Source organism: Arachis hypogaea, chromosome 12 (assembly GCF_003086295.3).
Source record: "Arachis hypogaea cultivar Tifrunner chromosome 12, arahy.Tifrunner.gnm2.J5K5, whole genome shotgun sequence".
NCBI classification, from domain to species: Eukaryota; Viridiplantae; Streptophyta; class Magnoliopsida; order Fabales; family Fabaceae; genus Arachis; species Arachis hypogaea.
Window position 1 is genome coordinate 106,343,314 of NC_092047.1, and position 72,089 is coordinate 106,415,402.

The 72,089-nt window shown below is 31.6% G+C and overlaps 5 protein-coding genes and 1 long non-coding RNA gene across 8 annotated transcripts; 3 read left to right on the forward strand and 3 right to left on the reverse strand.

Moving 5' to 3' along the window:
- The first annotated feature begins 10,074 nt into the window (after window positions 1–10,074).
- On the forward strand, window positions 10,075–19,790 carry LOC112728075 (uncharacterized). Its single transcript, XR_003166099.3, has 3 exons — window positions 10,075–10,515; window positions 10,588–10,746; window positions 19,416–19,790. It is a non-coding gene; the product is annotated as an uncharacterized lncRNA (long non-coding RNA).
- A 5,923-nt stretch (window positions 19,791–25,713) lies between these two features.
- Window positions 25,714–30,756, reverse strand: LOC112728076 (uncharacterized). The gene is made up of 2 exons (XM_025778060.3): window positions 30,532–30,756; window positions 25,714–26,245 (listed from the first exon to the last, which is right to left on the reverse strand). The coding sequence occupies exons 1-2, from the start codon at window positions 30,640–30,642 to the stop codon at window positions 26,018–26,020; spliced, it is 339 nt and encodes a 112-aa protein (XP_025633845.1). The 5' UTR covers window positions 30,643–30,756; the 3' UTR covers window positions 25,714–26,017.
- Window positions 30,757–44,283: 13,527 nt separating this feature from the next.
- On the reverse strand, window positions 44,284–47,876 carry LOC112728077 (uncharacterized). Its single transcript, XM_025778061.2, has 10 exons — window positions 47,723–47,876; window positions 47,132–47,313; window positions 46,379–46,993; window positions 46,218–46,295; window positions 45,781–46,105; window positions 45,491–45,690; window positions 45,171–45,247; window positions 44,970–45,071; window positions 44,640–44,826; window positions 44,284–44,544 (listed from the first exon to the last, which is right to left on the reverse strand). The coding sequence occupies exons 1-10, from the start codon at window positions 47,874–47,876 to the stop codon at window positions 44,455–44,457; spliced, it is 2,010 nt and encodes a 669-aa protein (XP_025633846.2). The 3' UTR covers window positions 44,284–44,454.
- A 1,548-nt stretch (window positions 47,877–49,424) lies between these two features.
- On the reverse strand, window positions 49,425–52,458 carry LOC112728078 (GTP-binding protein At2g22870). 3 transcript variants are annotated; one of them, XM_072209619.1, is made up of 5 exons: window positions 52,198–52,458; window positions 51,032–51,554; window positions 50,875–50,944; window positions 50,178–50,340; window positions 49,425–50,070 (listed from the first exon to the last, which is right to left on the reverse strand). In XM_072209619.1, the coding sequence occupies exons 2-5, from the start codon at window positions 51,492–51,494 to the stop codon at window positions 49,861–49,863; spliced, it is 906 nt and encodes a 301-aa protein (XP_072065720.1). In that variant the 5' UTR covers window positions 51,495–51,554; window positions 52,198–52,458; the 3' UTR covers window positions 49,425–49,860. The 3 variants fall into 3 exon arrangements, with proteins under 3 accessions (XP_072065720.1, XP_025633850.1, XP_072065719.1); XM_025778065.2 differs by having other exon boundaries at window positions 51,032–51,599; XM_072209618.1 differs by having other exon boundaries at window positions 51,032–51,605.
- A 1,427-nt stretch (window positions 52,459–53,885) lies between these two features.
- On the forward strand, window positions 53,886–54,599 carry LOC112729374 (dirigent protein 22). Its single transcript, XM_025779602.3, has one exon. It carries the CDS (start codon window positions 53,907–53,909, stop codon window positions 54,471–54,473), a length of 567 nt encoding a protein of 188 aa, XP_025635387.1. The 5' UTR covers window positions 53,886–53,906; the 3' UTR covers window positions 54,474–54,599.
- A 9,604-nt stretch (window positions 54,600–64,203) lies between these two features.
- Window positions 64,204–65,131, forward strand: LOC112729375 (dirigent protein 22). Its single transcript, XM_025779603.3, has one exon. It carries the CDS (start codon window positions 64,321–64,323, stop codon window positions 64,906–64,908), a length of 588 nt encoding a protein of 195 aa, XP_025635388.1. The 5' UTR covers window positions 64,204–64,320; the 3' UTR covers window positions 64,909–65,131.
- The last annotated feature ends 6,958 nt before the right edge of the window (window positions 65,132–72,089 follow it).

Genomic DNA, 72,089 nt, shown 5'->3' on the forward strand with positions numbered 1-72,089 from the left:
TCAACAGTTTAGAGTTGTTAAAGAATCTGATATTACTTTCCATGGGATGCAAGAGACAAAGAAGGTGAAGAAAATCTACTACAGATATCCAACCGAAATAAATGGTAGTTTAATTTATAAAAGGTATGTCACAGCTGTGTTGTATTTGTTGATGGTATATTTACTTGAACACGCTTGTGAGAAAAACTTTATGGTCTTTTGAATCAGGTATCGTCTGTGTGACGACGAGGACGTACGCCTTATACGGTCTTGGCACAACCGCTAGATAAATGTTCATCTGTTGGAGTTATCTGTGTTCCTCGTCGATTTGGGTGGCCGAGGATCGTCTACGGATACTGTCGACAATAGTCCGTTGAGGGGCCTGTTAGACAAAATATCAGACGGACGATGGTGGATCTAAATATGGCTCCTGAAGGTAATCAAGAAGGGTCTAATGTTGAAGTCAGCAATGCTGAGTTGGATGACGGCCTTGAAAGTCACGAGGGTTTCGCTGTTAAGGATCCGATTATGGATCAATATGAAGTTAACCCCGACGATGGAGATGATGCCGAAGAAGAACCAGCCGAAATTCATGATGATGGTGAAGAGGAAGAAGAGATGAACTATTATGGTGACACACAAATTGCTCTGACACAGCCCGCTATTTTGCAACTGTATGACCGCCCGAACCACTTCTCTAGGTTAAACTTCGATGCAATAACGTCCGATTGCTCCTTTACACAGGAAGGCCCTGAAGAGGATCTAAGGAATGAGTTCGAGGTTAGACAACATTTTCGGAACAAGAAAGAAGTCATGTTGCCTAGAGTTCGTCCGGATGTGCGGCAAACTCTATATATATATTGTAGAGTTCGTCGAGAAATGTGGCAAATTCTGTATAATTCATACAGTTCGCCAGGAGATACGGTGAATTTGCCCTAATTACAAAAAAAATGTGTATTTTGACAAATAAAGTTCAAAACCGAATTTGGTGAAAATAAATATTTTTATAATTTATTATGAAAAAAATTCTTTATTTATATTATCGCATAGGTTTAACAATTTTTTTAAACCTAACCTACCACGGCGATCTATTATCTATAAGCATGTGCAAGCTATTTCTAGTTTGTGGGGTTTTATTGTTTGTTTCTGGGTTATTGAAGGAGTTAGTAGATTAAGTGATTGAGAGAGGTACGGTTGTACTGATATGGATAATATATTGATATTTAGAGTTTGTTTGGGTAAACTTCTAAAAAAAAATCTTTTTTTGAGTTATTTTTTTCAATGTTCTGAAAATCGGTTCGAATCGACCGATCGAACCGTGAACCAGATCCAAAAACGATTCTGTCAATCAGTAAAACCGCAAAATCTGAAAATCGGAATTGAACCGATGAACCGGCCGGTAACCGGTCGGTCAAACCGAACCGTGACCCGGCCGGTTTTTTGGCTGTCAACAAAACGCTGCCGTTTTCCAAGGTTCTGAAACCCCAAAGGGCTAAATCAATTACCAAATCCCTAATTCCCTTCTCAGTTCTCATTCATCGAGCTTCACTAAAAAGCCCTTGAGCTCTTGTCGGAAGAGCAAATGACTAGCACAACTGACCCGACCCCTTAGCCTCTTAGGGTGAATAGAATACCTTCATTCTTGAATGGCATTCTGCTTCAATGTCGGCGAAGACGCTCTTTGCATTGAATAGGTTGTTCTGAGCCTTTTTTTCAGTGAAGCTGCTTCAGAGGTGAGAACGCCTCAGTGCCTCACTCTCACACGGGTCGAGCCATCGCCGTCGAGCCACCGCCGTCGAGAACTGAGAACGCCTCACTCTCACACGGGTCTAGCCACCGCCGTCGAGTCACCGCCGTCGAGCCACCGCAGCAGCCGTCAAGAACTGAGAACGCCTCACTCTCACCGTCGTCCCTTTGCTGTCTCCCACTCTCCCTATTGCATGTTCAATTGAAGCCTTGAAGGTGCCTTCGAGCTTCCAGAGTTCCAGGTAATATTTTTTTTTAGTTATGGTTGTTTGATTCCTGATGAGTTTGATTGAGTATTTCTTTGAATCTTTGATTTTGTGAAGCTCTGTGACAGTCACATGATGAACACCGAAACTCTAAACTTTGAAACTCTGTCTCCCTATTTTATTTTTCTTTGAACTGTGTAGTGTGAAACTCTGTGAACTTTGGTTAATAATTGTTGTTTACTGATTACTGAAACTGAACTGATTGATTGTTGAAGGCTTGAAGCTGATTGCTTGAAGGGTGAAGCATGATTAATTGTTGATAGATTTTTTTTTCTTGTCTCTGTTTCCAGGAAATCATTCAACCTGATGGCCCAATGATTGGAAATGGCTCCTTTAAACTGTCATTCTTATTTCCAGGGTATGAATGAGTTTCTATTCCTTCATAACTACCTACATTTGTATGTTTTCTTTTGTTGTCATGTTGATTTTTGTTTATTGATAGTATAAAAGAAGGATTTTATCTGGGTCCACCACCGAAAGATAAGCTTCCCAAGGTATATTCTCTTTCGTTAAACTTTTGGATATTGCCGCTGATAATATATAATCATGTGTGTAATATTTGTGCAGAATTCTACACAAGGTTCTGTATTGTTAGGGGCAATTTCGTATGGAAAACTGTCATTTTCAGAGGGGGAGAATAAAAATCCAGAAAAGCATCATGCATCATATCAACTAATAATACACAAGGTTCTGTATTGTTAGTGATTAAATGTTTGTTCTAAACCCTGCTGCTGCTATTTTTTAATTTATGAGTATGCTATTTTTGAATTTTTGTTGTTAGATTTATTGATTTCAGAGTTCAGGGTGATTCATGAAATTGAGAATTGGATTGTTGGTACTTCTCTATATGTATACTTGTTCTATGTCTTGGTGTTGAGTCTCACAAATATTCTCAATTACTTACAGCTATGATTTCCTTCTTGAATGAGATTTTATTTTTCCAAAAGAAATCATAGAAGATTAGAGTTGTGGATTTTTTAATTGAGTGATGAGTGTAAAGTTGAATTTGATGATGACAAAAGTGCTTGGAAACATATATTTTAAGAGTGTTTTAAAAATTTTTTTGAGTTTATAAATTGATAAGATCATATAGTTTTGGTGTAGTCACCAAAAAAAAATATAGTTTTGGTGTGTTTATTTATATTTTATTTATTATTTTATTATAAAACGGTTTTTCGATTCAACCACGGTCGAACCGGTTGAACCTATAAATCAGTGAACCAGTAGTTAGAGCGGTTCGATGACCGGTTCGGTTTTCAGAACCTTGATTTTTTTTAAAAGATCTTATGAAAAAGTAAAAATAATTTTATGTTTGGATATTTCATGCAAAAAGATTTTTTTATCTATCAATTATGTTTGGGTATAACAATATAAAAGTACTCTTTTGTTTATTTATTACATGAAAAATATCTTTTTTTAAGAGAAAAAGATCTTTTAAAAAAAGATGTAAATTATAGCTTCTCAAAATAATATTTTTTTTATTTTTCTAGTGTTTTTATTTTTACTACTAGAAATTTGCTAAACACGTTAAAAAATAAAAAAAGATATTTTTTTATTAAAAAAATTTTTTTTTTATCAAAATAATAGTGTCCAAACAAGCACTTAGTTGTTACATACTCACATTATATGTTAAAATTAGATTTTTATCCATAATTTCATGCTTACTTAATTTTTGGTAATTTTTTTTAATTAATATAAACTTAACTAATTAGGAATAATTAATTCCATCCATCTAACAATCAATTGGATAATAACTATTTAATTTACAAGATATTCTACTAATAATAATATAAATTATTTCTAATTATATTATACCCAACAATTGAATATAATTATTAGAGTGAATGCACGGAAGTAATTGATTATCACAATTTTCTGTTTTCCATAATAGTTATAGTTATGGGTAATTCTATATGTTTATTAAAAATCAACTATTAAATCAGTTATTTATATAAAATATATATTAAAAATAAGTTAAATAATATATATATATATATATATTTATATTTTTTATGGCCACAAGAGTAATGTTATTGGTAATTAATATTTGACTTGCCAATAAAAAAATAACATGTGACAGTCTCTGTTAAATGTTAACATTGAAAGGAATCAATAGAGCGTTAATAAAGTTTAGCAATAAAATAAGTGCAATAACTTGTACTTGTTTATTGTGGTGGTAACTTCGTTATTTTGTGATCCAATAACTTGGATGTCTTGGCAACGCGAAATAAATTTGAGAAAAATGAAAAATTAAAAAAAAAAGGAGAGCAAAAATTTTTTATTATCCGTAAGTCCTTTGTAAATTAGATATTGATTCATTAGAGAAAAAATAACTAAATTTCAAAAAATAAAGGTTAGATTAAGGAGTTGTTTTTAATTTTTTTTATTAAATAAAACGTGTTGCACTCTTTATCAATTAAGTAAAGTTTAATTTTTTATTTATTATAATTTATATCAATTACTCATATTTAGAATTTAGGATTTTATAATTTATAATTTAGAAGACAATAAAAATCAACTTAGATAATATTTATTAACTATCGCTAGAATAATTATATAATTTTAAATATAATAGATATATAATTATAAATATTACATGTATAAAATTATAATTACTATATTATATAAAATAATTTTAGATATCTTAGATATCTATTATATATTACTAATTTTACAACCAATTATACCACATATCACTCTTTTATTGCAATTAAAATCAAATATTTTTCACTAAAATTAAATAGTTATCTCCTCCTCTTTCTACCTTTTTCTATTTCTCACATTCTTTCATCCACTCTATTTCTTTTATATATCATTATCAATAACTAATTATGAATTTAACAATCAAAATATGCAACATAACATTCTCTAATTATAATTAAATTAAAATTAAAATTAAAATATTAAAATTAAAATTGTAATATAACAATATTATATTACTAATTTAACAACCAAAATGTGTCACATAACATTCTATCATTAAAATTGAGATGAAATATTTTTTTTAAAATTAATAAACTCCATTCCTCCATCATCTTATCTACCTCTCTCCTCTTTTCTGTTTCTCTCTATCCTTCCCATTTTATGTATAACTTATAGTTTATATTTATATTACTAATTTGACAAAATAAAATATGTCACGAGATATTTTTTATTATAATTAAAATAATTTTTTTTCAAAAGTTAAGAAATTCTATCTCTCTTTTTTCTTTGTTTTTCTCTTTCTTTTCTCTCTCATTTTCTATCTTTCTCTATTTTTTTGTTCTATACAAAATAAAATAACTGTGTTTCAAATAAAATAAAAAAATTATAAAAAATACATTAAAGTTATAACTAAATATAATTGAAAAATAAATCCGTACTATTATTCACAGAAACAATATATTATTATTATATGCATACTTTTTAGCTTTGTTATTTAGTTTTAAATTTTTATCGATTATCTTTTTAATCTATATTTTTACTTTTTTTTCTTCAAATTTTTATTACATATAATTTGAAGAGAATACTAAAATTTAATTATTTTAAAAAAATAATTTTAACATAATTTTATTATTATCAATATAAATTTTTTTATATTAAAAAAAATTGTGAATTAAACTAAGTTTTATTTTTTTCTTTAATAAATATATCATAAAATTTAAAAATTTAAACTCAGTCCCAGTTGTGTCGTCCAATTCATTGTCTGACCCGGTGCTCCATCTCCCTATCCACTGACCCGAATAGTCAGACAAACCTTCTGAACAAAACCATATCACCAAGAACCAATTAGCTTGGATTCTTCAGTTCATGCGTGGATTGATGGTTTCACTCATTTTATTATTTATTTTTGAAATAATTTATTAAAGGGTAAAGTATATTTTTAGTCCTTAAAGTTTGACAAAAATTTTAAAAATATTCTCTAAATTTTATTTTTGTTTTAATTTTGTCCCAAAAATTTTCAATTTGCATCAAATATATACCTGACGACTAATTTTTAAAAAAATTTAAGATCAATTCAACAACAATTTCATAAGAACAACCCTTAACTCAAGCAAATCAAGCATAATTTTTATGTATTATTGTTAGATTGATCTTAAATTTTCTAAAAATTTAGCCGTCGATGGTATATTTGATGCAAATCGAAAACTTTTGAAACAAAATTGAACTTAGAAATATTTTTAAAACTTTTGTCAAACTTCAGGAACAAAAAATATACTTTACCCTCTATTAAAAATAAGAAGTATGATCACTAACGGTTAGCTCTCTGTCATCTTCTTGCAATCTCCACGATAGTTTTTTATTGATTCCCCACTTTTTTTCTTTTTGCGGTGGATCACAAACAAAGCAATGTGAATACCCAATGCCTGCTGTAATGAGCCATAGATGATGCACTAACATCTATTTTCTCTTTATTTTTCTAACAGAAAAGATTTATTTTTCCCAAATCACCTTTTAAAATGTTTACCCTTACTATTAGCTTTTTTACCATATTTAATACAAAATAACTCAAAGTTAAAGTTCCTTTAAAAAGTGTCTATAATTAATTGACAAACTCTTTGTAGGCACATATATATATGTGGCTACGTTTCTGGTGACCGTATTTTTGGTGACTACTCGTGATTATGCATTGATCGGACAATAAAAATATTGACAAGTGAAAAGTGTATATAGAGTGCTAAATTGGGTTTAGAAATTAAACATGATAAATTCTTTTTTATTTATCCCATAAATATTATTGGAAATAGATGGTGTGAGGAGTATGAATGTCTTTAGTATCTTCTCTGATAATAGCGGCTGGAACAACAGCCTACAAACAATAAGGGAAGAGAATCGATGGAGGAGTGGGGAGGAGGGCATCACGGAGGAAGTAGATCTATGGAGCAGCAGTAATGACGTTTGGCCAAAGAGAAGGGGGTTCCAGCAGGAGATGGCGGTGGAGCTCTAAGAACAACCTCATCTAGGCTACACTAGGCAACGAGCAGACTTGAAATCTATGGCAGCAGAGAAACATGGCGGTCAAGGATCATGCTCCAAGTAGTGGCGGATGAAATCGACAGAGAAGTGTAAAGGCGATCGCCGCAGAGGTGACCAGGAGATTTCCGTCGCAACAGTGGCTCCCTTCAAAAGGCTTGACAAAGGTTATAGATACGCCGGAGCTCCATGCGCAACCTCAGGGTATCCTCACCAAGTATGGTGTAGCGCCTAGGAATCGTTCAAGGAAGAAGAAGAACCGGGTCGGCATTTTGGGCTACTGGAGATGTTGTTTCGGGTTGCTGAGTTGGGTTCTATCAAAAACTTATTTACGTGTGTTATCTAATTGACCGTGATTAACAATTTCAAAACAAAAGTCAATAGAGCTCCATATGTCCACGTGTCAGTCACGGATTGGTTCAATAAAATTAGTCATTGTAGCCACCAAACATTTATTACAACACACCTCTATATATATATATATAGGAAAGTTCTAGGAAAGTTCTATGGTGGCTTAGAAAGTAGTGGCTAAGAATGGCCAAGAGTTGACTAGCCTATCAAAAGAGGACAAGTGATGATACAATGAATTGAAGGTGAATCTACAACAGTCTAGCAAGTCTACCATGCTCCATATGCTTCTAAATTTTCCAAAATGCTTCCTAAGTGGTTCAAACCCTTACCCTAAGGGTTACAAGAAAGATAATTTACCACTAAACTAAGATGCTTCTTATTACTGTATATACAAATTATAATATATATAACAATATTTTATTTTACTTATATTCAACTTATTTTAATTTTAAAGTCACCCATTTTAAAATTAATTATATTTTATTTAACTATAAATTTTATTAAATATATACAAATTAAAAAGATAAACAAAAAATTTTATTAATCACAATTCATTTTTTTTCTTTTATAATTATATGATATCTATATTTTATATTTTAATATATATTTTATATTAATAAATGATTTTAGTATATACTTAATATAATTGTTTAAAATAATATAATTTTAATTTTTCTTTTTATAAATTAGAATTCGAATTTTTTATTTCAATAAAATTTTTATGCTTTTGAAAGTGCATCTTCTAAAACATATTTCTCCACTATATAATCTCCTGATTGGTTGTGTATTTTAACACACACAAAAAAGAGAATGACTAACTTTGTATTGAAAAGGATGATCATCCAAGAGCCCTTCCAATATTATATTGTGTTTCGTGGAAGAGTCCTAATTTAAAAATGATTTTTTATTTATTAGAATTAAATTATAAATTTTTTTAAATAGATTATTTTTTTTCACAAAAGATAGCTAATTTTAGTAAATGAAGAAGAAGTTTTGTTTCACAAATTTATAATCATTTATATTGGACCAGTATTAGGAAAAGAAAAAATAGAAACTATAATAATTTATTAAAGTTTGTCCACTTACTTGCAAGGTCCAAACATAAAAAATATTTTTTGGGCAACGTAATTACAAGTCCACCTTGCATTACAAGAACACAAAGAACAAAATTTAAAGACTCAAAGAACTCAAGAACATGAAAAGTACCAAACTTAAAATTTTTAGAAAACCAAATTTTTTTTTTCGAAAATCAAAAGAAATCCACATCAGCTTAATGGACATCAGAACTGAACCGATGTAAGGTTATTGGGTCATTGGTTCAATCAGTGAGTCACTGGTCGAACCGAAACAATTATATAAAATTTAATTATTTTTTATTATAAGTACTTTTATTTTATTTTTATAAAAATAATTATCATTTTCAAATTTTAATACTTTATTAATTAGTTTATATTTATTGTATTATTATATTATTATAGGTGAAAACTCATGTACAGTTGTTTTCATGTGAAGTTGATATTTAAGAACCGTTAGATAATTTGACAAATTTGACTACATATCATCTAAAATTTTTCAACTATTAATTTCATATGAAAACAATTGCATATGAGTCTTTACCTATTATTATATACTACAAGTATTTATTAAAAAAATAATATTAATAGATATCATATAATTATAAAAGAAAAAAATAAATTATGATTAATAAAATTTTTTGTTTATCTTTTTAATTTGTATATATTTAATAAAATTTATAGTTAAATAAAATATAATTAATTTTAAAATGGGTGACTTTAAAATTAAAATAAATTGAATATAATAAAATAAAATATTATTATTATATATATATATATATATATATATATATATATATATATATTATAATTTGTATATATACTAATAAGAAGCATCTTAGTCTAGTGGTAAATTTGAAAGCATATAGAGCATGGTAGACTTGTAGAAAGTTAGATTGTTGTAGATTCACCTTCAATCCATTGTATCATCACTTGTCCTCTTTTGATAGGCTAGTCAACTCTTAGCCATTCTTAGCCACTACTTTCTATGCCACCATAGAACTTCCCATATATATATATATATATATATATATATATATATATATATATATATATATATATATATATATATGATCGTTTTAATTTGTGAGATCGATTTTTTAAATATTTTTTTCTTTAGTGATTGGAGGTTTTTAAAAAATTTATTTGGAGAGGAAGGTGCAATAAAGAATAAAAATCATTGATTTGGGTCACGGGAGGAATGAAAGAAAAAGTTTGAGAGAAATGAACTCTTTCAATTTTTTTTAATTGTTTGGTAAAGTATGTTCTCTCATTTTAGCTTTTTTAAGTAAAATTAAAAAAAATAAATAGTTATATTTTATAAAATAATTAAAAAATTGAGAGAATTCAATCCCAAATTTGAGTTGGTAATTTTTTTTTTACAGTATAAATAGGTAGCTTTCATTTGAATTGGTAAGAGTCATTTTAGCCAATTCATGAGCTATTCTATTAGTATTTTTTTTTATATGAGAGAACTCTACTGATCTTAAATTAGTTGATAAATTAAAACAATCAACAATGAAGGACCAAAATAATTATTTTGGCTCTTGTTAGATCTGAGACTTTGGATGATTTCTATATTATCATTCTCCACAATAACATAAAAAAAGTAACATTGTTGGGCTTTTTCTAAACCCATTAAACAAGCCAATGCCTCAACTTCTTGGAAATTAAAGGATAAGTCCCCTTTCCACGTGCTAGCCATTAAGATGGCACCAAAATCATCTCTTGCCACTACTCCTATGCCAACTAATCCATTATCTAAAGTAGATGCATCCACATTTATTTTGATAGAATTGGTAGGTGGACAAACCCATCTTTCAGAGCTGTTGGAGCCAGGAGGTGGAGATTGGAGCTCGGAGCTTGGCATCGGTGATTCTCAAAGCAAAAAGGAACTCCTCATGCTTTTTTCTTGCTCGGTCAACTGCTTCCAAAAAAAATTCTTCTTTATTCTTGAAAACGAGATGGTTATGACTTGTCCAAAGATATAGAAGACAGTTGCACAGCAAACCTTGATCTTAGGGATTAAGAGATTTTAGCAAAAATTCAATCTACTCTGGTGCTTTCATAGATGAATTTGCAGTAATTCGAATTGCCAAAGAGGAGTGAAACAAAAATCTTCGAGCAAATTCGCAATTCTTGAAGATGTGAGTTTCAGTTTCTTCATTCTTCCAACAACGAGGGCAGAGAGCAATACAATTGACATCTCTATTTTGCAGGTTCAATTTTGTTGGCAGCGATTTATTAAGGATTTTCCAAGCACAGTGAATTGCGCGGGGGTGGGCTTTTGCTTTCCAAAGTTGTTTCCACCGAGGCTCTTCTGGGTTTGGTGATAGCCCACTTTTGTTCCGGAGTTGTTTTTGTTTTATGATCTTGTGGTACGCATTCTTGACTCTGTACTCTTCATTCCTTGAAAATTTCTAATAATATTGGTCTTGTTGGGCTGTTATTGGTGGTGGAATTCTTATGATTTGTTGGGTTTCGAACTCCATGTACATGTTCCTGATTTTCATAATATTCCATCTATTTCCTTCATCATTGATTAACTCTCTAACAGTTGCATTCTCATCTAAGCTGTTAATTGGGCTTCATATTTTGTGATTGTTTTGTTCTGATAATCATGGTACCCCTCAAATCTTTACTCCATTTCCTATCTTCCAAAGTCCCTCAATTCAAGAACTTCCTTTGCATTCAAAATACTTCTCCATGTGTAGTTTGGTGCATAGTCTGTTGATGCTTCTAGAAAACTGGTTCTAGGAAAATGCCTTACTTTTAGGACTCTTGCTGCTAGGGATTCAGGTATTGTCATTATGATTAATCTCCACCCTTGTTTTGCCAAAATCACTGAATTAAAGGCCTCAAATTTTCAGAATCCTAGTCCACCTTCTGGTTTACGTGAACAAAGTTTATCCCAATTGATCCAATGTATCTTCCTTTCGCCATTCCTACTCCCTTAGTAAAATTTTCTTATCATGACATCTAGATGTTGGCAAAGTCCTTTAGGTATTTGAAAGCATCCCATGATATAAGTAGGAATTGATTGTACAATCACTTTTATCAGTGTCTCCTTCCCTACTCTTGAGAGATATTTCTCCTTCCATCTCTTGAGCTTCTTCCAAACTCTCTCTTGGAGAAAATTAAAAAAAAATTTGGATCTTCCCACGAAAGTGGGCAAGCCCAAGTACTTTAAGTGTTGTTCCACCGCCTTTATCCCTAACCAGTCTTGGATAAGATTTTGTCTGATAGTAGGCACATTTCGGCTGAAGAAAATTTTTGACTTATCCAAATTGATTCTTTGGCCTGAAGTTGTCTGGTATTGGATGAGAACTTCCTTAATATCTTGTATGTCTTAGTCTGATGCTCTGGAGAACAAGATATTATCATCTGCAAAAAATAGGTGATTTATGTAACACCATAATATTCAAATCTTTATACTCAAGTCATAAGTCAATGATAATAAGGTGGTACGACTCTCGAGGGAGATTTTTAATATGTAATTATAAGTAAAATTGAAAGGGTATTAATCGAGAAGCCTGAAAAGAGTAAAAATAAAATCGCAAAGTCGTATCACTCACGTATCAACAACTAAAAGATAAAGCGTGAAGTCAAAAGCGATACACAAAAAAGGCATTGAGGAGAATAAGAGAAGGACAATATATAGATATATAACATAAGTAAATAGTCACTAGTCGCGACCCGCGAAGTTTAGGCCGGCTAAGGTACAGTATAAAAGCAGTTTGACAACCATATCTCCTAATCTCTCCCAAATGATACACAAGGGCCTCTATAGGCAAGTTTTCAAAAGGAGTAAATACATAGCATGAGTTCTTTAAAAACAAAAGCGGAGAGAATCTAAACAAAAGTAAATAAGAGAATCTTAGATGTCTTCGCCGTCTTTCTGACAAACCACAGCTCACTGCTGAGCACCTGGACCTGCATCTGAAAGACAAGAGATACATACGGAATGAGAACCCCCGACCCATGGGTTCCCAGTACGGTAAAAGTACTAAATAAATACAATGCATTGTAATAAAAACTCACTAAGCATCCTAAACTTCTTTTTTTCTGAATATTCAACCTATGTTCTCGCTAATCCATGAATAGGCAACTGTCATAAGGGAATGCTAAATCTGATTCATATTCCTCATGCTTTCCCACTTTCCAACTCTTCGATGATTCACAATCAGAATTATAAATAAAACCATCCACAACTATTCTGTCTCAGCAATTCTATATCATTACCTCATATCCTCACCTGGAGTAAGTGAAATCACTTAAATGCGTCTACCCAAAGAGCTCAAATTATCTCATTTTCTACCTGGAGTAAGTAAAATCACTTTACTACGTCTACCCAAGGAGCTCAATTACCTCATTCAATACTCATCATCATTATTCAATTATATCATCAACTCATCTCGTCAAGAATAGCCCTCAATGTCAACCAACATCAGCATGAGGGACCCTTCAGTTGTACAAACACAAGCAATACAAGCAAGTAATACACAATAAGGTACAAGTAGAATAAGTAGCACATAATCAGGTAACATAGCATATATGATATAGCAATCCAAAATAAATAGTCAAACCCAAACAATTCAAATATATGCAAATGATGTATGCCTACCCTATGGCTGATGATATCATCTGTCGATTACATAGCCAACCCGACATGTCCTGGTAGCTAACCACTGGACAGTCTCTGCGAGCGCGCATTTCCAAGCTCAAAATCATAATCAATCAAAATAAAATATCATGGGGGAGAGCTCATCCGGAAAGGTCTAAGTGTCCGGCCACATCTTACGACGCAGGGTCAACAGAATCTCATATCTCAACCTGGAGCAAGTGGAGCCGACCCACTGCATCTACCCAAGGAAATCCGGGACTCAGATAGTTTCAATCTCAAACCATACTCGTCTGGGAGCAAGTGGGGGCTAACAACTGCATCTACCCCAGGAGTCTCAAAACCAAACCCGGAGCAAGTGAAATCAATGCCACTGCATCTACCTAGGCAGGTATATCTCACCACGTCCTGGAGCAAGTAGAATCACTCCACTGCATCTACCCAGGCGGGTGTATCTCACCTCATCCCGGAACAAGCGGAATCACTCCATTGCATCTACCCAAGAAGATATATCTCACCACGTTCCGGAACAAGTGGAATCATTTCACTGCATCTACCCAGTTGGGTGTATCTCACCTCATCCCGGAGCAAGCGAAATCACTCCACTGCATCTACCCAGGCAGGTATATCTCACCACGTTCCGGAGCAAGTTGAATGACTCCATTGCATCTACCCAGGCAGGTATATCTCAATCAGGATCATATTTAATATCAATCTCTTAATCGTTATCATTCACAATGACAATCTCATAATCATCATCATCCTCTTTATTAGTCTCATAATCATCATCATTCTCATTACCAATCTCATCATCATCATCACTCTCGCTAACAATCTCATAATCATCATCATTTTCACGATTCATCGTTAATTCTCCCCTTACTTCATCCTCAAGTTATCACCTTTCCTAGTTTCTTATCATTACTAGGCATACTATTCTGATTCAGGACTAAAAGAATGAAACTAGGGGATTAGAGGTTTAAAATTTGGTTTTAAAAACATAAAACTCATATTTGCTGAAAATATCGCGTGGAAAGCGGAAAAAGGGAGTGACGCGTGAAAATCAGAGAGAGGAAGTGACGCGTGCGCGTCAGTCACGCGTACGTGTGGAGGCGTTTTGTGCTCCACGCACAAATCCGGCACAATACCATCGTAACTCTCTGGTTTTTCTACCACGCAGCAGCATCAACACAGTGACGCGTACGCGTCGGCCATGCATATGCGTGGGCGTACGTTTTCTTAAACATTTTACTAAGTCTGAAAAAGCTGCAGAATTTTATTTTTAAACCTCAAACTTCCGCCACACATAACTTCTTCTACAAAATTCCTTTTTCAACCATTTCTGAACCGTTAGAAAGATCATTGAATGAACTTCCATAAAAATTTAATTTTGAAGAATTCCTAACTCTGAGGACTGAATTACGGACCGCTGAAAGTTGGTCAAAAATAAGTTTTTTATCCAAAAACAGAAATCACCAATTTTTCCAATGTTCACAAGCCAAATTCATTTCCACTCATCCAAAAGACCACAACCCAACCATATTCACGTATTTACACTCAACTAAAACCAAACTTACCTCATCTACACAATTCAATTTAATTTCATCACCTTCCACTCTTAAATTCCTAATTTCTTATTATTCCACATTCATCCCATTTATCCACACACTCAATATTCAATATGCATTCAATCTTATATGACATCACACAATACATACATCACTTACCTTCCTTACCTCTTTCCAGCCTCCGGCCCAAGATTCACGGCCTCCGGCCCAAATTCACAATTTAAATGCATATTCCACAAACCAATATTCATTATCCAATTCATCAAATTCTCAACACACCAAACATACAAATTCACACAATTCTCAATCCAATCATTAATTTACATTACATATCAACTATACATATTAGTACCAGTCATTTACACAATCCAAACTTAATCCTAGGGACATCTAGCCTAAGAATTCTCATCACACCACACGGTACTTAAATGAAACTTAAACTGTACCTCTTGGAGCCAAACCAATTGAGCTTCTTCTTTGGAAGTCTCCACCAACCTTAGCTCCAAGCCTTACTAAAGCTCCATAAGCAAAACCAACCTCCTAATTGTGCACCAAAATCAACCAATACTCTAACATAACCAATTTCACACTTACAATCAACCTAGGGTTCATGAAAATAATAAATCACAAGGGTTGGAGGATTTCTTACCTTGACCTACTGAAGTTTGTGATGAATATCACCCATGGCTCATACTAGAGCACTCCTAAATAACCAAAATCATAAAATTACTCAACACCCATAACCAAACTCGAATTTAAGAGAGAAAATAAAAACTGGGTAGAGGACAGTAGAATACTCACCATAAAACTTAGATATAATTGTATAGAATGAGAAGAGCGACGCGTGGTCGTAAATGGCTCGTCAATTGGAGTTCCGGATCAAAAGTTATGGTGATTTAAAATTTGATGGAGTTAGGAGTTTCCCTCTTCTTCCTCTCTTCTCCAGAGTTGCGCCTCTCTCTCATTTCCTAGGGTAAATGAGCTGAAATACTCATAACTAAAGTTTATATATGTTGGATTGTTGGGTCTTGGGCCCAGTTGGACCCGATTCATTCGGTTTGACCCGTTGGTCCAACTTTGGGCCAAAACCTTTAAGATTAGAGTTTTAAATCGTATTTTAAATATTTCTAACTTCCCAAATTATAATTTCTCATTTCCTAACCTTATTCACTTATAATTAATTTATTCAGTTGCAGTACTGGATAGATCTCAGCCGGTATTGCCCGTCAAATTTCCAGTGCGCATTTTTACGCAGAAAACTATGTTTTTTGACTCAGAAAAATTCACTGAGTCCAAATATCATATTTAAATTATCAAATTCCAATTTCTAAATTTTTCAACTATATTTTCTCCTATTTAATTTATTATTTAATTAATTACGATTTGATCGGGTTTTACAATTTATCTGAAAAACTTGTCGGGTAACTCTAATACCTCTGATAATCTCGCTGTTTTGGGCCTTGATTAGGAGTCCTGAGAGTACTTCCGCACACAAAACAAATAGGTAGGGAGATAGTGGATCTCTCTGCCTCAAACCCCGTATTGGTAGAATCGGTTTACTTGGGATTCCATTAACCAAAATTGAGAAAGTCACCGTCGAGAGACATCTTTGGATTAAATTCACCCATCTTTGTGAGAAACCCATTGATATCATGACCTCTTTCAAGAAGCACCACTCTATTCTATCATATGCCTTGGTCATGTCTAATTTGAGTCCAATGTACCCTTTTGGCCTGTCACCTTCTTCTTCATATAATGAAAAATTTTGAATGCCACAAATCCATTGTCAGTGATTAACCTATCCTGCACAAAGGTACTTTGGAACTCTCCAACAATACCTGAAAAGATTTGTTTAAGTCTATTTGTAATAGTTTTGGTAACTAATTTAAAAACAACATTAAATAAAGAGATGGGCCTAAAGTCTTTAGCATATCTAGGATTCTTGATTTTTGGAATCATATAAATATGGGTCGAATTAATAGGGGAGGGATCAGCTTCATGATTTAGAATATTAAGCACATAATTAGTAATATCATAACCCACAATTCTCCACATTTTTTGGTAAAAGAGTGCCGGTACACCATCGAGTCCTTGTGCTTTGGTTGGATGCATCTGTTTGAGGGCTTGGGTTACTTCTTCAACAGTGAAAGGCTGATTTAGGAATTCTCTTTTCTCTGTGTCAACCCTATTCTTCACTACATCAGCCGCTTGTCTTGCTTCTTCCATACCCTCTGACCTGAAAATGTTATCAAAATACTCTACCATCACCACTTCAATTTTCTCTTCTTCCTCATGTGTTACTCTGGCGTCATTCTTGATGGCTTTCACCCAATTCCTACTCTTTCTTTTTGAAGCTTTTTGGTGAAAGAATCTAGAGTTTTGGTCTCCATGCCTAAGCCAATTGGTTTGGGATCTTTGAGCCCACCAAATTTCTTCCTCCTTAAGAGCTTCGTCCAAATCTGCTTCCGCCTCTTTGATTTGCAAGATGACTCCTTCTTCCTGTTTTATGGTGTTTAGGTGTTGGAGTTTGCTTTGTAGCTTTCTTATCTTCTTTTGTATGTCTCCAAAGAGCCTATTCCCCCATTTATCTAGCTCCTTCCCGCAACAAGCTATTCTTCCTTGTATGAGTCCTTGTTTTCCTTTCCACGCTTCTTCTACGGTTTTTTCACACTCTTCGTTGCTTAACCAACATTCTTCAAATATGAACTTGTGAGGAATCTTCCTTCTTCGATTTTTTTCACCCATCATATCAATTAAAATAGGGCTATGGTCTGATTTGTATTTGCTGAGGTGTTGGACAATTATTTTTGGAAATGTTTGTTTCCATTCTATAGTTGCCAAAATCCTAACCAACCCGTCTTAGATATTATCTTCCCCTGATTGGCCATTTGTCCATGTAAATGAGAGGCCCACAAAGCCAAGGTCAAGAAGTTCATTTATTTAGACGGCATCCCTGAAGCCCTGAACCTGCGAATAAGTAACCGGGTTCCCCCTTGCTTTTCCTCTTGTCTCATGATTTGATTGAAATCCCCGAACACTATCCATGCCAAATTAGAGTCTCTCCCTAGCGAATTTAAGAGATCCCAACTAATGTGTTTATTTTCATTCTCCGGCTTCCCGTAAAACCCCGTTACTCTCCACCTTTGCTTATTTTTTCAACACTTCCACCTCCATATCTATATGATTGGTAGATAAAGATCTGACTTCTACCTTAATGGTGCTGCCCCACAAAATTGCTAGGCCCCCAACTCTTTGTCTACCATCACCCTCACATCCCTCTTTTATACATCATTCTCATCATTTCTATTTCTTTTCTCCTTGTCTATATGAGGAAGACAAGGTTGGGTCCTTGTTGTTTAATGAGCTTTGTCAAAGCTCGAACTGACCATGAGTTTCCAAGTCTATAACAGTTCCAGCTAATCATCTTCATGGCCTTTGGCAGGGCTGCTGAGTAGCCTCTGCCATTAGAATTATGGGTTCTCCGTTAATCTTTATTATCTTCACCTCAGTACTGTCAATCTCCATCTCCTCAAACTCTAGTGCCTTCCTCTTTTGTCCTCCAAAATCTGTATTCTCTTTCCCTTTTTTTAATTGCTGCTATTTGTCTTTGTTTGCCTCTTCCAAGTTTTGTTTCCTTGCTTTATTGTCTCCTTTGCTGTTTTTGTGCTGGTGACCTCTTCCAAAACTGTTGGAATCGATTCCCTCTCTTTTTCCCTCATCTCTTTCTTCTTTGTTTCTTTCCTTCTTGCTTCTTATTCTATGTTTTCTATGCTCTCTTTTTGTTCTGGTTTTTCTGGTAGGAATTCAGTGGCCATCATCAGCGGTATGTTGCTGTTTTACTTCACTAGTGTTAAAGGGATTTCTTCTGTTCCTTCTTGTTCTATCCTTGCTCTCTGTTCTGGATTGTATTGTAATTATTCTGCCTCCTTCTCCTTGCTGGTAGATGACTCTGGTATATCTGTTATTGTTATTTTTTCCAATTTTTCTAGCATTCTTACAGTAAGTCTTTGCTGGGATATTGTGTTTTTTTTCTTCCTTTCCTCTGAATCTCCATTTTGTTAATTTTTCACTACTTTCACTATGCTTCCTATCAAATCAGCTTTCAACCATGGTCCCAGCTCTTTAGATTTGTTCTCCCCCTTTTCCTTATCCTCTATTGCTTGTTGGCAGTTGCTTTTCTCATGCCCTATCAGCCCGTATTAGTAACAGAAGTTGGGTAGTTTTTCGTATTTGAAATCTGTCCAGATCAACCCATCGTCCTTGCTACCAATATTTGCCCTTTTTAGGATGGGTTTGTTGGTGTTAAGAGTTACTGTGGCTTTTATGAAACACACTTGTTCTCTTGTGTTTTGAAAAACATCACATTCTTTAACAACACCCAAAACAGAGACTATCTTCTACCCTAAGCTTGCAGTCTTGCAGTGTTCAAGTAAGTTCCATATTTGCACCTTGATGTCAGCTTTGTCTAGTGTTTTCTCTACTGGATCCTCGCTTCTATCCCATTTTAACAAAAGAAACCACGAGTTTCTAAAATACCATGGACTCCCCTTCAGCACTCTATCTAAGTCTGTCTCTTTCTGGAAGAAGATTTGGTAGATCTTGGGCTTCAATTCTACTATTCTCAATCCTTCTGGTTTCTTCCAAATATTCTGCATTGCAGATTGTATCCATGCGCTGTTGATACTTTTTTCGGTTAGTAATCTTCCTATTAAGCTATTTTCGCACCCTTGTATGCCTTTCCTCACGTCTTCATTGCTGAACACTACCACGAGTTCTTCATTCTCTTGGTCTTAGGTTGTGTTTTGTGTATCTAGTATGGTGTTTGTGTTTGACATGTTAATTGTGTTTGATGGAACAGAATCTCACCAATTTTTGCTGCACAGTAACAGAAAAGCACGATGTGTACGGAAGTTTTGTGCTACACTCCTTCAAACCCTAGGAAAAGAGGAGAGAGAATATCGTTATTTGCATGTTATTTTTTCCTTCAAATTTGAGTTGGTAGAATTGGTAGTTAGAAAGAGGTCAATAGCGTTGCTGACCGCTTAGCAAAAGTGATTGTCTGTGATGTTACTAAATTCATCTAGCATGTATCTTTGCCTAAAGTAGTATTAGAAACTTAGAATTGCTACATTGTGACTTAGCTTAGTGTGTTGTTTCTTTTTCTATTCCTGGCTCTTTTTTTTTTCTTCCTTAAACATCTAAACTAATACATGATGATTGATTTTGTAAATAATTTTTTATGTGTACCTAACATTTTTATTTTATTTTTTACTCTAATATCATTAGTGAACAGTAATCTACAAAGATAATTATGACCATAATTTAAATATGTATTCAATAGAAAAAAAATCTTTTAAAGTAAAAAAAATTGTAAAGTTATAAATTAATGAATTAATCATGAATTTGCAATTTCTTTCTTATATGAACCTTACTACTTTGATTTAAGGGTGATTAAACTTTCACTTTCTTATTTTACTAACCTCTTTTTTTTAGAGGAGCTTGATCCATTCAAATATTTTACTATGTTTCAATAATATGTATTCAAGTAAGTTTATTATGACAAATTTTGTATGTCTATTTTCGTATTTGACCTCCTTAATCCTTACTATAACTATAACTTGATCCTTTTTATGTTATGTAAATGAAGTTGCGTTTGGACTTAATATTAAATAGCATGACAGCTTTATGATTTATTATGTGTGACAAGAGACAATGTTGAGATCTTAATTGGCTCATATTTTCATATATATTATTACTAAATTTATAAGAATCGATTCCACCAACTGCACCGGATAACCGTTAATAAGAAAGTGAACAAAATGATTGTTATTCCTTTGAGGACCAATTCAATCACTAGTTTAATTGAGTCTAAAGTTTACAACATACTTAATACTCAAAGCGATGCGTGTATCAGCCGCACTATACAGAATGTCATTGTGGGAACTAACAGAGCTTAAGATTTAACTGGAGAAATTAATGAATAAGAAGTTTATTCATTCAAGTGCTTCGTCATAGGGCAGTTATTTTGTTAATAAAAAAGGAAGATGATAACATGTGATTGTGCGCAAATTATAGGAAATTGTGGCAATTAGTATTGTGACCATTTTTTCTCTTTTTAAATTGTGGTATTGCGATGACAAAAGTTTTTAAGTAGTCATTAAGATTCACAGCTTTTATTATTTTAATCCATTAAATCCAAAATTTACTATATGGGTTCTCGAGATCTAGTTCTAGGCACTATATTGATTTTTGGACCCTTTCCAACGCTGAGTCGGCGAACAGAATGTTGAGCATGTTCTGACTTACCACACTGGACACAGGGCTAAACAATGTCGTTTCATTTTGGCGCTTAAACAAGACAAAAATGAGAAGACGGAAAAGAGTTTATATAATATACAAACGAATTTATGTTCTTTCATTTTCTAAAATGACCTTGTTTTTACTTTATTTAACCACCAAAATAAAATGACATCGCTTAGCCATGTGTTCAACATGGCAAGTCAGAGCCAACCCAGCACTCTATTCTCTGACTTAGCATTTGAAAGGGTTGAGGGACCAATTGGTGCCTAGAGTTGGGTCTTGCGGACCAATATAGTAAATTTTGAATTTGAGGAATTAAAATGGTGAAAATCGTGAATCTCAAATACCACTATAGAAATTTAGTTGTATTGAAACTTACTGTAAAATCGAACTAAAAATTACCGTAAAACCAAACCAAAATTTATAACAACCAATCTAAAAATCGAAAAAACCGTTTTTCGATAAAATCGATCGGTTCGGTTTTCGATGAGCTTAATGAAAACCGAATTGAACCAAGGAATAACATGCAGTGTCAATGATTTTACAATTGGTTTATGCTAGATAACCAATGACTTTCTTGAACAATATGAACAACGGATCCTAAAATTGGCCCAATTCAAATAAAACACACTACACTTCAAATTACTCACTTAAATCTTAATATTAGAATAACCATCCGCACACCTAGTGAATTAAACATCCAATATATCCATTGTTCACATTGTTTAATATTTTTATTGTTTACCCATACTTTTTTTTTACAATTTTACCCTTTAACTTAACATCAAAATCCCCAATCTTAAGTGAGTGACTCATTCATGCAAGATGCAACACCTCCCTCCCTCTCTGAAATTCAGAATCTCCCTACCACCCTCCCTCCATTCTTTTCCATAGAGCCTTCTTCCCTCCATCCGTAGCACCTCCCTCCTTCCTCCTCCATACACAGCTTTCTTTCCTCTATCCTTCTCACGCATTCTGCAACGGTGGCGTGTTCCTCGTCGCGCCATCTCGCAAGTCCCAACCATGACAATCTTCTCTGTCATCAAGCACCTCCCCGTCTCCAAGAAACCTTCGCCGTCACTAAGCAGTCCTCTCCGTTGTCAAGAACCCCACACCATTATCAAGCCCTCTCTTGCAACTCAACAATGTCTTTTTCGGAGGCTAGTATATTCACCAATTTTTAGAATGAAATTTGTTATTGTTGTTGGTTCTGAAATTTACTTGTCTTAGTTTATTGTTGTTGCTAGTCTAATTTATTGAGTTAAATTTGTTGCTGATTATGTACTTCACTAGCCCTAATTTATTGTTGTTGCTGGTCTAATTTGTTGAGTTAAATTTGTTGCTGTTGTTGATGATTTTATACTTCACTTGTCCTAATTTGTTGTTGTTGGTCTAATTTATTGTTGTTACTTATTCTATACTTCACTTGCTCTAATTTGTTGATTTAAATTTATTGCTGGTCTAATTGGCTTCGTACTTCTCCAATAATAACTGATTTTGAGGAGCTTATTGGGGAGTTTGAAAATTTTGAATTAGGTATGAAAAAAAAAATTGAAGTTCCTTTCATAAATTATGTGTATTGCTTTATATTTTATAATTTATATTGATTTCTTTATTTTATTTTATAAAAATTGCATCAATAGGAGAAGATGATGATGAATCTGGTGTGGATTCAGATTAATCATGATAACTGATTTTGTTGTTATTTAATTTTAAAGTGTGTTTGTTAGTTTGTAGTTTGATTTTAAGATAGTGTTTCATGTTTGTTAGACATTTCATGTGTTTGTTTTATGTTTAGTTATGTGTGTTTGTTTTATATTTAGTTATTGAGATGGATTAAAATTGTATTAAATTTAAATCTAATGTATTTTTGTTATTTTAAGTTTATTAATTTTTTTAAATCTTATTTTATTATAATTAATGACATGACTAATTAGGATTTAAAAAAAAAAACTGATTGAACCAAATTGCTTTTAGTTCAATTTGATTGGTGTAAAAATGACAAATCGATTGGTTGACATTGAAAGAGAATCGATTAGATCAGTTCGGTTGGTTTTTGCTCTAAAACCGAACCATACCAAACTAATAACACCCCTAATTTCGACATATTAAAAATCTTAAGAAGGCCATGAACTCAAAGCGGGCCAAGCTACGTGAGATTTCCATATGGACATTGTCAAAAAAAAAAAGTTTTAGTGACAAAAAGAAAACATAAGATAATAAAGAAGGTATTGCTCAATAAACAAGTTACCGTCCAAAAAAAGAAACATGAAAGCATTAAACAACCTATCACAGGAAAAAAAAAAAATCTCATTTCAAGGGTGAATGATTTCTTGGTGTCTCATAGTTTGGTACTAATATTAGTAGACAAATAAATTAATGGTTAAATGAAGAAACTATAAATCCAACTGTTTTTAGTTAACACGAATTATGTTTTTATAATTTGACCTTTTAAATTTTGTTAGTTAATTTTTTATAACACATTGAGTCTAATTATGATGTCAAATTAATTTTTATCCATATTTTTCTTTAACAAGCTTACGTAAATTCTATTATGTTGACATTAAATATTTCTTTTGACTTTTCGCTTCATAATAAATATATATTCTTCCAGCACCAAATAACATGTAAAATTATACATATTTTACTTTCAAAGGGGGCATATATCTATTCAGTACACGAATAAGAACAATTTTAGTTAAACTACCAACCTCCAAGACACAAAAATATAAACCGGAACCATAATCGATAAAGCTACTTCTACTTCACAAGAAATTGATATAACTATTAATATATTTTTTTTAATGGAAGAACCATAATCAGGTTTGCCTGAGAAAAAAAAAAGCCCATTACATTCCAAAAAGGAAAGAAAGAAAATGTAGATTGAAGTTAATTTTATATCATAATTATGGTGAATATGTTATAAATAAAATAAATAACAAACACTATTGGGTCAAATTATAAAAAATAACTGTTACTAACTAAGAACCTTAGATTCATATTTCTTTCATGCATCAAGCCATTAATTTATTTGTGTATCAACGTTAGTGCCAAAAGCTGTGTTAGTGTTGCAACTTGCAAGTGTGAGGAATGTTGAAGTTAGTCCCACATCAAAGAAAGTATAGAAGAGTGAGGAATTTATAAGATGAGAGACCCATTAACTTGACACTTTAATGTTTTGAGTTGGATGTGGTGTCTTCTCATCTTATGTTCTCTCGCTTGATTCCTCTCTGAATTCTCCCTTGTTGTTGAGAGATTCCCACGGTTGGCCCAACAAGTGGTATCAGAGCCGATGGTTTTCTCCCCGAATTCAAGCTGAAGCACCAACAAATCGCAAGGATTAAGAAAGGCGAGTTAATATTTAATTTAGTCTTAAATTTGTCATAAATTTTAATTTAGTCTTTTAAGTTTTAATTATTTTTATTTAATTTTTAAATTTTATAAACGTTATTTATATTAGTTTCTGTGATAATTTTTCACACACAAACGTTAATGAAGTAATAAAATAGAGTTAGATACTTCATTAAAATTCATAAAATGATGTTATTTTTATTTTAGTATTTAATTAGCTTAAAAATGACATCATATCACTTGTTTAAAAAGAAAAAGTTTCAATAAATATTATTTATGCGTTATTTTTTGACTATTTGAATGTCAAAATCAGAACGGTGTTGTTTTACAGAATCTAACATGATATTTGACTGTCTACATCAGCATTCTATTAACGATGATGTGTCAAAAATTATTTCAAGGATTAACATGAGTCACATTTGCAAAATTTGAGAACTAAATAAAGATAATTAAAACTCTAAAGACTAAATTAAAACTTACGCGTAAGTTTAGTGACCAAATTAACTATTATATTAATAAAGACTTTATTATTATGCATTGTGTTCAAAGTTCAAACCATGATTTAAATGTTTCTCAAACGGAAGATCCAGAAACATATATATTATAAGTGGTCTTCTACTTATAAAAGAAAAATAAAAAATTATAGTTGATCTTTCTCTCCTAGATTAGCTTGGTTGGAAGAAGTGATATTTTTCTAATTCTTTCATCATCGTCAAGGGAGACCATCACCATCTATATTACAAACATTGAAGAAGACATTTCCAATATTCTGTTTTATATGTTTATTTTAAGAGAGTGACTGCTCGGATTATTATTTGATCCCTTGGCCCCGGAAAATGGACAATAAGCATCATGTTGTTAAATAAGGAAAAGTTTAGGGCAACCATTTTTGTATTTTCTGGCCAGCACTTAACCATTAAAATAAAAGTAAGTGATTTTCCACCATTAGATGTAATCTCATATCATTAAAAACATTATTGATGGCCAATTAATGGTTACAAAACACTAAAATTGCTGGCCCGTAGCATTCCTCGTTAAATAATGATATCACTCACAATTATTTTTATTTATATTTTTTTAAACCAGATGCTCTTGTTAAATAATGAGAGCTAAATTTTAAATATATCAAATATTTTAATGAAAGTCATAATAGTAGTTGGATATTATGAACTAGTTTAACACTTTATTATATTATATTCATCTTTCCTATCTTTTTAGGCATTTTAGCAACACATACATCTAGTAATATTTCCAATTAATAACTAGCATCTTTTTTAGCTAAAATAGCGAAAATTTCTTGAATGATCTGAGAGCAAATAAATATTCTTATCCTGTATTATTTATTTTGTTAGTTTGAAATTAGTTATCATTTTATATTTTTATTAATATTTTTAATTTACTTTTAATGTTGATATAAAAGACAATTAATGAATTAAAGTATTAGTACCGATTTATTTTCAGAGAACCTAATAATAACTCTAAAATAGTTACCTTGAATAAATAACTGAATGAAACTCTGATCAACTTTATTTCTCTAAGCAAAAATCATGTAGTAGTACACCCATTAAAACTTAAAATTGATTAATAATAATAATGAAAGATCAGGGATAAACAATCTTGAGGCTTACTAGCTTGTTATGTTGCTAATCTCAAATTTAATATATATTATCACTTATATTATATTATGTGATTTTTCCAAATTAGTCTCTATTTTTGTTATTGACGATAAAAAAATTTAATGAGAATAATTTGGAAATAACATATAATAAAAGAGTGTCATTATTAATAATATTAATTAAGACAACATAATCACATTTTGGAGTTACTCCTAAATGCTGTTGTGTCAAAGACTTTGAGGAAAAACCTTGTTCTTGGTATGGATAACTTTGATTGCAAAATGGTGCCAATGGTAGCAATAAGCTTCTTCTTCACTTCTTTGTTTATGCCTCCCATTGAAACAATTTCAGCATATGCAGCTGGTTCTTTGTTTCCCTCAAATGTTATTGCCACTGACCCCTTCAATATTACCATCACAAACTACACAATAATAAGTTACAAATTAATCACAATATACACCATATAAATTTTTAGTCATCATGAGTAAATTCTTTTGTAGGAAATTATTTTAGCTCAGAAGTAGTAGTTATAACATTTGTTAATTTAGGCCCATAGCATTGCTAGAAATTTTTTTTAAGTGACCATTTATTTTTTTTAGTAGCAATAAAAAAGGTCAAGATAATTAATCGTTTTATATTTTATCACTAAAAAATTTTAGTGACAATTATATAATTGTCAATAGAGTCTTTTTAATAGCTGCAATAAGTATATAATTACTATTATAACCTATAATAATAATGACAAATATATAACTGTCACACAAATATAAATTAAATAAAATATATAGTAATCGTTGTGTTATTATCACTAAAATTTTGTTATTAAAAATTATTTTGTAATGCAGCTATTACAAGAAAGGAATCTCACCCCTCATTTAGTCAAAATCGATTTTAACAAAAAAAAATGCTATTTTATTTTATTTTATTAACAATTTAATTTACATACTTTCTAAAACTCAGGAATAATTTTTTATACCCTTTTTAAAAATAGTGACTCAATTACTCTCTATTTTATTTTATGAATAAGTATAGGGAGCTAATGACTTAAGCGTACAATGTGTACAATGGAGGTTTAGGAAGTATTAGAAATATGACCATTAGTGTTACATTGTCCTATCATATTACGTTTTTGGAATGAGTGGTTTCATGATATGGTATTAGAGTTCTAGATGTTTATTATCCCTATGTTTATTATCCCTAGTATCTGATTTTATGACATGAGATGTTTATTATCCCTACTATCTGAATGGTTATTCTGGATAGTATGGATGATGTTCATTTTATTTGTGGACAAAAGATTTAGCCCATTGTACACATTGTACGCTTAGGCCATTGGCTCCCTAGCAGTACTCTTATTTTATTTATTTATTTCATATAAAACCGTTACAAACGGTACAATTTTAATTTCTACTCAACTATGCAAAAGCGATAATATGGGCAGACAATAAGAATCACAAAATTGAAGACTAATTTCCTCTTCTAGTCTGAAATCAATTGCAAATTGACTTTGATACTGTCTAATTTCAGTGTATGTGTATGTTCACATCACTGTATTAATTTCAAACAAATAATGGTAGGGTGTGTTAGGTGCCAAGCAAACATTGGTTAATGGCTATTATTAATTTTCAATATAAAGATAAGGTGCTACTGTCCTGTTATGTTCTTCAAGCAAGTGCATCCACTTCTTCCACTCATTCCCATCTTCACGTGTGAATTATGTACAGTTCATGATTTGATGCTACGTCAATTCACATTTTATTTATGATAAAAATTCGAAAGTAAATATAATTTATTTTTTAGTTAATATTTTTAATTATTAATCTAATTTTTTAAATTAATAATTTAATAATATATTTTTAACTTATATTTTTTAGTCATGTTACACTTTATTTATTTATGTTAGTTATATATTTTATTCAATAATAATAGATAAAATGTAAGATAAAGTATTAAATTGGACTCAGACGTAATTTTATTTTGGTCTTTAAAATTTAAAGTGTCCTATTTGAATCCAAAAAAATTTCATTTAGCTTCAATGTAGTCCCACCATGAGGTCAAAGTTAAGTAATTAATAAAATGTCCTACATAATAGTAGTACAAGAACAAAGTTAAGTAATTATCAACTTTAATATTATATTGCTGTCATGTAGGATATTCCGTTAATTATTTAACTTTGACCTCATAGTGGACTATATTAAAGCTAAATGAAACTTTTTTGAATTTAAATAGAATACTTTAAATTTTAAAGACTAAAAAAAGATTACGTCTAAACGTAGGGACTAATTTAGTATTTTTACCCTAAAATATAAGACTATATTGTTTTAAGAATTTAAGTAGTGTTAACTTTTTCAATCAATATTAATTACTTTTTTAAATTTTAAAACTTATCCTTAAATTCTAATATTAAATTTTAATATTAAATTTTGAGTCTCCAAAAAATATAAATAAAATTAATTTTATAATTAAAAATTGACTAATATTAATTAATTAAAATTTAATTTCCTATACTTATTCTTTTAATAACTTATACTCAATTTAAAATTTGATATCAAATATAAGCAAGGTTTACGTCTTATTCGATAATTAATATATAATATCTCATGTTCTACCTATAGTATATATTATTCATGATACTTATTATCTTGTATTGAATTATTCTTTCCCCAATCCATAACCTTTTTGGCTTTTCCCCCTGTTTTATTCTAACGTGCCATTGCTTTGTTATATCTTATTAGCTTTTTTATTAATATAAATAGAAAAAATATTTTAAATTTTGTTATTATTTTAGATGCAGTGTCTATAAAATGAAAATCAGACGTGTTAGAGTCATTTTTGATGCATCATCACAAAATAAAAAAAATACCATTTCTACTTCATCGCCTGCAAAAAATAGAGGAGTTCCATTTCTCCTTCATTGCCCCCGAAATGGAAACCTATATCTCCAATCTAGACACATTGGTGAACTCTCATTCGTTGAAGTGTGTGACAAACACATCAGTGAACAAACACATGTAGGCTTCATGCAATGTTTAAAAGTGTGGATTAAAAATATATTGTTAAATTATTAAATTAAAAAAATTAAGTTAATAATTAAAAATACTAGATTAAAAAAATTGCTAAACTAAAAATATGTTGTAAATTATTTTTAATTTGTATTTTATATTTTAATATATATATATATATATATATATATATATATATATATATAACTAATTTTTTGTATAACTAAATATGGTTATTTTTTATTAATATTAATTAATATTTTAGATTAATATTTTATTTTTATATTATTAAAATTTATGATTTAAAATTTATAATTTAATATTTAAAATTTAGAATTAGTCAAATATGAATTAAAAATAATAAATTTTATTGATATATAAAATTGTTATTTTGAGAAAACTAAATAACAATGTTAAGAACAACTTTTTATTCATTTCCTGTGAAAATAACAAGTTAATGTACATATGTTTTTTATTTAAATGATAAACAAAAACATAATCAACTTTTTTTTTTTTTTAGCAAAGATAGGAGACTCAAACCCGCAACCTCTTAATTGAGTATGGGGAGACTATGCCATTTGAGCTATAACTCATTGGCAAAAACATAATCAATTTAGTCCTTTAAAAAATAAAATTGATATGAAATAGAATTTCATTTTTGCAGGTGATGAAGGAGAAATAGAACTCTATTTCAGGACAATGGAGCAGAAATAACGTCCTCCGATTTTACAGATAACATATTAAAAATGGCTTTGACATGCCTGACTCCATTTTATGGGTACTGCATCTGAAATGATGACAAAATTTGTTTGGCAAAGATTTTATCTAAATTGGCCCGGCTTATTTTAGCAATATTTTTGTATGGTGCGTATTTAAAAAATTAAAATATTTTTTATATTATTTTAATATTTATTTTATAAGAATGAGTAATTTAATATCTAAGTTTTTACATACTCCAACTATATATATAAAATTGTTCCTGTGATCTGATTTCCTTTGCTTTTAATTAACATTTAACAATCTCATAAAGGCACTAAAATATGTCCCACTTTCCTACAAGAAAAGCTTCTAACCTGTCTTCTTTTGTCAAAAGTCTTCTTTTCATTAGTTAAAGCTAAGGTTTATCTGTCACAGGGTTGGTTTAGTACACTTTCATTCAGATCACTGATCCCTCCAAATTCCAAAATAAAACTTTTATTTTATTTAGTGAATCATAAACTAATACAAATATATAAAAAGATATATTTTTTGTTGCACCAAATCTAATGAGAATCTGTAACTACCAAGAGTTACTTACTGTGAACTATACCCTAAACTACAAAACTGAATCAGAAAATGGGAAGAGAGAGATAATTGCAAATTTTCAGAGCAATCAAAAGCTTCTACTTCTGAAAATCATAATAAGGAGAGAAAAAAAAATTGTGGTCCAATTTTATTTACTAAGAATGATAATGAAACATAGCAGAGGATAAAGCTAAAGAGTAGTTGATAGCAATTACATAAAAAAGCTCTCACCAAAAAGAGCAATCAGAAACTGAGTCTATAACCATCAATCAGCAAACAGATGAACAACAAAATTATATTATAAAAAATAATCATTATTTGTGTCAACCCCAGAATTTTATTCCCAAAAATTCAGAAACTTTGGTTGTAAAAGAACAAAAAAACACTGATCAGAGACAAAGAAAGACAGTATATATCATACCTTTTCAGGTTTTCCTATGATTGTGGAAATAGCAGATGTTGCTTCAGAAAAGATTGGATCCAAGTTAATTCCATCTAAGTTAACATTGGTGGAGATGTAAAGGCAAGGCATCTTCTTCCTTTTTCCTTCTTTTCTTTGTGAACCCTTTTTTGAAAGTTATAAACCAAGAACCAGGATATTGCAAGTTCTAATTTAATGCTATTGCTACCCTATCTTGTATTCTTATTCTTATATATATATATATATATTAGTTTAGTTTGAAAACAATAAAAGTGGTCCAATATTATTTAGTAGTTTCTTGCATTTCATGTATATATATATATATAAATTTAAGTTCTTGGTAATTCATCATGCCATATATAAAAATATTCTGTTATTAGCAATGAATATACTTTTTCAAGTACTTTATGGGCACTAAATATATTTTTATTTATTTAAATGATCATATAGGAAGTTTATTTTATTGACTTTGTCTAGTCTACCATTCATTAATTTAGTCAATTGTGATAGGAAGCTTTTATTTATCATTTTCCAATTGAATCACATGAGATTTAAGACAGTGGTGATTTGGAGCCATTCAATGCTGCCGTTGTTATAAGAGGAGGATCCAGAAGAGATTTTATTTTTGTTTAAGTTTCAATTTTTATTTTTACTATATATAATACAAAATAATTTTGTCAACTATATTATGTATACGTAGAAAATCAGTTATGATCCATATATATAGAATATATATTAAAAGAAAAATGTTCAAAAGATTATCAGAATTTATTATTTTTTGTTATCACTTTTAGTTATTAACTCAATTTTTTTAGTATAGTAATTTAGCAACATATTTTTATCTCATATTTTTAAATATTGATGGTTAATTGCTAACAAAAACAATAAATTTTGCTAGTATTTTTTGTATTAAAATAAAAAATACATATTAAAAATGAGTTAAACAATATATTTATTTATATACAAATATAAAAATATTTGATAACAAAAAAATATTAACTAAAAATAGACCAAACTTATCTTATTTAATATTTATTAATTGTTAACAATTAATAAATGTTGAGTTAAAAAATTAACTAAATTAATTAATGATGATAAACATTAATTTATTGAAAAAATTAACTAATTAGTTTTGATTATTTTGGTTGAAGTGATGCAAGCCAAAAATTTAATACTCAGCTGCAGCCCAAACTGAATGAAAACAAAAACAAAGCTGGTGGGCTGATAATACAAACGAAGCCCAAAAGGAAACAAAGCTACGAAATCAAAACGGGCCAAATGAAATGATCCGATCCAAGCCCGATAGCAAACAATTCCCTCTCACTTGCTTTCACCAAATCAACATTCACTTTTCCTCTTGGTCAGAAATCACAGAAGAAAGAGAGAGAGCTTCTTCCCTAAGTTATTCACCAAAGAAGCAAGAAAGAGAAGATTAAGCAAATGGTAGAAGTCTAATCACCCACATCAATCTGTATCAAGAAGAAGTCAGAAGCTAAAGGTGATTTTATTTCCTTCTACATGCATCTCATTTTCTTCTCTTCATCTTCAATTCTCTGCCAAGTCCATATTGGGATACATGTAAAAGATGTTGTCTGTTCTTCACTGCTGTGCATCTATGGTCACAAGTGAGTCTTGGGGACCAAGTAGCTTCTCAATGGCCAAGATCTGGGATTACCATTGAGGATATCTATTTTATGCTTTCCTATGATTTTCGGTCAACAAGAGAAGGTCATAATAAAAGTTTCTATTCTGAGGATTAATGGAAAAAAAGTGAGATGGTAGGTTGGTGACGCACAAGGCTCAAGAAGTTGACCTAAGGAGAACAATCCAGCAACATGCAAGGAGATAAAAGAAGATTTTTCTTCATTCAGAAGACAAGGAGAGATAACCAATGTTCTTGAGGTGTATGTTCTGAGAAGAGCTCTCTGAAGAAGTTCATTTACTTGGACAATGCTTTCTTTCAAAGGAGCATTCCGCCAAAAATGAAGAACTGAATCAGAGACATGCAAATCTGGTTTATCACATAGCAAAGAGGCTGTTGAAGAGTCAATCTCCTTCATGTTTTATAGATTGTAATTTACTTTTCAATGTTTATCCTTCTGTAATTTTTTGAGTGAAAAGGCATATAGAGAGGTCTCAAGTAAAAGCCAATGAGTGGAAAGAGGTTGAGTGAAACACTTGAGAGAAAAGTCTAGAGTTATTTCAGATTTCTTTAGGTAAGTCTGTGTCTTGTTTCTTGTACTTGTGAGGTATCCCTTTCTTAGTTGGGTTAGCACTAAGAGTGAAGAGTTAGATATTAGTATATCCAATGTCAAGTTAGGTTAGAACTTGAGTGTGAAAGGATTGTGTCAATCCTGTGGAATTGGTGTGTGTAATACTTTAACTATAGTGGAAATTTCACCACTGTTGTGGTGGAGACTGGATGTAGGTTACATAGTACAAGGCAACCGAACCAGGATACATGATGGTGTTAACTTTTCTCTTCTCTGCTCTGTCCTATTTTCTGATATTCATGAGACAAAATGAAATTGTCTCATAAATTTTTCGCTGCTGAGTTCAAACAGATTTAAAGAGCAAATCAGTTTTAAAGGGTTAAGTTTATTAACACAAAAGAAGGTCATAGATTCAACCCCCCTTCTCTAAGCCTTCTACAACCTTCAATTGGTATCAGAGCTAAGGTCTCAAGAATCAAGCTTCACCGCTTGGAGTAAAGATCCAATGGCGAACAACTTGGGTACAACCACAGTCGCCTACACCTCACTGAAGGCCAGTCAAACAACCGGCCTCCTTTCTTCAACAGAAAGAACTATACCTACTAGAAAGAGAGGATGAGGATCTTCATCCAATCCATTGACTACAACATTTGGAAGATTGTTGTAAGCGGTCCCAAGATCCCAACAAAAATAAGTGCTGATGGAGTGGTGACTCCAAAAGAAGAAGCTGAGTGGAATGAAGATGATAAGAAGAAGATGGAGCAGAATGCTAAAGCCATCAACCTTCTTCACTGTGCTATCAGCTTTGAAGAGTACCGAAAGGTGTCTAGATGTAAGACAGCCAAAGAAATCTGGGAGAAACTCTAGGTTATACACGAAGGCACTAAACAGGTCAAATAAACGAGGATTGATATGCTGCGAAAAGAGTACGAGATGTTTAATATGAAGGATGGAGAAAGCATTGATGAAGTGTTTGAGAGATTCTCAATCATAATCAACAACCTTGATGCTATGGGTACAAACTACTCAGAATAAACCCTAGTGAGAAAACTCTTTAGAAGCCTTACAAAAGAATGGGAAACCACTACCACTGTCCTAACCGAGAGCAATAACCTAAGCCCTATAACCTATGATGAGTTGAGAGGAAAACTCCTTGCCTATGAAACCACACACACAAACCCGGACTCAAAGATAAAGGGAATAGCCCTCAAGTCAAAAATAGAATCAAAAGAGAGTGAGTCTAGTGATGGTATTTCGGATGATGAGCTTATGCTTTTTGCTAGGAGATTTAGAAGGGTGATGAAGAACAAGGGCAAGTACAAGGGCTCAAACTCAAAGGAACAAAAGATGGACTTGAGAAAAGTGACGTGTCATCATTGCAAGGAGGCTGGACACTTCAAGCTAAACTGTCCAAAGCTCAAGAAGGAGGACAAATGAAAGAAAGAAAAGAAGAGAGTGCTCATGGCAGTTTGGAAGGATCTTGAGAACGACTCCAATGAGGAAGAAGATTCTGAAGGTGAAGATAAAGACTGTTTTATGGCTGGAAACAATAATCTTGATGAGATAAATTTCTATGATTTGTCCATAGATGATCTACATGCTATTATTGATGATCTTACTCTAAACACCTCATAACTACTAGATAAGTATAATAAATGCAGATCTAAAAAAGATGTGTTAAAAGTTGAAAATAATTTTTTTAAAAAAAAAGTGAAGGAAACTGAATGTGCTTTGGACATTATTGAAGAAAATAGATTTCTAAAATCTGAACTTGAAAAATTAAAAGGAAAGCACATTGTGGATCCTTCTCAAGAGTTAATTGTTGAAAATAAAAGATTAAATGATATGATTAAAAGGCTGAATGGTGACTTAGCAAAATTTACTCAAAGTTCTAGTAACTTGGACAAATTACTTGCAAGCCAAAGACCATTGTTTGAAAAATCTGGTTTAGGATACATAACCAAGGAAAGTGCAGTTTTTAATGATTCCTCTATGAAATTTGTGGCCTCTTCATCAAATACTAAATCCACATCCAACAAATCTGGTATTGGATATGTTCCTACACTTGAGGAAAAATTTGATGAAGTTTACACAAGTGAAACTGAACCTTCACCAAGAATTGAACCTACTTCAAATAGGTCAGGTCTGGGGTACATTTCGAAAAATGAGGCTGCCTTCAAGAAACCACCATTTTACAATAAAACCTCATATTCGAAAAGTCCAAAAGTTTTCAAAAATTCTGGTAAAAATGCATTTGCAAAGAGGAACAATTATAACAAAAACCAGTTTGTCAAAAGAAATGCACCTCTTCCAAAAACCGAAAATTTCAACTCTTTAATCATTTCCAGCAAAATAACTCACCTCAATTTTAGCGATATGCATCAGAAAATCATTGTTTTAATTGCAAAAAATTTGGTCACTCATATGCACAATGTTTCATTGAAAAGAGAGTTGTGGGAAACCAAATTTACAATGTTGTTTGTGATTTCAATGCACTTGGACAACCAAGATGGATTAACTTCAAAGGATCCAAATTAATTTGGATACCTAAGGTTACTTAAAGTTCTTCATACAGATTTGCCTAGCATCCAAGAACAAAAAGGATATGTGGTACTTGGATAGTGGATGCTCTAGGCACATGACTGGAAGGTCAACTTACTTCATCAAACTAAACAAGTATGATGGAGGTTTTGTGACCTTTGGAGATGATGGTAAAGGTAAAATAATTGCTGTTGGAAAAGTAGGTAATGAACAATCTACTTTCATTGATGATGTATTCTTGGTATGTGGTTTGAAGCACAATCTTTTGAGTATAAGTCAGCTGTGTAACTTAGGATATTTAGTGACTTTCAAAAGACTTGAATGCTGTGTTGTAAATGAAAAGACTAATGAAGTGCTTTTTGTTGCCAAGCGTTGTAATAATGTGTATGGACTTACCCTTGATGAACTAAAAGATCAAAATGTAGCCTGTTTTCATTCTAAAGAATCTGAAAAGTGGCTACGGCACAAGAGATTGGACCATGCAAGTATGTTTCAAATAATCAAACCTGTAAAAAAAGGGTTAGTAAGAGGTCTTCCTTTGATAAGGTTTGACAAAGACATCACTTGTGATGCTTGCCAAATGGAAAAACAAACAAAAAATTCTTTTAAACCAAAGGAAGACATCTCTACTAAAAGGCCACTTGAGTTACTACATATTGATTTATTTGGTCCAACAAGAACTCAAAGCCTAGGTGGTAAACATTATGGTTTAGTGATTGTGGATGACTATACTAGGTTTGGATGGGTTTTATTTCTTGCACACAAAAATGAAGCCTTTTCGCCCTTTGAACCTTTTTGCAAGAAAATTCAAAATGAAAAGGATTTAAAGATCTCTTCTATAAGAAGTGATCATGGAACTGAATTTGAAAACAATTTATTTGAATCCTTTTGTGAGGAATTTAGAATATCTCACAACTTCTCTTGTCCAAGGACACCACAACAAAATGGTGTTGTGGAAATAAGAAATAGAAGCATACAAGAAATGACAAGAGCTATGCTTTGTGAGAGCAATGTTCCAAAATTCCTTTAGGCTGAAGCCGTCAACACAGCTTGCCACATTTTGAATAGAACCATCATAAGAAAATTTTTGAAGAAAACTCCTTATGAAATTTGGAAAGGTTATCCACCAAACTTGGACTACTTGCATATCTTTGGATGCAAATGCTTTGTTCTTAATAACAAAGATAATTTGGGAAAATTTGATCCAAAGGCGTATGAGTGTTTGTTTGTAGGATATTCCACAACTAGTAAAGCATATAGAGTTTATCATCAAGATGCTAGAATTATTGAGGAGTCCATACATGTTACATTTTGTGATACTAACTTTGTGCAAAGTGTTTTGGAAGACTGTGATGCAGGGAATCAAGCTCAAAAGGATGATGAAACTGTGCAAAATCATGAAAATGAAAATTCTGGACAAGCTGAACCAGAAACTGCAGTTGCTGAAAATTAAAGAGACAATTCCATTCTGTCTCATGAATCTGAAGGAGACCCTGAAACCAGCAGCACCCAGAATCCCTCGATATCTGAATCTGCCTCCAAGTCCACCAGACCTCGTGAATGGAGATTTTTGAAGAATTATCTTGAGGAATTTGTCATTGGGGACGTCTCTCATGGGGTTAGAACTCGGTCTTCAACTAGAAAGGCAAATGAAGGAACAAACATTACCCTTCTCTCTCAAATGGAGCCTCAAAATGTCAAGGAATCCCTTGGTGACCCTTCTTGGGTAAAGGCAATGGAAGATGAGCTTCAAGAGTTTGAGAAGAACCAAGTTTGGACATTGGTTCCAAGGCCAAATGGAAAGAAAGTGACCAGAATCAAGTGGATTTTTCAGAACAAGTTAGGAGAGGATGGTAGCATTGCAAGAAACAAGGCAAGGCTAGTGGCACAAGGATATGACCAAGAAGAAGGAATAAACTTTGATGAATCATTTGCCCCTGTTGCCCGAATGGAAGCCATAAGACTTCTCTTAGCTTATGCTGCATTTTGTGGTTTTAAATTATATCAAATGGATGTGAAATGTGCATTTTTGAATGGTGTGATAGATAGAGAAGTGTATGTGGAACAACCACCCAATTTTGAAAATAAAGAGCTTCCTAACCATGTTTCCAAATTATCAAAAGCTCTCTATGGTTTGAGGCAAGCTCCTAGAGCTTGGTATGAGAGACTTAGCTCTTTTCTTTTGAAAAACGGTTTTCAAAGAGGCACTACAGACACTACTCTATTTATCAAGAATTCTAATGATTCTTTCATTCTAGTCCAAATATATGTTGATGACATTATTTTTGGATCAGCCAATGAATCCCTTTGCACTGAATTTGGAAAACTCATGACAAGTGAATTTGACATGAGTATGATGGGTGAACTTAATTTTTTTCGTGGGTTATAAATTAAACAAACTGAAAAAGGTTATTTCATTCATCAAGAGAAGTATGCCAAGGAACTAGTTAAGAAATTTGGTATGGAAATGCCAAACCCATGGGATCTCCCATGCACCCTAATTCAAAATTAGATAAGGGAAAAACTGAGAGAAATGTTGATGAGACTAGGTATAGAGGAATGATTGGTTCTCTTATGTACTTAACTTCCTCTAGACCCGATATTGTGCAAAGTGTTGGAATGTGTTCAAGATTCCAATCTAAACCAAAAGAGTCTCATCTTTCTGCAGTTAAGAGGATCATTAGATATGTCCATGGCACATCCAATTTTGGTCTTTGGTATCCTAAGATTGATGATTTTTCTGCAGTTGGTTATTGTGATGCAGATTTTGCCGGTGATAGAGTTGATAGGAGAAGCACATCAGGCTTATGTTGCTTCCTTGGAAAGTCCTTGAATGTTTGGTCAAGTAAGAAGCAGCCAACAGTGGCTTTATCCACTGCAGAGGCTGAGTATATAGCTGCTTCTTCCTGTTGTTCTCAGCTTATGTGGTTAAAAACATAGCTTGCTGATTACAAATTAAAGGCTGAAAATATTCCCTTGTTTTGTGACAACATGAGTGCTATTAATATTTCTAAAAATCTAGTTTTGCACTCTAAAACTAAACATATTGAAGTGAAATTTCACTTAATAAGAGAACATGTCCAAAAGGGGAATATTAGCATTCAATTTGTTAAATCGGAGGAGCAATTAGCAGATATTTTTACAAAACCACTTGCTGAGGACAGATTCTGCATGCTTAGGACTAGTCTAGGAATTTTAAGCCATGATTCTTTATTTGAAAGTTGCTGATATGTTTGTTGGAGTTTTTGTCTCATAAACAGGGATGAGACAATTCTGGGCAAGTGAAGAATGTTTTCCTCAATCAGCGTGTTCTGGACCTATTGCACATGCTGATTCATCTGGGCCATTCTAAAAAATATGAACATGAGTGGTCCAATGTGTTTCCTTAATCCAAACCACCTCTGGGCCCAATATGAATGTTACATTTGTTTTGTTTTGTTTTTGTTGGGCTGTTTGCTTTAATTTGTTTTTGTTTTGTTTTGGTATTATGTCCAAAGAGATTTTTAATTAATTTCATATTTTTTTCAAATAAAAATCAAATATTTCTTTTATGATGTCAAGTCATTTCAAGTCAAATCAGAAGGTGATGCAGTTGCATGGTTTAAGAAAATCTTTTTGGGTACGGTTACCAACACTCCTTCTCTTCCCTCCATAACTCCTCCTCAAACCTTTCGGTTTTCTCCACAACCTTTATTGTTTCTCTTCCCTCAAAATTCAGAAACCACCCACATGAGGAAGAAAACCATTCCACAAAGACCTCCTCGTGAAAAGATTCTCAAACTTCCATCAAAACTGAAGCCCTTTACTCGTTCAAGAGATCAGACCTTCACTCCCTCACCTTCTCCTCTTACCTCTCCTCCTCGTACTGATCTCATGGCGTGGACCAAAACCACACCAAGATATCCTGCCTCTACCAAGCCGATGCCACCACCAAAGGCACCGCCTTCAAAACCCAGCTCTTCGAAACCTAGCTCATCCAAGGGCAAACGCCCTGCTGCTGAAGAACCTGTTGCTGAGTCAACTCAGCCTAAGCCAAGTTCTATTCCATTGCGTTCACAAAGAGGTAAACCTCGTCTCCCTCTCAAATCAGTTAGAGAACCAGACATTGATCCTTTTGCTCACAAATCCCACTTCATGACATCTCACCCCAACTATAACCCCTATAGATTCAAATATGCCATGAACAACATTTTTTTTGAAGGAGTTATTAAGTATCGTACCTTGTGTCCCTCTTTTCTTGTTGATTTACCAACTTTGGAAAAGAAAGGTTTTCCTTTTGTTGAAAATTTAGAATTTCTAGACTGGAATCACCTTTTTAACATCAAAAAGCATGTGTATCCTCTTTTGGTCAAAGAATTTTATGCAAACATGACATATTATGAGGGCAGTATTCACTTCTATGTTAAGGGCAGAGACATTGTTTTAAATGATGAAACAATCAGTGATTCTTTGAAGTATACTGATGTTGGACCGAGTGCTTATACATCTGTAAAGTGGGATGAAGGAGTTGGTATTTCTTACAATGATGCTTTGGCTCATATTTATGAACATGTTTTCTTGATTGATGGCATTACACCCACTCACAAAGCCCTAGGATATGAACGTGCTCAGTTGCACCGTTTTGTCAACCACATCATACTTCCTCAAAGTGTTTCATATTAAAGGGTTTCTTATATTGACAATCTTGTTTTATATGCCCTGCTCACTAAAACAGAAATTTTTTTTGCCTATTTGATGGTTAGATACATGTTTGATTCTGTTAGAAGTGAGAAAGACAAAGCACTACCCTATGGCATGTTTCTAACTTGTGTTTTTGAGCATTTTGGTGTTGACTTGTCCAATGAGGATTATGAAAATATACATTCATATCTAAAAGGGGGTGGTTCAGTGAAACAGCAAAAGGGACCTACTCGTTCAGAGAGAGTGGTATTGGATGATGAAGATGATGACTTTATTCCTGAGGAATCTCCTCCTCCTTCCACCGAGGGTACTTCCATCTCCACTGGACAAAAATCTGCTCTGATGAATGTTGTCAAAGATGTAGTCCAGGAGTTTGTCTCACAATCAAATCACATGATTTCCATGAGTAAGGAACAAAGGAGGCTAACGAGCAAGCATGAGAATTTCCTCCGAAAATCAAGAGATAGAGTGGCTGTGTTCATGACGTTCATTGACAACCTTCAAAAGGATGAAGACCCTGGACCCTGCCACTGATGCTGATGAGGAAGCAGATTCGGAAGGAAATGGTTCTGATGCTTAGGATTGTCTCATCAAGTTGCTGCTGACTGATCCTTTTTTTTGTCTCATGAAAACTGTCTCTTTTGATACTTTGGAACTTATGTTCGTTATTTCTAGATGACTGTAATACCTTAACAACTGCTGCACTTACTTCAAATTAATTTGATATTTTGAACTATACTCTAACACTTTCTTGTAGGATTTAAGTTGCTGTTTTGATTAATCTTGCTTAGGCTCCACCCTTGATGACAAAAGGGGGAGTAATAGCTGCCTGAATGCTGAATTGTGAAACTTTATTGCTGCTACTGAATTTTTTGAGATTCTAATTGTGAATTTTGATTGATTGCTGCTGCTGATAGTTTTGAGCATATAAATTTTGATTTGCAACTGTGCTACTGCAGGGAATGCAATGACATGACAATTGGAACTTGCATTCATATGTTGTTGGTTTTCCCTTGATTAATCTTGATACTTTAATTTTGGTGCTGATATGATATGATAAATACTGGGCTGAATCTGTGTTGCTAGTTATGTAGTATTCCTTAGTCAAGTTGCATTATGTATAGCTCTTTTTGTAAGTATAATGTAAATAGGAACAAAAAGAAAGAGCATAAATCCAGGGGGAGCTACTCTTGAAAAGAAAAGGGGGAGCAACATAAAAGTAAGCAACATTATTCAAAGGGAAGTCTCTTAATTTTACTAAAATTCAATTCCTTTTGATTAATGATTAATTATGTTTATCATCAAGGGAGAGATTGTTGAGTTAAGAAATTAACTAAATTAATTAATGATGACAAACATTAATTTATTGGAAAAAATTAACTAATTAGTTTTGATTATTTTGGTTGAAGTGATGCAGGCCAAAAATTCAATACTCATCTGCAGCCCAAATTAAACGAAAACAAAAACAAAGCTGGTGGGCTGATAATATAAACGAAACCCAAAAGGAAACAAAGCTGAGAAATCAAAACGGGTCAAATGAAATGATCCGATCCAAGCCCGATAGCAAACAATTCTCTCTCACTTGCTTTCACTAAATCAACGTTCACTTTTTCCTCTTGGTCTGAAATCACAGAAGAAAGAGAGAGAGCTTATTCCCTAAGCTATTCACCAAAGAAGCAAGAAAGAGAAGGTTAAGCACATGGTAGAAGGTCACCCACATCAATCTGTATCAAGAAGAAGTTAGAAGCTAAAGGTGATTTTATTTCCTTCTACATGCATCTCATTTTCTTCTCCTCATCTTCAACTCTTTGCCAAGTTCATATTGGGATACATGGAAAAGATGTTGTCTGTTCTTCACTGCTGTGCATCTATGGTCACAAGTGAGTCTTGGGGACCAAGTAGCTTCTCAATGGCCAAGATCTGGGATTACCATTGAGGATATCTGTTTTATGCTTTCCTATGATTTTCGGTCAACAAGAGAAGGTCAGAATAAAAGTTTCTATTATGAGGATTAATGGGAAAAAGTGAGATGGTGGGTTGGTGACGCACAAGCCTCAAGAAGTTGACCTAAGGAGAACAACCCAGCAACATGCAAGGAGATAAAAGAAAATTTTTCTTCATTCAGAAGACAAGGAGAGATAACCAATGTTCTTGAGGTGTGTGTTCTGAGAAGAGCTCTCTGAAGAAGTTCATCTACTTGGACAATGCTTTCTTTCAAAGGAGCATTCTGCCAAAAATGAAGAACTGAATAAGAGACATGCAAATCTGGTTTATCACATAGCAAAGAGGCTGTTGAAGAGTCAATCTCCTTCATGTTTTATAGATTGTAATTTACTTTTCAATGTTTATCTTTCTGTAATTTTTTGAGTGAAAAGGCATATAGAGAGGTCTCAAGTAAAAGCCAATGAGTGAAAAGAGGCTGAGTGAAACGCTTGAGAGAAAAGTCTAGAGTTATTTCAAATTTCTTTAGGTAAATCTGTGTCTTGTTTCTTGTACTTGTGAGGTATCCCTTTCTTAGTTGGGTTAGCACTAAGAGTGAAGAGTTAGGTATTAGCATAGCAAATGTCAAATTAGGTTAGAACTTGAGTGTGAAAGGATTGTGTCAATCCTGTGGAATTGATGTATGTAATACTTTAACTATAGTGGAAATTCCACCACTGTTGTGGTGGAGACTGGATGTAGGTTGCATAGCACAAGGCAACCGAACCAAGATACATGATGGTGTTAACTTTTCTCTTCTCTGCTCTGTCCTGTGTTTTCTGATATTCATGAGACAAAATGAAATTGTCTCATAAATTTTTCGCTGCTGAGTTCAAACAGATTTAAAGAGCAAATCAATTTTAAAGGGTTAAGTTTATTAACACAAAAGAATATTCAACCTCCATTCTCTAAGCCTTCTACAACCTCTAATAAATATTAAATAAGACAAATTTTTATATTTTTTCTCTCTCTCTAGTATTATCGATACAAATATATGATAATTGAATTGGTGTTAGATTTTTAAAGTATATATTATATAACTATATATAACTTTTTTTTTATAATTTTATATATTGTAGTATTAAAAATACTTAAATTATAACATTTTGTTAAAAATTGCACTAAAAACTCTTGTTAATATTTTTTGGTTGGACTTAAATCAATCCATATAGGAAGCAAACAAAAAACAACCAAAATTAGATAATAAAAAAATTCAATTACTCAATTTTTTTTTAAAATTACTCTTTTATCTTTTATGTTTTCTTCTTTTTCTTTCCAACACGAAACACCACAATTTTATCCACCATTATGGTAGCTAGCCACTAACTATTAGTTACCACCGTCGATCACCTTAAATTCTAAACCTCAAATTTTAGATCCTAAATTTTAAATCTTAAATTAAAATTTTAAACTTAAATTATATTTTTTATTAGATAACAATAAAGAATGATTTATTTAATTTTTTACCAAAATTTAAAGTAATGAAATTGATATATCTAACAAAATAAAAAAAATTAAGAACTGATTTGATGATTAAAATTTATTGAGAATTAAATTGTACAAATAAAAATGCTTTCAAAACTAATTTGAAATATTACTCGGCATATAATATAACTATACAAGTGAATCAAAATTTAAACTATAAACTTTCTTTATTTCTTTATTTAGTTGAAAAGAAATAAAAAAAAAATAAGAGAGAAAAAAGAAAAATTATAAATTTTTAGATAATTTTACTTCTCTCTGTCAAACTATTCATTCCAAAATTTAAACTAATAAAAAAAATATAACATTAATAGTTATATCTCTAACACTCTTTAATTAAACAAAGTCTAAATAATCATAAAAGTCTATAAACCATTAGGCTGCCATAATTGGCTTAAGATACATTATTTAAATTAAAGTGGAGCATAATTTTATTAACTGGTATAGTTAGATTACAAATTATTCATGTCCTTTGAATTGTTGTAAGTTCTAGAATTTTCAACAATTATTTAATAATATTATTTATTTTTCTAGAGTATTACAAGAATTCATCTAGTTTTAACTATTTAATCCTCAAACTAACTTAATTATAAAATATATAGTTATTTGATAGACTTTATACTTTGTTTAATATAGTAGCGCTTATTACTTAGAGAATTAGCTCAGTAAGATGCTAATATGGGCTTAATTAATTAGGCTATGCATAGCTATCACCAAAAAGCATAATTCACCCGTGTTGACTTAGAAAACTGCAAGATACAAATAACATTAACTAAGTCAAGACATAGTTGATTGAGTAACCAAATTTACATTAGTATTTTGTTGCATTGCAAAAATCCAATTTTCAATGCTTGAATATTTCATGTATTATAGAAGAAATAATAACTAAATGCTTATACATTTTTTTATAGGTGACAATCTAAGTTAAGAATAAATAAATATTCATTTTTTGATAAAAATGCTTATGAAGAACTTTTACATGACATCATTAGAAAGTTACCTCTTGTATAACCTTTTGTTGTGCTGCCTAAAGGGCAATAGCCGAACAAAAACACCTTTTTCCAACCATTTTTGTGCAATTTTCTTGCCATCCTTTATCCTCCTTATAATTCTCAACCTGCCCATGATTATACATAGACACATTCAATTAGCACAGCATAGAACAGGTACCAATGGATTACAATTAAGAGTAGTGTTAGTAAACAAATTTACCCTTTCTACGATGTTCTCTCCAACCTTGACTCCCCCAATTACATGTATAGTTTCTTTAACAACAGCAGCAGCAAAATATCCCCTAGGTTGATTCATTTGTTCCCCGGTTATCCATGCTTCGCGACGAGGATCAAACACTTCAACGCTCGACACCATTGTGCTTCCATCAAAGCCACCAAGTGCATGCCTACAAGGTGAATGGATAAGTAGTTCATAAATCATAACAGAGCAAAATCAGTCACATAGGTTGTTACTAGGAAAGATTCTAGTGCAAGTCTTAAACAGATCAGCAAAATCAAAATTGAAGGTAATAAAAAAAGTTGAACTCACAATTTCCCATTCAACACAACCATGGAGTGGCAGCCCCGCCTTGTATTCATGTCTGGTATTTTGGTCCATGAATGTTCCCTAGGATCAAATCTTTCAGCAGACCTAAAATTATTGAGAAGGGTCACTCTACTAATACATTAAGAAAATATAATATCTATTATTGATATGATAAAAGAAGCAGAAATGAACCCAAAATCTTACTTCAAATAATCAACTCCATTATATCCACCAGTAACATATAATGCACCATTGAGTTCTGCAGCAGCAACTGCAAATCTCTGGAAATACAACAGATTACAAATGGCCATTTAATTGGGTGATACATAATACATATTAATTCATGGATATGGAGTATAAGATGACATAATGATATGGATAATGATAAACTATAATCCCTGAAAAGATGCCTAAACTGTCATATCTTATGCTAATACAAGCCTTGAGATACCTATCATTTGGTTTTCCCAAAATAATCTTTCACATCCGGATCTTATATGCACCAATAAGCCAATGAACTTTACCTTATTCAGCATTGAACGTGTCGAAATCCACCGTCCAACTTCCAAATCAAGCATCTCAACGTCTGAAAAACAGCTATCTCCATCGCCACCACCAATTGAAAATATCTTGTCACTCAAGGCAGCTCCAGCCAAGCATCCTTTCTTCTGATTCAAAGAAGGGCGCGAAGTCCACTCGTTGTGGAATGGACTGTATGATTCAACTACATATGCATAGAATATAAAAATGATTAGAAAAACTATTCATCCCCGTATAAAATCACAATTTAGAAAACTAGGAAAAGTTCTCGCACCTGTGTCATACCAGACATTACCATCTCCACCACCGAAAACATAAATTTCACCATTTAACTTTACTACCGAAGAATATGAGCGAACTATGCTCATAGGCTTAAGAGACTTGACCACATTCTGGGAAGGCCAATACAAATCCATAGCTGATAACCATGATTCTCCATCGAAACCTCCTATTAGAAACAATGACTCTCTATTGTCTAAGTGCATCTCCTCAGATGATTCAATGGCTATCTTCTCAACAGGTGCTAGAGGAAGATTACATGCAGATTCTAGCATTATACAACGATCTTTTAAATGCTGAATTTCCAATGTCGCCTCAATCTGAAAAGATACATAAATAAATAGTATGAAAATAGAACTGAGTGCAATTACATAGACTAAGAGTACTTCGAGATATTGATTATATGGCAGTATCTATAATATGAAAGAATACCAGCTTCCGTTCAAGGTAACTACTCTTCTGAGTTTGTATTTTCTTGAAAGTTGCCAGCTCTTCAAACTCTTGCTTCATCTACAAGGGTACTAAAGTTAGTTACATGCAAACAAAAGTAATTTATACCAGTTAAGATATTTCCTTTCATCAATCTAAACCACCTGCTCTATCGACTGTTGATACTCAAATGGAGGGCTTAAACTCTCTTCATTCTTCTCTACTTCAGGTGGAACCTCTTGATCACTCTTTTTGACAGAGAACTGATTATTATTCTCATCCTCATTGACATTTGAGTTGTTATTGGGAGCTGCATTTGGATTGTCCGGCAAAGAGAGGTCTTGAATTTTGCGGCCAAGAGACAATGCCTTTAGCTTCATGTGTACAAGGTCTTTTTCATCCTCTTTTACCTCATTCACAGCTATGTGAGTATCCAATTGATCATCTCCATCTAAGGAAGAAGTTATCTCGATGGAGTTTGTTCCACTCGAATCAGTAAAATGCTCTGCCTCTGATTCAGGCATTTCGAATGATTCACCTTTCTTTGGAGGAGTTTCATGTGATGGAAGAGGTTGAGGTACTGCCCTCCACTTCATACTCTGCGGCGAAGGAGTAGCAGGTGCCAATGCTGAAAACACTAGTAGAGAGTTCAGCTTGTTTGCTTGTATATGGTCTAGCTCAAACCAGAAATGGTTGCGACTGAAGTAGTTTTCTTTGATTATTTGTCCAAATCTATCTTCAGACAATGGCTGGCACTGAAGTCGGACGCGAACTTTCACCTTAACATTATCAAACAAGAAAGTACTTAATCTAAAGGCCTTTTTGACAAATCATGATCACTATCATCTTTAGTCATATAAGCATTATCCTAATCCATATTAACAAGTTTTTAGCAGTTAATTAGATAGCAAGTCTACCTGTGCAGGATATTGTGTTATCTCTGAACAATCCACAGACCAAGCATGGTGATCAATATACATTTGTCCTTTGCTAGCTGCCTCAAAAATACCATGAATCTTCCTATCACTATAGTTGAACAAAAACAGTGGCAACCCAGGTTCAATGTTCTTCACATAGAAATAATGCAGAGCTGGTAAGCCTGTTGCAACAAATAAAAATTCCGATAAGCAGAAGATAACATAAGCAACTCACATTTAAATTCAGGGGAAGTCACTGTAATTCTTTGAGATTTGTCAATATCCATGGTAAAAACAATTTTATGATATTGATCATACTAGTTTCAAGCTCTAATAGAATTTAAGTTAAAGGTACTAGTGCTGGATGAAGACTTGTATGAACACAACAACATGATGTCAATTTTCAAATGTAGAATAGTATTGCTCACACTAATCGCTATAGAATTGTTTTGTACACTCATTGTTTACACACATACCAAGTCGACACATGACTTAGTATACAAGAGTGAGTATAAATATCACATCTCAATTGCTATTAGTATCTATTACAAAGAATATAATAAAAATCAAACGGTTGCAAAAAAGACTAACCAAAGAGTTGTTTAGATAAGCATTCTTTCAATGTACTGTTCTTGCAACCAAATATGACACCACCAAGTTGATTCTTCCTTAGATTTCGACAGAATGGAAAACTGATCTCTGAATATGGTGGACCAACAGGTTGTGTTTTCCTACCTGCACCCATCCTGGTATAGGAGGAGAAAAGATTTTTTTTCACTAACAATAATCAATGGCATAATCAAGTGCACAAAAGATATGTATCATTCAAATGAGCAAAAGTTCAAACACCTTCAGTGCATTATGTAAGTGTAAGTTATCAATTATCAATTATAAAGTTTTTTTTTTTTTTTTTTTTTTGAATAAAAGAGAGAACCTTCACAAATATCACTATTCACTCGACCAAAAGATTGAAACATAAGACTAATAAATCACATTAATCATCTTACAGAACTATATTGACATTGCAGCTAAGATTTTGTTTAAGTAATCAAGAAAGTCACATTATCAGTATCATTATCATTCATTCCTATCACTGTATTTGCAAATTATGAAAGTCATATTAAATAAAAAATGTTATGAATTTTATAAGTTTCTATATGATCAGTAAGAAAGAGAATTAAACTAACATAATGAGAGAGATACTTGTGTAGTAGAGACAAAGATTTTTGTAAATATCACGAAGCAACAAATATGAGGAACGGTTTATATAGGAAATGGTGAAATGTAAAAATAAATAAAGCACCCCTGGTGAATATTTTTTGTGTGAGTGGTGTTATGGTAAATTTACCTATCTTTAGAAATATACTTTTAATGGTAGTAAGTTTGGCTAGTTTGATTTAGATTACTTAAAGAAAATATTTTTTTTTATTTTTAAAGTATTTTATGTTTTAAAACTCAATTTACAAAATATAAAATAAAACTCAATTACGAAAGGGAAGGCTATGGAGAACCTTCTTTTCACATGCATCACATTTTATTTATGATTACTATAAGAAATATTCAAAAACATGCATTTTGATAGGAAAAAAAGAAAATAGAAAACATATTGACTTTTTAATGTTAATGATAACTTTTATAAAAATCAAAATAAAAAATATATGGACGGATCATATATTGTTTATGCCCAGCATGGATTTGGCATTATTTTTGTGAATAGCATTGATATCTTATGTTACCACTTACCAACACAAAGTATTGGTAAAATAATTCGTTGATTGTGCTCACCACACGTAGTTTTTGTTTTATTTTGCAATTTGCACTTACCACAAAAAAAAAATCTGAAATTCAATGGTCTCATTAATCTATCTCAAATTAGATTAGTCTAATCTAAAGTGTTCTTGGAACTAATTTTGTTTAAGAATGATTATCGAGCCACCTAAGTCAATTAGATGCTTATCGTTTGACAATTTTTTTTTTCAAGTTTTACATGCATTTGAATCATATAAATAGGATTTATTTTGACACACTATTCACGTAAAACAATGTTGGGTAAAATACTATTTTAGCCTTTAACATTTGACTTAAGTTCTAATTTCGTTCCTAATACTTAAAATGTTCTATTTTTATCATAAAAGTTTTATTTTATTCTATTTTAGTCCTCTAGTCAAAATTAAAAGCTTTTTCTTAAAATACCCTTTTGATACTTCTGTTCAATACGATATTTACGTTTTTCATTATTGATGCTGACCAAGGTTTTAGTTTATGATTGCAGTGGCAGTTGCTATTGCTGCTGTTGAGTTCCAATAGCTTTGTTTATCTCTGACTCAAAAAATACATCAAAACATCTACATTCTTTCGCTATTGCAAAAGTTGCAGAGTGTAACATAAAAGCCAAAGAAATGGCATTTCCCTGCAATTTTCTAGTCCTATAAACATTTAGCAGGAGTGTAGGACTATAATTAACGAATCATCGTATAAAGATCCAGTACCATGCAACAACTCAAGCTGGATCCCATGTAATATATGGTCAACATAAGGCTGCAGCTCAAGGAGAACAAAGATCCTGAAGAAAGATCCAGCTGAAATACCATGGGTAATATAATTGAACCCCATAGCTTTTCCACGCAATTCATCTATGAAGTTGCAACTTTTCCTGTGATTTCAACTTGCTCATGCATGTTCTTATAGAGCGTTACGTGTATTTGGATTTGACTATTTGAGAATTCCTTCTACTGATCCCAGTAGTTTCTCAGCTGTGACATGTGCAAGAGAAGCTCATCCCTGCCCATTCCAGATACACTGCTAGTCATTATCCAAGGGGGATGTATCTTGTAGTTTTGCCTGATTATTTCTTGAAAATCCCTTATGTTCTCATCAGGCCTTTTTCCCTTTGCCACCTTCATTTTATCACATTTTGTGAAAACAAAAGTGATTGGTATCTGAAATCCATGGAGCTTTAACCATTAATGATATTTGGACTTAGGTTTCAGAATCTCAACATATAACAGCATTAATTTCGGGGCTCAATATGAAAAAAGCATCATACATTATTGCGTCCAAGCCAATTCGCACAATCCAGGTCAATCTTTTGAGGTGGAACACTTGCATCAATGAGAAGCAAGACAGCCACCAGGGTATCTCTATTCAAAAAGTACTCCTTGGTGAACGAGCACCAGTCCATTTTAGCAGCTTCGGGTGCTTTAGCAAAGCTGCATAAAACTCAAACACATGAGGAAAACTTTTCCATCAAACTAACTAATAGCAATATCACCAATCAACAATGCTCAATCCCCTTCAACCCTAAAGGGAACCTCAAAGGGGAAAAAAGGACATGGATGGAAGAACCTAATTGAAGAAAACATGGCAAGCCCGTTGACCAACATAACTACCGAAAATATTTAGAGAAACTTTAATTATTATTAACCATGTCAGGCAAGGAGGATACCTAGCTTAGCTCCACAAATGATGCCTTTATGGAGTAAATAAGGAAAATGAATCAGCTTTGCAAAATTTACACTAATAACATGTAGTTAATAATGTTGCCCTGTTGAATTCGTTCATTTGCCCCTCAGTGAAAACGAATAACAGAAACAACTATAATTAGCAAGTACACCTTAGAAATGGTACTATATTATATAAATACCTTTGATTTCATAATAATTGAAATTGCAGACACATACACAATAAAGGAGCATAAAGAGAAACTAGAACACATTGAGTAATGCTGTGAGTGAGTGACTGACCCATAACCAGGCAAATCCACAAGGTACCAGCTTTTGTTGACCAAGAAGTGATTGATAAGCTGAGTCTTCCCTATAAGTGCAACAAACCAAATTAAATCTACACATCACATATAAGAAGAAGAAGAAGACGACTTGTGAACAAAGGCATTAATAAGACCTGGTTTCTTAGAGGTGAGGGCAATTTCTTTCTTGTGAACAAGGGCATTAATAAGAGAAGACTTGCCAACATTGGAGCGACCTAATATGGCGAATTCAGGTCGGTCATCTTTGGGGCAGTCCTTGGCCCTGCCACTGCTCTTTACGAACTCCACACCCTTAATGCGAGCATCGCCTGCATAGGGTCCGATTATAATGTTGGATCCTGGAAGCACCATTGACTCGTTGACTTCATGGGGCTCCACTCCCGGTGGAACGAACAGCACCATTCGGAGAAGTGCAGGTGGAGGTGAAGGGGGGATGGCAGCTGCAGAGGAGGAGGTTGTTGAATAGGAAAGAGGGCGCCACAAAGAGAGGAGTGAATGGGTGCTGGTTTTGCCGGGAATGGTGACAGAGAAAGATGATGATGATGAATGAAATGGAATTTGGAGAGTGAGAGTGAAGAATTGAGTTCTTAGCGTCATTGTTATCCTTCTTCAGTCTCCTTGATGCAACTGGATTATGATCTATCGGTGCCTCGAGACCTGGAGGGTTTTCATTTGCCATGAAGCCATGTGTCAATCACAAGGCTGTGACTTGTGAGAACAGATTCGGCAGTGAAATCAAACCGGTTTAATTAAATATCTAAATTCAGTGATTCAATAAGAATAAAATTAAAAAAATCACATGCTCACATAATAATTTGTCTATTTCATCCCTAAAACTGGATTATTTTCACATTCAAATTCAACACATCAAAATAAAAAATCTCTAATTAATGATAAAAAAAAAAAGCAAACAGAGCCTATTCTAATTAATGATAAACCACGCACTACATCAGTACATGTTCATGGGAGTTTCTTGGACTGCGAGGGAGGAATGACATGAACACAGCATGGCAGAAAGGGAGATATGGTGAAAATTGAAAATACAATAATAGCTAACATGATTAACAAACAGAACAACCAACAAGTCAAACATCCAAAAGTAATCAGAAAGGCATGTATTAATTATTAACAAACAACAACAGCCGAGAAGTAACAACATCACAAAATCAAAATCAAATTCTGAAATTCATGAAGCAAATTAGAATTTTAAGATATAAAAAAAAATTACATTATCAGAAACTTATTATTAATTAGGATAAAATCAAATTCATGAAGCAAATGAGAGAGCAGTGAGTCTTACCAGGGACGAAGGAGAAGCGGCCGGAGAGGCGAGACATGACGACGAAGAGGCGAGCGCTGGCGGCAACGAAGGGGAGTAGCGATGCAGGAAGAGAAATGGAGAATGGCGGCGGCGCAGGAGTTGAACGGACTCAACGGAGTAGCGACGGCGGCGACGCTGGCGGACTTGGATAGCAGAGAAGGAGAAGGGGAAGGTAGCAACAGATTTCTTAATTGCAAAACGGCTGAGCCGGTCAAACCGTTGGTACTTGATAGTTCAATCGATTTATTAAATATTTTTGTTTATATATATTTTGCAGGTTATTTTTATTATAATTTTTTATGAGAAACTCCTTGTGAGTTGTGGCGGTAATTTAATATTTTTTGTTATTATTTGATTAGTAAAAAATATGTGTGCAAAATTTTAAAAAATATAAGTATAAATTATTTTGTGCGTGTAAAATATTAAAATATCTATAAATATAGGTATAAATTATTGATAATTAAATATTGACAAAAAAATATAATATTTATTAATTATGTAGTATTATTTATTTTTTATTAATTAGACATTAATGTATATATTATAAATTTTTGAAAAGTTTATAGAGTCAATTACAATATAAGTCAATTAAGTCAATTCTTTTTTAGAATAAATTAAATTTATATCTATGAGAGATACAGACGTTGACAAACGTAGTAATTGAAAATGGCTTTCGTGTGTCAAGATTACCCTAACGGACCAATTACGTAACTAATATTGGGTACTCTTGGCACACGGAGACCATCTTCCGTAATAAATAATAACAATTATCGTTTTATTCTTATATGAGTACATTTGTCAGCTTCTGTATCTTTTATGGATATAAATAGTAATTTATTCTTATTTTTTATTTCTAATTTTAAAATTCAAAAAATTAGAATAGTGAGAGGTTAATTATTTTTTTTATAATAGACCTATTTTTAACTAGTTGACTTAAGTTCACTTTCACTCTTAATTAGTTTCTTAACGAAACTCTAAATTTTTTTTTTGTGTAATAATATTTTTCATTGAGTGTTTATTTATATTAATTTGACGACAAAGTATCTTGTATTCAAAATTTAAAATTAATAGTTTTATACAAACAAATAAAATAAATAAATAATACGTAATAAAATTTGAATATGTCAAGCAAAAATTATTTAATTATTCATGAATTTTATTATTAAATAAATATTTTTCTCAATATTCAATTTCCCAAAATCCTATTCGAAATTGTGAATTTATTGCCTTAATAGTAGATTTATTCAAACCAATTTAATTAGAGACAAAAAGTAGGATAAAGTTGTATTACTATGTATGTATTTAATTTTGGAAAAGTATAAGGTACCAATATGTTAATTTATTACCAATAATAATTAATTAATTTATTACCAATAAGAAGATACATTCAGGACATACATATATAAAGACATTTCTATTAGACTCAACCATAAAAAAATATTTTTATTAGACAAATCCAAAAAGATATTTCTATTAAATATCAACGTCAACAAGAATTTTGGTGTTGATAACATAGCGAAATTGTTTAATTTTTGATAGAAATTGAGATGTAGCTGTTTTGGCACAAGTTGATAGTTGTGAACAATGAACATTCCTCCTTCCACTTGACGCGCAAGTAGTATATAAATAATAGAAGAACAAAGTAGAAATATAACTCAAAAATAAAATTCAAGAACACATAAGAAACCATGATCGCCCAAAAGAACCTCATCACCCTCTTCTTATTCCTTATCATCTTCACTTCTTCAGCCACCCTTTTTGGCAACTCCATAGAACCCAAATCACTTAACCTACACAAAGAACAAATCTTATCCCACTTCAGATTCTATTGGCAAGAGAAATTTTCAGAACCAAACGCAACATCAATGGAAATAGTTTCACCAGTTCCAAAATACAACACCACCTCAAAATTTGGTTCAATTAGAGCCATAGACATAGCTTTGACCATAGGACCGAATGTGAGCTCCAAGGTTGTTGGAAGAGCTCAGGGTGTCTATGTCTCGGCATCGGAAACCGAGATCGATCTTCTGATGATTGAGAATATTGTGTTCTACGAGGGAAGGTACAATGGAAGCTCCATAACCACCATGGGAAGGAATCCGATCTTCAGTAAGGTAGTTAGGGAGTTGGATGTTGTTGGTGGCAGCGGGCATTTTAGGTTTGCTAAAGGGTATGCTGAATTGAGGACTATATCTTCGGATCCTAAGACTCTTGATACTGCGGTTCAATACGATGTTTATGTTTATCATTATTGATGCTAACCAAGGATTAGATTTTGGTTGCACTTATGGCAGTTGGTATTGCTATTGGTGCCGTTGTGTTGCAATGCAAAAGGTTAAGAAAAAAAAAAAAAAAAAAGAAATGTTAGAAGATTATCAAAATTTATTGTTTTTGGTCATTAATTTAGTTATTAACATTTAAAAGTAGAGTAAACAACGGAAGATGCGAATAACATAATAACAACCTGTATTTCAGACCCACTAAAATAAAAAACATCCCATCCCATTTATACTCCTACAACTCTAGCCTTTCACCTTCTACGACTCCACCTTTCTCTCTTTTTAACGTAGTCGCTTCACTCCCTTTTCTTGGTCGCGCCGTCACCAACGCACTTCATTGTTGCTGCCACTGTCTGAAGAAGCAATGCGTTCGCAGTCGTTGCACCTTCTTCTCCCATACGTCGCTTCGTTCCTGTGCTCCTTGCAACCAACGCTGCCACTGCACCTTCTTCTTCCTCGTGTTGCATTGCTCCTGCTCTTGATGCTGCTGCTGCACCTTCTTCTCCCATGCATCGTGTCGCCCCTGTTCTCTCTGCAAGCGATGCTGCCGCTGCGCGCCTTCTTCTCCCCTCTATCGCGCCTCGATTGTGCTCCCTGCAATCATCACCGCTGCGTGTTCTGAACGAAGAAGCTAGTCCTCTTCTCCCCTGCGTTTGGTCATGCTTGTGCTCCCCAGAAACAACACCGGCAATCGTCTCGAACCCTCCCTGCGTCGTGCCATTTGAACAATCAACGCAGCTTCTCGTCTGTCCGACCTGTAGTGATAATGGATGTTTCTTTTTATGTTTTTTCATGTTTCTTTAATCATGGATTGGATGTTTCTTTGTTTTTAGATGGATGTTACTTTGTTTTTAGATGGATATTTCTTTGAGTAGAGTGACTCGAGGGCGGAGACGCAGTGTGATAGAGAATGGCGACACGAGGGAGGAAGAGGCGACATTGGGCGTGGTGCGGTAGAGGATGGCGACACGATGGAGGCACGACGAACGGCACTGAAAGAGATTAGGGTTTGTAGGATGAGTGGGAGTGAAAATAGAATTAGGTTAAGTTCTGGTATTATAATTATTAAAAATCTTATTTTTAAAATTAATTAAACATTCTTTTTTTAAGCTGTTCTTTAGTATAAGTATTGTTTTCCTATGATTTTTTTTAAAGTATATGATAAAGTATGGAGTTGATTATTAGACTAAAGAAATTAAATTGATGACTAAATGATGACTAAAAATAATAAATTTTAATAACTCATTAGTATTTTTAATAAAAAAATATTATGTGTTCAAAAAAAATATGAGATATCTTGTTATTATGTATTATTTATGTGTAAACTATGATTTAGTTTATTTTTAAAATATATTTTATATTAATAATTAATTTAGTAGTTAATTTTTATGTATATTTGATATGATTGTAAAAGAAAATTCCATATGTGAAAGTTTTAACTGTTGTTATGATATCAATGTATGTAGACATTAATAAGATTGTAATATTTTATTTAAATAAATACAAAATATATATATATATATATATATAGTTGTATTATTATATCATAAAAAATAAATAATTTTTAAATTTTTTTAAATGATCTAAACATATAAATTTAATTAAATAACTATTAACCTACATTAAAATTAAATTTTATAAAAAAATTTCCTATTTTTAAATTTGTACAATAAAAGCGGAAAGTAATTATAAAACCGCCTCAGAATGCATGTTAGATCCCATTGTATACTCATGATTGGTCATGGATTAAAGACTTAAGAGGGGAAAAGATTGTTGTAATATTTAATTTGTTTGTTCATGATTTAATATATCGTGTATCGCATTATTGCAATAAAAATACTATGAAGCAATAATTGCACACTGTCGTAATTTTAGTTATTATTTTATTTTAAAGTTTACTACACTACTACACCAATGTTTTTAGTTTGGTCTTTGATGGTTGTATGATCGGAAAAGCTCTACATACAAGTGATTAGGGCTTGTAAGCATTATAAGTCAATTAACCCCTAACCCCCAATACACGCTGCAAGTGCTACGTCCCTTACACGCGCTATATATCTTCTTCTTTCCAAATTTGCTCGTTCTTCTTCTCGCGCGTCTTCCCCTGCTTTTTCGATCGTTCTTTTCTCCTCCTTCCTCACTGGTTTGTTCTTCGTCATTGACATTAGTTCCTCTCTCTGTAACTCCAGCTTCGTTTTCTTTTCGATTTTCTTGTTTCTGAAATCAAAGTTTGAACTCGTTTTGAAGATAATGGATGATTCAACCTCAGGATGTGAGGAATTACATTACGAGAGAAGTGCGAGAAGCGTGGGTGTGCTTAAAGACTTATTTGATAGGAATTGGAATGATTTTTTGCTAAATTTTGGTCTTGTGGACAACAAGTGGCTTTCAGGTAATGTTTGTTTAAAATCTGCAGTAGAGGTGTAAATTTAATTTTTTTTCGGGTGTATTTATTGTCTGTGTTTGGGTGTATTCTGCAGATCTCTATGAAGACCGTCATATATGGATTCCAATCTATCTCGATCACCACTTCTGGGCAGGGATGAGAAGCACACAAAGGAGCGAGAGCGATTTACATATGATTACTCTGAATTTTGTTGCAGTTATTTGTATAGCATTGTGCAGCTGAATAATTTGTGAACATTGACTGTGAAACTACCGCGTGAACATAAATCTGTAGATTGAATCTAATGTATTAGTTTTGATTAATTATCTGCAATTTATAGCAGATGCTCGGGTGTAGATCAGACTTTTTTGGGTGTATTTTTGGGAGAAGTGCGGGTGTATTTACAGTTTATGGCTTTTTTTTGTTATTTTAGTTGAGTTGTTGTCGTTCAGGTGTATTAGATAAGACATGATTGGGTGTATTTTTTGTTTTTGACATGGTGTATTCTGCAGCCTCTCTCTGTTGATGACCAGTTTGTTAAATTTTATTGAAAAGGATGTGAGGAATTACATTACGAAAGAAGTGCGAGAAGCGTGGGTGTGCTTAAAGACTTATTTGATAGGAATTGGAATGATTTTCTGCTGAATTTTGGTCTTGTGGACAACAAGTGACTTTCAAGTAATGTTTGTTTAAAATCTGCAGTAGAGGTGTAAATTTAATTTTTTTTTCGGGTGTATTTATAGTCTGTGTTTGGGTGTATTCTGCAGATCTCTATGAAGACCGTCATATATGGATTCCAATCTATCTCGATCACCACTTCTGGGCAGGGATGAGAAGCACACAAAGGAGCGAGAGCGATTTACATATGATTACTCTGAATTTTGTTGCAATTATTTGTATAGCATTGTGTAACTGAATACTTTGTGAACATTGACTGTGAAACTAACGCGTGAACATAAATCTGTGGATTGAATCTAATGTATTAGTTTTGATTAATTATCTGCAATTTATAGCAGACGTTCGGGTGTAGATCAGACTTTTTTGGGTGTATTTTTGGGGAAAGTGTGGGTGTATTTACAGTTTATGGCTTTTTTTGTTATTTTAGTTGAGTTGTTGTCGTTCGGGTGTATTAGATCAGACATGATTGGGTGTATTTTTTGTTTTTGACATGGTGTATTCTGCAGCCTCTCTCTGTTGATGACCAGTTTGTTAAATTTTATTGAAAAGGATGTGAGGAATTACATTACGAGAGAAGTGCGAGAAGCGTGGGTGTGCTTAAAGACTTATTTGATAGGAATTGGAATGATTTTCTGCTGAATTTTTGTCTTGTGGACAACAAGTGGCTTTCAGGTAATGTTTGTTTAAAATCTGCAGTAGAGGTGTAAATTTAATTTTTTTTTTCGGGTGTATTTATAGTCTGTGTTTGGGTGTATTCTGCAGATCTCTATGAAGACCGTCATATATGAATTCCAATCTATCTCGATCACCACTTCTGGGCAGGGATGAGAAGCACACAAAGGAGCGAGAGCGATTTACATATGATTACTCTGAATTTTGTTGCAATTATTTGTATAGCATTGTGTAACTGAATACTTTGTGAACATTGACTGTGAAACTAACGCGTGAACATAAATCTGTGGATTGAATCTAATGTATTAGTTTTGATTAATTATCTGCAATTTATAGCAGACGTTCGGGTGTAGATCAGACTTTTTTGGGTGTATTTTTGGGGGAAGTGTGGGTGTATTTACAGTTTATGGTTTTTTTTGTTATTTTAGTTGAGTTGTTGTCGTTCGGGTGTATTAGATCAGACATGATTGGGTGTATTTTTTGTTTTTGACATGGTGTATTCTGCAGCTTCTCTCTGTTGATGACCAGTTTGTTAAATTTTATTGAAAAGGATGTGAGGAATTACATTACGAGAGAAGTGCGAGAAGCGTGGGTGTGCTTAAAGACTTATTTGATAGGAATTGAAATGATTTTCTGTTGAATTTTGGTCTTGTGGACAACAAAGTGGCTTTCAGGTAATGTTTGTTTAAAATCTGCAGCAGAGGTGTAAATTTAATTTTTTTCGGGTGTATTTATAGTCTGTGTTTGGGTGTATTTTGCAGATCTCTATGAAGACCGTTATATGTGGATTCCAATCTATCTGGATCACCACTTCTGGATAGGGATGAGAAGCACACAAAGGAGCGAGAGCATGCATTCTTTTGGGTGTAAAAGCAGTGTTCTTTTGGGTGTATTTCTGAATTTTCTTGTATTTTACATTTTACATATATATACATATATATACTTCAGAATCTTGTTTTTATGTTATAAAATACTGTTTGTTTTTTTTTTACAACGGTTTAAGGGTTTTAGATATTAGGGTTTAGGGTTTTAGGGTTTACGGTTTAGGTTTTAGGGTTTATAGGTTAGGGGTTAAGGTTTAGGTTTTAAGTGTTTAGGGTTCAGGGTTTTAGGGATAAAGCATCAGGGGGATAGATTTTTGGGTGTATATTCAACTTTCTTTGGGTGTAAAAAATGGCAGGTTATGGGTGTATATTTGGTTTGATGTTTTCCTTCATATTATAGTACCTGTAATTCATACATTTTGAATACAGCAGAGAGTTTAATTATTGAAAGAAATTTTACAATAAACTGGATTATAATTGGAAAATTTTTACAGCATGTGTTCAATTTGTTACAGGACTATATAACATTTATATTAATCAGTGTCAATATTCTTAGAATCTATCTGACAATTTGGTGATGCACCCTTAGCGGCGAGATGTGCATCAGGCCACCAAATCCCAAATCCCTAACAATTGTTTTCTTCTCCTCGCTCATGTTTTTGAATTTCTCACTTAACAAATGTGTTGCACACTTAAGGTCTTTGATTTGCTGTAAACAAAGCAAAATTATAGTAAGATATATTTCTATTATATAAAACTGATTTCATCTAAAACATATATTTGTTCTTACATTTTTTTCAGCTTGGTTTCTGCCTGCCATTTTTTCTGAAATGAAAAATACACCCATAGATATCAGTAAGATACACCCATAGATATGAGTCAGATACACCCATAGATATCAATCAGATATCACTCAAACATGGATTAATATACAAGGTCAAGCAACATTACAAGGTCAAGCAATATACACCCATGGACAAGCAAATATTAGAACAATTGCAACTGTTGACTATATTACAGTATATCAGTTCAAAAATATACACCCAACAAATTATGCTATATACACCCAACAAAATACTCAATATACACCCACCAAATCACGCAATATACTCCCAAAAATCAGTTACCAGAAGAACTAGAACAACAAGAACAGTAACACCTAGAACAACTAAGAAGAACAGAATAACCTAGAAGCAAGAATAACAATAAAACCTAGAACAAGTAGAACATTAAAAACTGTAAAATGAGACATAGAACAAGAAGAACAGTAAAACCTAGAAGAACGTAGAAGAATAGTAAAACCTAGTTCTTCGTTTTCAAAATGTGGAAAATATACAATATGAGTAAAATAGTAACGTAACGTACCTTGAGTATTATAACTTCGTTTTTTCTGGAGATTGTTGATCGAGAGTTCTATGTTGTGTTGATGGAGAGTTCTAATCTTCGCGATGAGTCCTATCTCTGCAGTTTAGAATGTTGCTCGAAAACGGACGGTTTGTGTTTTCTTCGAAGGGCTTGGAGAAGTGGAAGAGTGCGCCATTAAGGAGCGCTATTTTGCGAAGAGCAACCGTTGAGTGGGGTGCGTGTAGTTTACGTTCCATTCAAAGAGAGATGAATGCGCGTGTGAATGAAGTGTGGGCTGGAAACTTATAAAACTTGTAGGGTCTCTTTGCTTGTATGTGTAGCAGGCCCCTTGTATGATTAAGACTTACTAATATCAATTGATGATTCTCTCATCTATGAAAAAATATTTCCTTCCGCAAGACTAGTTAATTTTTTTTTTCTTAACATTATTCTACCTGTTTTATTGTTAATCGAAAAGGAAATGGTAAAAGAGTTTGAATTCAGGTTCTACAGAAGAAGAAAAAAAAATTACGACAAGAAAGGTAGAATGAGTCTTTTTGTTTTAATAATATACGGTGGACAGACAAAGACTTAAATAAAAAAAAATTAAAAAAAAAAAAAACAAGAGAAGAAAAGAAAAAGACAATACATTGTCTTTAAAATACTAGTCGATGAAAATAACCATATATTATATATAGAGAGAAAGTTTAGGAGCTAGCACTTTTATTAAAATTTGACCAATATTTAACTAGTAAAAGAAAAATGAATAATCCCACATTATTGGATGAAATCTCACACTATTAAAACTATTAAAAATACTAATGATATCTAATTAATGGCTACAAATCATAAAATTTGTTGGTCTCCTAACACTCCTTTATATATATATATATATATATATATATATATATATATATGTTTGTGTGATTATTTCGGTAAGATTATTAATTTATACATATTAGTACGATATAAAAAATGGATAAATAAAAATTTGCTACGTGGATTATATTTATCTACATTAGTATTTATTTTTCATTTTCTAAAAAAAATGTTATATTACCATATATATAAAAATATCTCTATTATTTATTATAAAAAGATAAATATATCTTTTTAATTATTTTTTTAAATGATTAAATAATATTTTTTATTTCTATCACATAAATACCCTTTTTCAATAACAATGAAAATAAAATTCAAATCATCCAATTATTTAAAAAAAAAAAAAGAAAAATCAATTAACCTTAAAAATAATTTCAATTTTAAAAAAATCTGTTATATCTATGTTTGTTCTTGTTTTTTATCTTAACCCACCCAAAAAAATCAATTCTCTCAGTCATCTTCTCTCTTTCCTTGTTCACTGGTTACTTTTCTAACCTATTTCCGTTGCGTGTTCCCCTGCTTCGCGCCATCCTGTTATCACCCGTGCCTCGCCTTGTCCCGCCTTCACCGCTCAGTCCCGTGCCGTTGGGCTGTCGCCGTCCTGCCTCACGTCGTCTATGGTATATTAGTTTTTTGTTATTAATTCGTGAGGTATATTGACTTCTTTGTAAATACAAAATCTGATTTTTCAGTTTGTAAAAATCAATAGATATGGAAGTGATGGGAAATAAACCTTTCACATTGATGAAGTTCTAACAAATTTTGTATCGAATTGATTCTGTTCTAATAAAAATGATATATTTTCTATGTTTAGGTCTGCAATGTTCAAACTTAAAGAAAGATGACACTCTTTGTATTGAGAATATTTTAACAAAAATATTATTAGATTCATCCAATAAAAAAGAGAATAAAATCACAACAGTTGATTCACTGGCTTCAAGCACTTGGAAAAAGGTGCATTTTGATCAATTGTTCATCTATCTCCGAATCGCTTATGTGATTGGAATGAAGTAAGGTTAATGCCTAACAAACTTGCAGCAAAAATTTTACCTTTGCTTTGAACTTATTTGGCATAGCTAATTATTTTATGATATATTATATTATAAGATAATAACATTATTTTTAATTATCATTATAATTATAATTGTATACCTATAATATTACTGCCTCTAGTTTGCTTTCCTATATTCAGCCCAAGAGTGCCACTTGAATTTTCTTTTGTTCATATAGATGACACTCCAATGTATAAATATTTATAATTATGTTATTTATACACTAAAATCAGTTATTAAAAACAATCATAAATATAAAATATATGTTGAAATACAAATATATATTAAAAACAAATTAAATCACACATATATTTATACACAAATACATTAGAACTGATTTTATTGTTAAAAATAGTATTTTTAAAACATTTATATCTTACTAGAATGTCTTATGTGAGATTAAGGCTAAATTACAATTAATAATTATAATAATACAAGTACAACAATTCACAATAACAACATATACTGCTGAAAGCAAATATTAAAAAAAAAAAAAAACCTTTTGGTTCACCATATGGTTTAGTCTGGGCATGTGTGATAGGAAGAAAAACAAAACCGTTGGCATAGAGAAAGACAAATAAATAAAACACAAACAAAAAACAAAAATAAAAAACACTACTTTAATACTTTGTGAGGTAATCATCTATTTGAAATTGAATGGTTTCAACTCTAAAAACAAAATATAGTATACTACTTTGTCAAAACTTGAAATTTAATTAACTTGATGAATGTGATGTTTTACCATACATTAAGTTTATCATTCTTTATTAGTTAATTTATTTTAGTTAAACTTATCATTATTATTTTAAGGCTAAAAGAATTGATGAATATGGTTTCCAAATCAGTAAAATTCTACAAAATGGTCCAATGATTCATATACGTGCTTTCATATGCTCCATCTCCTTCGTGTTATTCCCCTATGAAATGTGAAGAGTGATTTTGTGGAGCAAATCACCAATACCAATTTTTTCATACACATACCACGGTTGAACAAATAAAAAATCAGGAGAACTGTAACACCCCAAAAAAATCATGACTATTTATAAAAACGAAAAAAAAAATCCCTTTTTTAATGTCTTTTCTTCATTTCCATCCCCAAAACGTCATTTTTACAAGCTTTTCTCATTTTTCAAACCTATCAACATGAGATAAAGACTAAAACTTTTATCGTTAACATCGAATCTAGTCACATGCAATAATAGATAATGGAGTCCAAATATGCCAATTAATCGAAACATAAACTAGATAGCTATAGGAGTCGGAGACAAGACTATGCGATGCTCCGATGACGAAGCTGCTGGGTTTCCTCCTCTATGCGTCTTTTCGTTTTTCTCGGTTGTGAGCTTATGGATCGAATGTAATGGTGAGAAAAGTCTTGATCTTTCACTCGGGTTAATTTTGTAGTGTTTTCGGATGTTAATTCACTGGACAAAAATTATATTTTAATTGATATAAATATAGATGAGAGATTTTAAGAATTTGATTTAGAGGAAACTGAAATTAATTTTGGGAATGAAATTAATTACTCCAGGCATGAAAAAGAAGGTTGAGTGATAAGTATATTATTGATAAGCAGGTGTACTCCACTCGCTTATCATGAGACTGGTATTTATTCTGTACTATATCTACATTATACACTATTTTTTTCTTACCTAGCACTACTCTGATAATGCTAGGAAGACAAAAAAAATGAACTTGTCTTATTTATGATTAATTAATTATCGCAACAATTAATAAATATTAAATAAGACAAATTATGACTATTTTTTACTAATTTTTTTTATTATCAAACATTTTCGTATAAATTTAAAACATACTCAAATATTAGGTCAAATTCTTCAACTCATCAACTCACTTGGTCTCCTAAATCCATTGCTTATAAATTCTTCCTCTTATTCCTCCTCCTATACTCTCCTCACCCCACCATTACTACTACTAGTATATCAATCAATAGAACTATACACTATAATAAAACAGAAAAAAAGATGACCACCCAAAAAACCCTCACTCTCTTTTTCTTTCTTCTCCTCTCTTTCAACACCTTCACTTCCTCAGTCACCATAGAAGCCGAACCCGCTTTCGGAAACCCTATCGACCGAAACTTACTCGGCCAAGACAAAGAACCAACACTATCCCACTTCAGATTCTATTGGCAAGACATAGTTGGAGGACCAAACGCAACTTCAATCCCAATAGTTCAACCAATTCCAAAGTTCAACACAAGTTCCAGCTTTGGCTTGGTTAGGGTAATAGACAATGCTTTAACCATAGGCCCAAACTTAACCTCCAAGGTTATTGGAAGAGCTCAGGGCTTCTATGTCTTGGTTTCGGAAACAGAGCTTGATCTTTTAATGGTGGAAAGCTTTGTATTCTATGAAGGGAGATACAATGGAAGCACCATTGATATTGTTGGAAGGAACGTTGCTTTGAATAAAGTGAGGGAGATTCCTGTTGTTGGTGGAAGTGGGGTTTTTAGGTTTGCAAAAGGGTATGCTGAATTGAGGACTTTGAAATTTGATGCGGCTTCTGGGGATACTCTTGTTCAGTACGATGTTTTTGTTTATCATCATTGATGATGATTCATGCATCTTTTTCTCGTGTTCTTGCTTTGTGTTTTTTATTATTATGGTTGATTGGAAATAGAAGTTGCTATTGTGAGCCAGTTCTTTTAGGGTCAATAATCAAGAATATCAAAAAAATAAAAGTTTTTTGCATTTTAATTGTTTAATTTTGCAATTTCACACATCCTTTATTATCATCATTTTATTTGTATCTAGCTAATCTGTAAACGCAATTTCCAACAAATCTGTAAACATATAGTCATTTACATTTTTGACACTAATGTGTGAAGCTCTCTATAAACATTTAATTTGGCATATATTTTATGGGTAATGTTAGATAGAAAAAAAAAAAACAGCCAAAATTTATTTTATTTAGTATTAATTAATTATCGCAACAATTAATGAATGCTAAATAAGGCAAGTTATGGCTGTTTTTGGTTAATTTTCTTTGATTACCAAATATTTTCATTTTCTTATTAGTTTTCCCTCTTTTGATAAGTTCATGTGTGAACGGGAAATTAAATATGATTTGAACATTTTTTTATAAACAATTATGGACCGAGGGAGTCTATGTATTTTTATTTGATGTATGTATTTTCTCCATTTATTCATTCTTATTATAAAAATATTTTAGAAGGGTACACTATCAAAATTGTGACCCATTTTTTAAAATATTGATAAAAATATATCTTACCTTTATTAATGACAAAAATATCTTTAAAATATACTAAAATACAATAAAAATATCCAACATTTTTAAAAAGTGATATATATATATATATATATATATATATATATTGAATTTTGATTCAATTTTTTAATTTAAAAAAATAAAATTTTTTATTCTTAAAATTTTGATGATTTGTTGCTAAATAGTTTTTCTTACAACTTTTTTTTGTCATTGGTCAAGGATATTTTTAAAAAATTAAAAAAATTCTAAAGATTGAATTTTTAAAATAGTTATTCAAATATTGCTACCAAATTTTAATTAAATGCATAAACAATTTGTTAAATTTCAAATTTTTTTGCAATTTCATAAAAAAGATTGATTTTGATTATTTTTTTTATAATATCTTGAGAATATTTTATTATTATTTAAAATAAAAGTATTTTTATCAAGTTTATTAAAAAGAAAATTGTCCAAGCGATTTAATGATTGGTTTGATAGAGAACTTAAAGGTGCCTTGAAAATTATACAGTAATATTAAGGAAATAATAATTTAAAGTTATATTATTTAATTTAATATTTATAATTTTATATATTAAATATTTAAAATAATATATTTATTATATTTAATATTATGTTTTTATTTTAAAAATAATTAATAAATATAAAATAAAATAATTTTAAACTGATTTAGATAGATTTTTATTTTTTTTAAATATTTTTGGAATTATATGCTCTTAGGATTATTCGATTCCCTGTGAATTGTGATAGTCAGATGGTTACGCTTTTATTCTTTTTCTTTTTAAATGGCGTTTGTCCTCTTTAATTTAACGTAACCAACTTTGTACCCATGTGTTTATTGTTAGTCTGTGTTATGTGTTATTATTATTGTTATTATGGCGTAGTGTTTTTTTTTATATTAAAGATGGAGAGACTCAAATTTGCGAATTTTTAGGTAAGTATAGAGATATTTGAATTATAACTCATTGAAATGACGTAATGTTTGTTGTTAGTACGTTAATCTTAACTTATTATAATAGTATTCAATTTTAATTTTATGCACACACAGGTTGGCAAAGCTAAAGGAGAATAAGAACAAATTTTTGTCCTATCCTAACTCATCCTATTTTACAATAATTTATACAGAATTTATCTCATTTTATTTGTAAAGTAGTAAAAAAAATACGCTTATCTATTTTTGTTAGTATCTATCTTGTTTCTATTTATCTCTATTAATTAGTAAAATCTAACCATCAAAATTAAATTTTAAAATTTATATAACTATAATTATAACATAACATAAATTAAAATAAAGTTTAAAAATGATACAACACCAAAGTTAAGCTAAATTTCATGCCAGCAAGAATTAAATTAAAATTAAATTAAATTTACATTCTCTCCTCTTTTAAAGCTCCCTTTAAAGCTAAGCTTGGATCTGATGGAACCTTATAGATAGTATTGGATCCAACACCAAAGAATCATGGATCTTTCAATTTATGATTGCGTGTTGGTGGATATGAAAATGAAGATGCAAAGAAAATTTTTTTTTCTCCTTTCAAAAAACTGAACAATGCTATTGACGTGATGAAAGAATTTGAAGAATCTATAAAGTAGCATGAACCCTTGGTTTAAGAAAAATTATTGTCGAAACTAATTCAAAGAACACCTATAAAGTTATCACCAACAGCAAAGGGATGAAAGAACATACATTCTGATGCTCTCATCAGAAGCATACATAGGCTCACACAATAGAATTGGTACATTTTTTTTAGACACATCTATAGAGAGCGAAATAGAGCAGCAGATTGGTTGTCCAAAGAAAGCATCAAGCAACAACCAGGTTTTCACTATGTAGATCTACCTCCCCCAGAACTTAGAATGATCATTGATGATGATTGTAGAGAGTCACCATAGCTCGTTTAGTATGTGATCAGTATTAGTATGTAATTTCTCTTGGCCTTTCTAGGCCCTATTGAATATCAAGAAAAAATGTTAGCTATGAAAAAGTCTAGGGAGTACCATATAAGCCAATTCAAGTCAATCTTTTTTTTATTTTTAATTTTAAAATTTTAAAAATTAGAATAGTTGATGTTTTTTTTTTTTTGGTATAATGAACTAGTTGACTCCACTTGACTACATTTAAGGGTAGCAAATGGGCTGACTCACCCCGTCCGTCTCGCTAAAAGCCCGTCCTATCCCGCTTAATTAGAGGGTCCTAGATTTTTACCCCGCATGCCTGCCAATTTTTGTTTTTGTTTTTATTTTTTTATATTTTTAAACTATTAAATATAAAAAAATAAATAATTTTATAAAAATTTTAATAAATTTATAATTTTTAAATTCACAAATACTAAAGTTTTTATAATTCTAAATATCTAATAAACATAATCAGTAACAGTTTTTTGAAGTAAAATCATAGAATTGAGGGCACGACGGGTAAGCCTGCCCGCCCCGCTGAAACTTGTCAAAGCTCATGGGTTAGGCGGTGCGAGTTAAGCGGACTTTTTTTTATCATGGTGGTTTCAAATTTCTATCCCAATTCGCTTTTTTAGTGAGTTATGCAGGCTGGCCTGACAGATTTCAGTTTGTTTGCCACCATAACTACTAACCATAGTTGTAAAAACCGAACCGGACTGGCCAGTTCGACCGAAAAACCAAATCTTAGTTTGGTTCAATTTATTCTTTGGACCGTTTAAGAAAAAAACCGCTATGAACCGATAAGAATCAGATCAAACCGGTCAAAACTAATGAGAACCGGTGCAAACCGGTCTGCTTGAAATTTTTTTTAAAATGTCTCCACCAGGTTTTGAACCAAGAATCTTAGAGTAAAAGCAACCTCCACTTGCCACTCAGTCATTGCGCTTCTAAATATTATACTTGACAAATACTAATTATATAGTATACATAAATATCTAATTTAATTTAATATTTGATTTTTTTATTTTTTAAATTAATTATATTTTAATTATATACCATTATTAATATAAATATAAATTTCACTAAAAATTTATTAATTTACTTGATCTATTTTATTACTAGTATTGTGATTAAGATTATTTGTTTTGATATTAGTGTTAAAATCTACTGATATTATAGTTAGATGATAAGCTTTGTGAATTAATTATTTTTTTTATTGTGTCAAATTAAGATACTATTGTAGTATTACTGATATATTTTATAGTTTTTTTATATTAGTTATTTTTAGAAGTTGAGACTTGATTCTTCATAAAATATTAGTGAAAATATGTATTTCAAATTTTAATTTTAAATTTTTAACTATTTTATATTTTATATTTACGTGAGATCGATTTTATCAGTTCAACCAATAATTTATCATTTGAACCAATAAGCCAATAAACCAGTAGCTTGACTGGTTCGATCACCAGTTCGATTCTAACAACTATCCTACTAACTACAATCTTTGTTGATCTCTAATAGAACTCAAATACTAATCTATTTCGTTTTATGACACATTGGGAGATGGTGGGTTAGTTTGCCAAAATATCTTTATTTAAAAAAGTAGTAAAATTAATTACAATTATTAAAATAAAAATAATAAATAAAAATCTAATCATAATTCAAACACAAATAAAAATAGTTAAATTATAATACATTTTTTTCACAATCTTCTTCTAAATTTTTAACGTCAATAAAATTATTATCATAATATTAGTTCTTAAGTTACTATAAAAAATAAAAAATATCAATTTTATGTTAATTTTTGAATAACAAATAATTTTAAAACAACATTACAATACAACACAAATAGAAACAGAATTTTGTAATAGAAAACAAAAAAAAAGTTAAAAAATAAATTAAATTATGTAGTTTGTAATATATATATATATATATAAGAGTATAAAATAAATAAATAAAGAAATAATAAAAAATAAAAAGCGAAAAATTTGTATTTAAAATCATCATTTTTAATTTTCGTGTATATATATATATATATATATATATATATATATATACTCTTTTATAAAAAAAATAAAAAAATGAAAAACACTGGTCCGACAGATTGACTTCTCTCGCCTTACTAAAATGGGCACGGATTCGGTACGCAGAAGTAGTTTGCGCACGGAAACGCCAAGGTACTCTTTGGCGCACCAGTCAACAAAAAGTATCGAAATCAAAATATCTGTTTTTATGGGATCTTTTTTTTAATTACACATAAAATAGAGGGATAACTTTTTTTATTTTTTTTAAATGAATACATTTCACTCAATTGTTAAAAGCTGCTAACTTCCTTTTCCAAGTTTTCTTCTTCTCCTTCCTTTGTCGTCGTAAGCGCCCGCTCCTTCCATTATCTCCATCACCAACAACAACTCAACCCTCTCCACTGCCTCTCCTACTTGCTCCTTCGCGCTACCAACTCCTTTTCTTTCCCACTCAGTCATGGTGGCTTTGGCACCGTCTTCCCCGGCACGCACAAAGTCACTGCCCACACTCTACCGAAAATTGCATGACTCATACCGTCCATCCCTTCAAAAGTGCCCACGTTCTCATATTCAACAGTGAGATCCACTTCCATAGCATATCGATTGGTGAAGCCATTGACTAAAGTTGGAGTCTTTGTGAATCACTATTGAAAAGCATCGCTATGAGCTGGGTCGGTAGAAATTATGAGAACAGAGTTGCCAACAGTGGCTAGAAGAATCGAGAGTATTGAGCTGCATGTGGTTTTGCCAACGCCACCTTTACCACCAGCAAAGACCCATTTGAGATCTTTTTGTTCTAGAATGTTCTGCACCTTCCTGTTCATCCGCCATAGCCACACTGCTCCTGTTTCTATCAACTGTGTTTTCGAATATTCTGTCAAAGGCTAAAAGGAGATTCGGCGTTTTTTAATAATTAATTAATTTTTATGAAAATTATAATTAATAAACTTAATTTAGTAATTACTAATTTTTCATATCATATTATTATAATTAATAAAATTATTTTAAAAATTTACTAATTTATCAGATTATATTACTATAATTAATAAAATTACCAGAAATATAAATAATTAATTTAATAAAATTAATCTAAAAAATACTAATTTTTTTATAGCATATTACTATACTCTAAATAATTAATAAATTTTTATGACATATTATTATAATTAATAAAATTAATTTAATCATTATTAATTTTTCATATTATATTATTATGATCAAGAAAATTACTTTAAAATTATAGTAATTTCTCATATTATATTACTATAGTTAATAAAACTACTAAAAAGATAACTAATTTCCTAAATCATATTAGTATAACTTATAAAGTTATTCTAAAAAATTACTAATTTCACGTAACATTATATAATGAATAAAATTATTCTCCATATCATTTAACTATAATTAATAAAACTAATGTAACAAATCACTAATTTTTAATATATATTATTATAATAAATAAAGTTACTCTATAAATTATTAATTTAGAGTTTAGGGTTTAAGACTTAAGGTTTAGGATTTTTTTTTTCTTCTTCTTATCCTCAATATATTCCATCCTATTATTTGAACCTTAGAATTTTTTACATATATTTTCTTTTCATTTTCGATTTATTTTCCAAGTCAGCGATAATACCTATTAATTATTTAGTAATTAATCAAAAAATACTAATTTCATACTCTATGTAATTAATAATTTTTTATGACGTATTACTATAATTAATAAACTTGATTTAATATAATAATTAATTTTTCATATCCTATTAACATAATTAATAAGATTATTTTAAAAAAGATTTAATGTCTTAGATTATATTATTATAATTAATAAAATTACTAAAAAAATAACTAATTTCTTAAATTATATTACTAAAACCTATAAAATTACTCTAAAAAATTACTAATTTCATATAAAATCTTTCTAAGATTAATAAAATTAATATAAAAAAATTAATATAATAAAATTACTAATTATATATATATATATATATATATATAATTAATCAAATTATTCTAAAAATTACTAATTTAGAGTTTAAAATTTAGGGTTTATGAGATCTTTATTTGTGTAATATGAGACTTCTTCTTCGTTTTAGTGTTATCTTCTTGAATTCTTTTGTGCGTATTTTCTGTACTTTCTATGTACTTTCTATCTTTACTAACTTTTACGGTATCTTACTATAATTAATACTCTATATCATTAATAATTTTTCATAATATATTACTATAGTTAATAAAACTAATTTAACAAAATTATTAATTTCTCATATCATATTAACATAATTAATAAGATTATTTTTAAAAAAATTAATTTCTAATATTATATTACTATAATTAATAAAATTACTAAAAAAATAACTAATTTTCTAAATGATATTACTGAAACCTATAAAATTATTCTAAAAAATTGCTAATTTCACATAATATCTTACTATAATTAATAAAATTATTCTCCATATCATTTAACTATAGTTAATAAAATTAATATAACAAAATTACTAATTTCTAATATATATATATATATAATTAATCAAATTACTCATTCACAAGCTCCCAACTCTAAACCTCTAATTTCAACTTTCAATCTC

What these genes read in the sequence shown, in the direction of transcription:
- LOC112728076 (XM_025778060.3), bottom strand. Translation starts at nt 30,642, where the DNA reads ATGCCTTGCCTTTACATCTCCACCAATGTTAACTTAGATGGAATTAAC. An exon ending in TCATAGGAAAACCTGAAAAG is followed by an intron (nt 26,246 to 30,531) that starts GTATGATATATA and finishes ATTATTGTGTAG; the next exon opens with TTTGTGATGGTAATATTGAA.
- LOC112728077 (XM_025778061.2), bottom strand. Translation starts at nt 47,876, where the DNA reads ATGGGTGCAGGTAGGAAAACACAACCTGTTGGTCCACCATATTCAGAG. An exon ending in GTTACCTTGAACGGAAGCTG is followed by an intron (nt 46,106 to 46,217) that starts GTATTCTTTCAT and finishes GTATCTTTTCAG; the next exon opens with ATTGAGGCGACATTGGAAAT. An exon ending in GTTGTGTTGAATGGGAAATT is followed by an intron (nt 44,827 to 44,969) that starts GTGAGTTCAACT and finishes TTCACCTTGTAG; the next exon opens with GCATGCACTTGGTGGCTTTG.
- LOC112728078 (XM_072209619.1), bottom strand. Translation starts at nt 51,494, where the DNA reads ATGACGCTAAGAACTCAATTCTTCACTCTCACTCTCCAAATTCCATTT. An exon ending in GTGGATTTGCCTGGTTATGG is followed by an intron (nt 50,341 to 50,874) that starts GTCAGTCACTCA and finishes AGTTTTATGCAG; the next exon opens with CTTTGCTAAAGCACCCGAAG. An exon ending in ATTGGCTTGGACGCAATAAT is followed by an intron (nt 50,071 to 50,177) that starts GTATGATGCTTT and finishes CATGGATTTCAG; the next exon opens with ATACCAATCACTTTTGTTTT.
- LOC112729374 (XM_025779602.3), top strand. Translation starts at nt 53,907, where the DNA reads ATGATCGCCCAAAAGAACCTCATCACCCTCTTCTTATTCCTTATCATC.
- LOC112729375 (XM_025779603.3), top strand. Translation starts at nt 64,321, where the DNA reads ATGACCACCCAAAAAACCCTCACTCTCTTTTTCTTTCTTCTCCTCTCT.